Below are 72,089 nucleotides of genomic sequence, written 5' to 3' on the forward strand. Positions count from 1 at the left end.
GTCTTCGCAGCTATCTTCCTTGTACCTGTCCAAATTTCTGGTTGCCCTTTTTACCTATGTCCATTTTACTTCAACCTAACTGCCTTCTGCGATATTCATTATAGCGGTGTCAGTAGACTTCAAAACTTCAAACGTGTCTCATCCTTCCTCAGTGCTCAGTATCCCACTTCTTTCAACACAGATTCTTATGGATGATTCTCTTAAATTTCAGTCTACCCTTCATCATTACTGTATGTGATTTGAGTCTATATCTGTTCCTGTCTACACCTTACAATCCAATATCTGATTTCGAAATCTCAGCCTGACTGTACTGCAATCCAACCGGAATCCCCCCGTATGTTCCGGCTTTTCCCAAATGCACGTTCTCCTGTCGTGATTTTTCAACATTGTATTCGCAATTACCAGTTGAAATTTTGAACATATTATTTTAGACGTTGTCCAACCGAAGTCAAAGTTGCACATCGTGAATAATCTTCCGCACTGGCAATTTAAACACTTTTATTAAAACGTCACTATTGCTTTCCCATCAGTGGAAATGCAGCTACAGGTGATTTGTACAAGAAACTGAACTTTAAAGAATTATAGTGGTTTCAGAATAGACCTGTCACGCCATAAAGCGCCATATATCAATGAGAGCTGAGTACTTACAAGTGTTTGTTTTTCTGAACAGTCATGGGGTGCAAAATAAATGCTACGAGCCCAGTCCCGTTGCTCACTATCAAGATTAAACCAATATCGAGGAAAATCAATTGTCTGTGATCAAAGTGACTGGGATTGCTCCGCACGATTCCCATGTAATGACGGGAAATAACTACAGGTACCACGTTAGCATGTCTTAACTTCGACAGAATAGTGTAATTCAGCCTTTAACGTCTTATTATGCTGTGGAGATCATAGAATGCGCACGGCCCGGGCGTAAACAATGCTGATAGGTCCGTGTAACGAGCCACGTGGGCGAGGTGGCGTCAGCACGAGTCTCGGACCGAACTGATGCTATCTATGACAAAAAAGGAGGAGGTTGGCTTTACTGTGATAATGGCCATTAAGAATTTCTTTATTAAGACATTTATGCTTAAAAACGTTTAAGAGCGTTAAAATACAAGTCAGTACACCCCTGAGAAACTCTAGTTAATAACATGAACTTTTTTGAATGGTACATTGCACTACTTTTTAGAACCATAGATTGTATAGCGTATCCATAGTATTGTAGGACAGATAAAGAAGTTTGGGTTTAAAAAATCCAATTACGTCAAATGAGAATAAAACTAAATAAAACCAAGACTTACGAGAACAAAGGTCACAGCAAAGAACAATAGTGTCCTGTAGGAGTTCAACAGTTAGTTGGGGTAACTATTATCTACCCACACAATCAAAATTGGATAGCAAACATTTGTGGCGCAGTTCCGTGTGCACATTAAGTGTAGTTTTGGCTCAAATGGCTCTGAGCACTATGGGACTTAACATCTGAGGTTATCAGTCCCCTAGAACTTAGAACTATTTAAACCTAACTAACCTAAGGACATCACACACATCCATGCCCGAGGCAGGATTCGAAACTGCGACCGTAGCGGTCGCGCGGTTCCAGACTGAAGTGCCTAGAACCGCTCGGTCACTCCGGCCAGCAAGAGTAGTTTTGGGGAAATTTTTTAGTGACTGGGAAATCTCAACCTCCTCTAAAATTTTGAGTATAATACCCTTATTTTCATGGTGTAGCGCCTTCAAATATGAGTGGAGGATAGTAATCGATTGCTCTGTTTCATACAAATGGGTCTTAAAGCTGATCCTGAGCCCGAGTTGTTATTATATATTCTAAAAATTTATTGCAAATGTCAGTTAGTTTCTTTCCTTTCCTACTGCCAAGCCCGTAATATCCCATAACAGTCTTTTTCTTCTTCCCTTATCGCCGACCATGATCATTAGATTACCATCTCCCGTTAAATATTGAATTTCACGTTCGGTAACCTGATGTATTAAGGACATTTGAGCTGGATAAGGTGGAGAAACCGGAGATTCTTCAGAGTTTCGAAGCGAATAATTATGTTGTGGTTGACAAGAATGGGAAAGGAGTACAGTAGAAGACGAACAGGTTGCTTTAAGACATAAAATGGTGAATGCAGCAGAGAATCACATAAGTAAAAAGACATGGCGTAGTAGAAATCCTTGGGCAAAAAGGGAGACACTGAATTTAACTGATGAAAGGAGAAGATATAAAAATCCAGCAAACGAAGCAGGCGGAAGCGAATACAAACGTCTAAAAAATGAGACTGACAGGAAGTAGAAAATGGCTAAACAGGAGTAGCTAGAGGACGAACGTAAGGATTTAGAAGTACATTTGACTAGGAGGGGACAGATACAACCTACAGGAAAATCATAGTGGCCTTTGAAGAAAGAATCAGCTGTATGGATATTAAGACCTCGGATGGAAAACCAGTCCTAAGCAAAGAAGGGAAAGCTGAAAGGTTGAAGGTGTGCATATAGGATCTATACAGGGGAGATGCACTTGATGGAAATATTATGTAAACGGAAGAGGACGTGGATGAAGACGAGATGGGAGATATGATACTGCGAGACGAATTTGGCAGACGATTGAAAGACCTAAGTCGAAACAAGGCCCCGGGAGTGGACCACATTCCATCAGAACTACAGATAGCCTTGGGAAAACCTGACATCACCAGATTTTTCCATCTTCTGTGCAAGATATATGAGAATGCTGAAATACCACCAGACTTCAAGAGACTTCCAAGGAAATCAGGTGCTGACAGGTGTGAATATTAACCGAATTATCAGTTTAATAAGACATGGTTGCAAAATACTAAGAGTAATTCTTTACAGAACAGTAGAGAAACTGGTAGAAGCTGACTTCCAGGAAGATCAGTTTAGGTTTCGTAAAAATATAGGAACATGCAAGGCAGTACTGACCTTAAGATTTGTCTTAGAAGATAGCCTAAGGAAAGGCAAACCTGCGTTTATATCACTGTAGACTTAGAGAAAGCTTATGACAATATTGACTGGAATACTTTCTTGGAAATTCTGAAGGTAACAGGGATAAAATACAGCGAGCAAAAAGCTACTGAGAACTGGTACAAAAACCAGACGGCTGTTAGAAGAGTCGAGATGAATGAAAGGGGAGGAAAGGCTGAAAATGGAGTGAGACGGGGTTTTAGTCAGTCCCCAATGTTATTCAATATGTACATTGAACAAGCGGTAAAGGAAATAAAAGAAAAATATGGAGTAGGAATTAAAATCCAGGGAGAAGAAATAAAAACCTTGAGGTTTGTCGATAACATCGTAATTCTGTCAGAGACAGCAAAGGAGTTGGAAGAACAGTTGAACGGAATGGACAATGTCTTGAAAGGAGGTTATGAGATGAACACCACCAAAAGCAAAACGAGAATAATGAAATGTAGTCGTATTAAATCAGGTGATGATGTGAGAGTTAGATTAGCAAATAAGACACTTAAAGTAGTAGAAGAGTTTTGCTATTTGGGCAACAAAATAACTGAGGATGGTCGAAAAAGAGACGATACAAAATGCAGACCGATGATGACAAGGAAAGCGTTTCTGAACAACAGAAATTGTTACTATGAAATACAGACTTAAGTGTTAAGGAAGTCCTTTTGTAGTGTAGTCATGTACGGACCTAAAACATGGACGATAAACAGTTTAGACAAGAAGTGAATAGCAGCTTTTGAAATGCGATGCTACAAAAGAATGCTGAACATTAGATGGTAGATCAATCAATTAATGAGGAGGCACTGTACAGAATTGGGGAGAAAAGAAACATGTGGCACAACTTGACTAAAAGAAGGGACAGGCTGACGTATCAAGGGGTCACCAGTTTAGTTTTGGAAGGACGTGTGTGGGGTAAAAATCTTAGAGAGAGAGACCAAGAAATGAAGACAGTAAGTAGATTCAGAAGGACGTATGTTGCAGTACTTATTCAGAAATGAAAAGGCTTGCACAGGATAGAGCAGCATGGAAAGCTGCATCAAACTAGCTTCCGGACTGAAAACCACAACAGCAACAACAACGCTCATATACTTTTTGTAATGCTGGCATGTATACCTGGACTACTGTAGTAGCCGTTAGTTCGCTGTCGATCCTGATGAGAATAATCCTATCACTTAACTGTTCAAAGCAACCCATTCTTTGCCAAATCTTGCCATTTCTGCTGTTTTTATTGCTCTGTATATATCCGAATAGAAATCATTCATTATATTCTCTCTTTTCCACTTCACTGAGCCCCCACTAAATATAGATTGAGCATATCCACATACATTTAAGATTTTCTGGCTTCCCTGACACGTTTAAACTTCCGAAATTCCACGATCCGACTCGTAGAATGCTCTTTTCCGTTGATTATGCACACCTCTTCTCTTAGTTACCTGTACTTTGGCAGTCCTCTCCCGAGCCCAAATACGGAAGTAATCAGAATCTTTTGCAGTCGAGAGATCATCATGAAGATTTTGCAGTTACTGGCCCGTTGTCCGGTGGATACGCGTGTCTTTACTGCAGTGGTTTCCATTGCCTTCGCATTTTTATGCAGTTAATCACTGCCGATACTTCCGCCTTTTAGGGCAGTTCCCCGCTGTAAGGAGGTTTCCCTCAAATTCTGACCGCTCCTCCGCCCCATTTGACATGGCTCTTGACAGGGCAAGGGTGACTCCTTGTGTCAGAAATCTTCGGTCGCCATTTATAATGATGTTTATTTAAAAAAATAAACATTGACTATGTTAGAACCGTGAACTCAATATGTTTCTATTACTAATGTAAGTGGCCTGTTGATATGTTTCTATGTTGTCAGCGCTTTCGCTGTAGACTGCATTAATATCACTGACAACACTCTGCGCCCTCGGTAAGAGACTCTGTGGCTGGAAGGACTCGCAGTAGGAAGTTAATAGCAGTATTGGAGGTTAGCGGTAATAGCGCGAGCGGGAGGTGTGGACATGAGTTCTCGCGTCCGTCGGCCGTCGTAATTTAATATATATATTATTATTGTTATTATTATTTTTTGATTGTTGCCGACTTACGTGGTGGGCCTTAATAAAAATTGTATTTAAGTTGAACAATGTAATAAACTTTTCATATTAATTTCCTCGGCAAGTCAGTTCACTTTAAAGCAAAAGATCTTTAGTTATTAATTACAATTGCGGCCCACACACGCGCGAGAGTATTTTTCTTACCTCCGTTAACCATTGTATTGTAGTCAGAGTCCTGGCTCTGGGTCTCGGCTATGGTACTGAAAATAAGAATCTTAAAGCTAAGTATTTCTGCAACTTCGTGCGGCTGTGGAGAAAAATTAATATTATGCTAATAGCGGGCGAGTTTTCCGCTTTCGCTAATTTTTCATAAGTTAATATCGCCACGTAATGGCGTCGTTGGCTGCATCGGCCGCTGCGATTGTTGAACTGTAAATTACTTGAATGCAGGTTAATTCAAGGAAGGCGGACATGAAATCGGGATCACCTCTTACAAATTAAAAGTGCACAATAATATTAAATCGGTATATTATATGCTTAACTCATACAAATATGCTTACATTTGTCAGCACTCGCAAGATGTCCCTCTATCCACGGTCAAGACAAAAGAGGAAGTGAGTTCGACTAAAAAATTAACAAAAGAGTGTAACTTGTCGTCTCTTTAGATCATTCTGTCATAAATTATTTCTTTGCAATCTGAACCTACACAGAGAAACTACTATTCTACGGCTACATGATAAAAATTTGGCACTGGGGACGCTATATTGCCCCCCGAAATGTTTATGTCATAAAAAAATGTTCGTGTTTTTTGACATAAATATTTCCACTTTCATGTCCACAGTGTCCACACGCAGATTTTTCTTTCACAGTCTATATATGTCACATCGTATATTTAAATCGTTAAATTACTGAGGTGTGTTGCGCATAAAGTGTAATACAGATGAAGTTATCTACATAACAATATAATATACAATTGGTTACGTATACAGTCATGTACAAAAGGACATAGAATACAACTAGTTTTATTTTGGCTGCTTCTTCTTAGGGTTGCAACTTTTGCAGTGTTCAAAGGTATACAACCACGAGTTAGTCCATAAACTTGAAGTCCCAGGAGTGTCAACTGTTCGCTCCCCATTTGGGCGGCCGTAGGGAAACCTGGGGAAAACCTCGGCGGAGCGACAGACTAACTGCTTTGGTCACTTTCACTTAATTGTTTCTGGAATGTCATTGGAGTACAGGATGTGCACATAAATATTTTTGTTGCACTATGCAAAAAATGAGGTCATTATAACAATTGATTGCGGTGTCGTTGATGATCTACGCCGCGGCGTTTAGCTCGCGACGGCGTCGGTTGGTGTGTTCGGTGCTCGGCGGTCGCGGCGGCTGCGGAGAGGTCAACGCCCGCTCGACGCCAGCGTGTCTCTCGCCGTCGCGGAACGTCAGAATCAGCTGATCGTCTGCACGGTTGGCGATGCGCTTCTGTTTCGGCCGGGCGTGGCGGAGTGGGATGATATCCGCCCCCCGCACTTGTTGGCAGGAGTCAGCTCTGCTACGCATCTCCGACGTAGTACATGAAACATACACACAACCAACGTACTATTTGTTTCCAGCTGCAGATGGTTACGCTAGTGGGAAAGAAGCATTTATTAGTGCGGCAGTTGTTGTTAAGTTTTCGCCAGTTTCCGAGTGTCAAGCTAGCACTGTCTTGCAGAATACATGACATGGACCTTCGCCCGTGAATGCAGTTTTGATGCAATACTGTTTCCATTACACGTCAGTTTTTGTCTTGACAAAATTATTTGTTTTCGCCGCACTCGCAGGCACTGGTGAGTGTCCCAATACGAGCTTAGCACAAACATTCGCCGTTTCTGCGGTCGCTGTTTTGCAACAGTCCACGCGTCGCATTCCAATCTCGCATTGTTGTACTCACTGAAATTACAGTCTGTCCCAAAAATATTGACTGTGGGTTCACTTCACGATAACAGTTCACATTTATAAGCAAATTCACAGTTTTTCGTGCGTAATATTGGCGTTTGGCGTCCTTACCGCTGTTGAACGTTCAATACTAGCACTTCACTGTCCATATCACAGTTTCACCTTCACAGTTTTTCACACTGCTTGAAGTAACTGTTTCAATTAGTTCACAAACACTAATGTATTTCATTCAGTCTGAACTGGATTTTGGCTCGTGCTGGATTTTACCAGTCTCTCGCACTAATTATCTCTTTTTCATTTTCCACTTAGAGTGGTACTTGCCTTCAGATTTTTTGACTATACAACTGTATTTCCGTCCCATCTGAGGTAAGTCCCCATGTCATGTCTGCCCACTCATTGCGTACTTGCCCTCCAGAGCCAGGCTCGACTTTACAAAACTTTGCCTCGCGCATTATTGTAGACATTTTATAATCTAGGCCTAGCGTGCAAGTTCCTAGATTAATGTTAGATTTGTGACTTTTGTTTACGCTACAAATTCGTGCAAATCTCTGCCTTAGCAGATGGCAATATATTTTAACAGTGCTTAGCGGTAATCGCGTTTACTGATTTGCTTTGTACCTTGTCCACAACACATGAGGTACCTTGGGTGATGTACACCCTGCACTCATGTTGTTTAGTAAATTATGATTGAGCATATTTCAAGATCGGTATAGACATAAATACAATGAACAACATATACATTATAATATTAAATTTTCATAAGTTTCATTACTACTACAGTTCAAAAATATTCATGACACTCTAATGAAAAATTCTGTCATCATTACATGCTATTGAAAAAACTTTTTTTAAATATTTTTTTAAAGCATTTTTCAACATGAAATTTGTAAATTATTCTTAAACTTACGTTTATTTTTTCCTTCAAAATGCAATTGCTTAAAACTACTATTATTCCTTAACATCTACAAAATTGAATCGCACTAATCTTGTGCGCCTCATTGTCTTTTAATGTTACACTAAAATCTGAACATTTACTCACAAAAAAATACACTATAAACTTAACCTATTATTCACATATGTAACAGTTGCTCTACTAAGCTAACTTCTTTAAGTCTTTGTAAGTATTATTTTCTTATTTCCTTGGTAACTGCCTCCTTATTTGACCACGGGATGATGTAGTTTGCGTGACATAAAGTATCGTGAGGTGCCACTCCGATGTTATAGGTGTAGCCCTCGATAACACCGGGTTTTTCCGAAAACACGTTCTCATAATCTGTAAGTAGCTGTGTCAATTCGTTTTGTTGTGCTTCAGTCAAATGTTCTGACTCCCTGACTTTCATGGCTATCAGTTTCCTTTTTTCCTCTTTGTCTTCAGTAATAAATTCTTTATAATATGCTTGTCTTGTACTTAAGTCAGAATATAAATTCATTACCTGTATTCCTTCGAATCTCGACTGAAAGTTCCGGCAATATTTACCGTGCTCTTCCCGTGTCCTCAACAACGGCAAAACTACATGTGTACCCTCATTCATAAGGCTTACTTCCCCGCACAAGAGGTCGATTTTTGCGTCCCTCTGGCGTAAAAATTCCATCCCCAGGATGCAAGCAACACCTAATCCCTTAACTACTAGGAACGAGCTTTTCATTGCTTCATTTCCTACCGTAAACTCGACTTGCACCTGGTGCTTTATGATATGAGATTGTGCACCTGTTGCACCTGTAACACGACAATTCTTCACTGGCAATACTGGTATTCTATTATTTTGACTCAAGTACTTGTAAAAATTTGCGCTCATGACATTGGTTGACGCACCGGTATCAACTATTATGTGTATTGGTGCTCCATACATATCTGCTTGCAATATAGCCTGCACAACACTTTTGTCGGTTCGGTTACATTTCTGCGGTATGTCTACAAGTTCCTTTTCTATTTTTGTTCCTTCATTGTATCTCAGCATACAAAGTTCATGGCTGTCATCTGTGAATGTGCCCTCACTACACCATCCTGCAGCCAACAACGGAGAGCGTATTGTGGCTGTCTTTATTTTAACGGATGAGCATTAGTGGGTTGGCAGTTGTCTGTCACTTCCACTAACCTCACATTGTGATTCTGGTTGTTGTTGTTGCTACTGTTGGGTTGGCCGCCCTGCCTCCCCGATGGTGTATTTTGATATTGTGGATGGCTCTGGTTTTGCGGTGGTCGGTTGTAACTTCCTGACATATTCTGTGACGGACCAGGGTTGGCGTTCCATTGTGGCGCTGTGTTTTGTTGCCACTGTGGTGTCGGTTCGTTACGACCACGCCACTGGTTTCGGTTGTTCCGCCATTGCGGATTGCCGTTACCATATATCCATTACTCTTGCGTCCATCATGATGTCTCTATCGATTTTGACGATTATAACCGTTGCCGTTATAACCATTGCCATTGTTTGTGCCTCGATTCTGTTGCCGGTGCTCTCCCTATTCCCGTTACCATTTGGTACTAAGTTACTACCATTACTGTGGCTGCTATTGTAATCGGCTTTTTGTTGATTACAGCCTGCATGGTTCCACTTGTTTTCGGTTTTCATATCTTCGATTAATAAGTCAACAGAATCCACTATTTCCATGAATTGTTCTATATCATATTCCGGCACATTGATGAAATATCTTTTAATTTCACTGGACAACTTCATTTTTATCAATCTGATTATGTCACGATCGGACATTGGCTCGTCCCAGTACCTGGTTTTGTTTATATACTTTTCGAAATATTTGCGTAACGTTCCCATCTTAGGATTGTACATTTCTGGACTGTACAACTCCTTTCGTAGTCTTTCTTGGACGCTATCGGACCAGAATTTTTGCAAGAATGCACCTTCAAACTGTTGCATCGTTAGACATTTTTCGGACACGTCGGTGGCCCACAGTGCCGCGTCACCTTGAATAAAGGAGACCACGAACTGTATTCTTTGTCTTTCCGTCCATGTCCTGGGAAACACATTCCTGAAGCTCTTAATAAATACAACAGGGTGAACATTTCGTTTTTCGCTATTGAAAGGTTGGAATGTCCTGTGTTTTATTACATTGTCCTCTTTTTTGCACGTCTGATTGCTACATTCTGGGACATTCATCACTTCGTGATGTGCGCTGCACGGTATCGCATGTTGTTCGTGCTCATAATTCGCATTAGGTTGTGGTTGCGCACTCGTACCCTGCCTACCGTCAGCGTTATTCTAGTAATCAGTGCGCGGAGTCGGATTCATGATCTGTCCGCCACTGTTTACATTGCTTTCCAACGCAGACAGTCTTCGCGCGGCCTCCTGTTGCCAATTTGGCAACTCCGCTGTCACACGGGACTTGATCTGTGCTAATTCGGCATGTAGTGCGGCAGCGCTAGCGTCAATATTTACACTCGCGGCCGCAGTCGCTTGTTCTACAGCTGTTTTTACATCGCTTTCAATCTTTGCAGATATCTCGCGATCCTTTACTTCTAGCCATTCATTTAATTCTTTTTCTACTTTTTGAGCTTGCACTTCCAAATATGCGTCAATACTTTTCCGTGCATCTATCTCCACATTATCCACGCGGTTGGTTAAAGTCTGGACATTATCTTCAAGCCTAGCCTGCGATATCTGTAATTTTTGCATTTCGCCGGCTAATCTTTGCACAAGATCGGGTATTTCTTTGCACGCGTCCCGCATCTCGGCAAGTTCGCTTTGGATACTGTCTAGTTTTGCTTCACTGCGCTGCTCTTGCTCAATGAGCTTTTGCGTTAATTTTTTCTCCTGCTCATGCAGCATCTGAGCCAGTTTTTCGTCTCTTTGTTTTTCCCTCTGTTCTAACATTCTTTCTTTTTCCCTATCTCTTTCTTCTAACCTGCGCAGAAATTCTGCAAATGGGTCTGCAATCGGTGAGCGTACTGGTGCCCCGCTTAATCTAGCACTCGATTGGCCCCCCTGCCCAGGCAGCGGAGTTGTTACTCTATTCCCATTCTTCTGTGGAGCGTCATTCACCGTCCACAGATCCTCGCCCCCCGCTCTGGAAATTATGTTATCCGAGGCGGTGGCTTGGGATTCGTTTACGTATTGCAAATGACCCTCACTTTCCATATTAACAGAATTTTGTTCTTCTGGTACGGATGCTTTAGGTTGTCCTATCTTACCCATACTAAATTCACTTTAAGGCACTGACGAATCTTTAACACTGATAGACTCACGAATAATTATCCCCTCCAAAAATAAACATATAAATACACAAAACGAATAATTATCCCCTCAAAAAATAAACACATAAATACACAAAACGAATAATTATCCCCTCCAAAAATAAACACATAAATACACAAAACACCGAAGGTATCTCATGTGCACATGGGTTCGATATTCCGCACAGAGCTACACAGGATGCTTGCACAATAGGCCTTACCTTACTTATTTTTCTTTCTCGCAATCCTTTTTCTTTTCTACACTTTTTCCTCTCCAGATCTCCTCAGGGTGTGGTTTTGTTGTTTTACATGTAAAAGAATTCATACAAGCATTAATATTTTACAACAATTAGACACATACATAATTACATTCAATACAATAGAATCATATTAATCGGGCCCCAAAGTTGCGGCGCCAATCTCGCGTCCGTCGGCCGTCGTAATTTAATATATATATTATTATTGTTATTATTATTTTTTGATTGTTGCCGACTTACGTGGTGGGCCTTAATAAAAATTGTATTTAAGTTGAACGATGTAATAAACTTTTCATATTAATTTCCTCGGCTAGTCAGTTCACTTTAAAGCAAAAGATCTTTAGTTATTAATTACAATTGCGGCCCACACACGCGCGAGAGTATTTTTCTTACCTCCGTTAACCATTGTATTGTAGTCAGAGTCCTGGCTCTGGGTCTCGGCTATGGTACTGAAAATAAGAATCTTAAAGCTAAGTATTTCTGCAACTTCGTGCGGCTGTGGAGAAAAATTAATATTATGCTAATAGCGGGCGAGTTTTCCGCTTCCGCTAATTTTTCATAAGTTAATATCGCCACGTAATGGCGTCGTTGGCTGCATCGGCCGCTGCGATTGTTGAACTGTAAATTACTTGAATGCAGGTTAATTCAAGGAAGGCGGACATGAAATCGGGATCACCTCTTACAAATTAAAAGTGCACAATAATATTAAATCGGTATATTATATGCTTAACTCATACAAATATGCTTACATTTGTCAGCACTCGCAAGATGTCCCTCTATCCACGGTCAAGACAAAAGAGGAAGTGAGGTCGACTAAAAAATTAACAAAAGAGTGTAACTTGTCGTCTCTTTAGATCATTCTGTCATAAATTATTTCTTTGCAATCTAAACCTACACAGAGAAACTACTATTCTACGGCTACATGATAAAAATTTGGCACTGGGGACGCTATAGTGTCCGTCATGGAGATTTACTGTTGGTTGGAAATGGATTGTAAAATGAAGATGGATCTATTTACTAATGTTTGGGCAATGGAATTATTGACGGTTATATAATTTTTGGAACTGGATGTCACATGACCAAGGTAAAATCTGCTAAATATATTGTTTGCTCCTCAACAAAATCTTTCATTCGCTAACCACATGCCTATTAGTAGTTAGAGCCTAGAGTAGTTAGAATCTTTTTATTTGGCTGGGTGTATGCTTGCTCTATTTGCTACAGTTCGTGTCATGAACATTTTGTGTGAAGTAAGTGACTTACGAAATGTATGGGTTATTGTTATGATGTCTTCTAATTCAGGGCCATTCTTTTATATTCGTTATTTGCAGTCAGATTGCGTTGCGTTTGTATATTGTGGATCATAAATGAATGAATAAGTTTGAGTTGTATTTATCAGGGAAAATTCTGTATGTCAGTGAAATGGTAAAAAAAATGGCAATGAGATTGTACGTTCAGTTTCGCTCAGCAGTTTAAGAAGATTCATTTGCATTCAGCAGCTTCAGAATCTAACGTAGATGTTTCACCTGTCGATCCTTAGCCGAGGATACCTCACTGGAATCTTCTGATTTTCTTGTAGTTTGAATAATTACGCATGGTTAGAAATTAGTTATTGTTTATTGCCAGCGTGTAATATGGAATTTCCCTTGCAGTTGTAGTTTCTTATTATTGTACAGTATAGTAGTGAGCAAAGCAGTTGTGGCATGTATATGGATTTGCACTAAGTATCTCGCAGTCGCGTTTGCAAATAATTAGATATTTATTATTTTCAGTGCTATTTTAGAGTGTCTTTTATTTCTGCTTTTCGAATTGATTTTTGTGTGTTATCGTGTGAAATGGTGTGCCAATATGGCGTGTGAAAAGCGCAAAATTAGGCAGCAAAGCAAATTGAGAAATGACAGTGACGACGAGCGTGCATAGGAACGTGGATCAGGCACCAAATAACGGTATAGAAATGGAAACAATCAGTGAACAGGGAACTATTGTCGATCGATCGGTCAGGAACAGTTCGCCTCAGGAATGCGAAATAACACAACAAAATCTTGCAAATGGCGTAGATTCAAGTTTTGCGTCATTAAATTTTCCTCAATTAAGTCAAGGCACACTTTCTGCTTTTCGAAATATGAGTATTGCCGGTGCGAATACACTGCCGAAAAGCACAAAGGAACATGAAACGACACAACAAAATCATGCAAATACCCTAGATTCGGGTTTTGCGTCATTAACCTTTTCTCAATTAAGTCAAGATTCATTATTTGCTCTTCAAATTCCGAATATTGTTGGTGAAAATGCACTGCCGAAAAGCACAAAGCAACATGTTTCATTCACTAATACATTGCTATTGCTATTAATTCAAAAACTTGATCAAAAAGGCCAAATGCTGGAACAAAATCAGAAACAAATTAAAGAATCTCTTGAACAAACACGTGTAGGTTTAACCACTGAGTTACTTAAAATCGAATTGAAATGTGAAAAAATTTGTGAAGATGTAAAAACACAAATTTGTTAGCATTTTCGCGACATGAAAATGTATTACAGAATCATGTAGCAGCCATAAAAGGACTGCAGATCATTGTTCACGAAAATCAAGACACCTTGCAGACTAAAATTGATTCTGCATCTACCGATAAGGTCGCAAAACTTGTAAAAAATCAGGAAAGCTTGAAGGACCCTGTAGATACGATTACGACACAAATGAACACTCTAAAATTTGGCTCAGAAAAAACACACAGAGGAAATTAACATATTATCGGAGAAAGTAGCCAGACTTTCGGATCAGTTAACAAATTTATCTACGAAGGTAGAGGACGATTTGAATGATACAAGACCGGTAGCCCTTAATGACACAGAAGAGTGCGAGGAAATTAGGAAATTTAAACAAAGTCAGAATCAAATTAATACGCAACACAAAAGAGAAATGCGGGAAGTACACGTGATTTCAGACGACACTCGCGCTCCGACACGGGAAGAGGGATTTAGAAATACGGAAAAGTCACAAAGCAATAACACAGGGTATTTCGTAGATTTTGAAAGAAATCTGTAAGGTGCAGCGAGCCTTGAGATGGAACTGCCAACACGACGTAAGGATGGCCGATTTGCGACTCGCCGACATGACGACTTTGACTATAAGCTCTTCATCACAAAGCGTAAATATAAAACAGTCAAGAATTCCAGTAACAAAATTCATCAATAAGCTTGGCTTCATCAATTTTCTTATTGTTTTCTTCCTAACTGATCATTAGAGCATAGATTAGAATTTATGTGTGGCTATCTAGAAAATGAACCAGCTCTCCCGGTTATTCGTGACTGTCACACTGAAGGAGATTCTTATCATGCCTTCCTTTCTACATATTGGTCACAGGGTACTCAAGATCGAGTAAAACACAACAATATAATGATAAAACATTTCGAACAGTCTGAATTTTCCAGTCCTGCAAAATATTTTTAAATTATGTTACACAATGATCAATATTTGTCAAACCCGTACAGCCCCTCGGAGCTCATTAACATTTTCTTAATTAAGTTACCTGAACATTTAAGACACTCTTTCGACAGGACGTTGTAAAGATGACATCGAAGCTTTTCAGGGACTTTTGCAAGAACTGCAAATCGACACAGACAATCGCATGATCAGTCACAATTCCGTGACGACAGAAATAATAATCAGACACGACAATGCTACTCTTATAACGCAAATCGTGATCAGAACAGACACCATCCGTATGACAACCATTGGCAGAATAATAGTAGTTACAGAGAAAGATCACATTTCCGTAGCAATGACTGTGACAGAGATAACTATAGGAAGAGACAATATGGAAACCAGAGCAATTATTATAAAGGGAGACAAAATAACTTCAGACGCAACAGTCCACCTCCTAATTACGATTCTGGGAGAAATTCTCCACCATTTGATGGACAAGAGGGAAATTACAGAAAAACGACAGACGCTAAAGTCACCACGACAGATCTGAATTTAATGAGAACTGGCATGATTCCAATAGGTCAGGGCCCTCTCGACAAGCTGGCATTGTAGAAATTACACCTCCAAATCCCAGTGACGACGCGCGAAAACAAAGAGATAATAGACATTGACTCACAGTATAGGCAACCACAAAACGTAATTATGAAGCTGACGACGTAGCTGCGATGACTATCAACTGTTGTTGTTGTTTTGTTGTTGTGGTCTTCAGTCCTAAGACTGGTTTGACTCTCCATGCTACTCTATCCTGTGCAAGCTTTTTCATCTCCCAATACCTACTGCAACCTACATCCTTCTGAATCTGCTTAGTGTATTCATCTCTTGGTCTCCCTCTACGATTTTTACCCTCCACGCTGCCCTCCAATACTAAATTGGTGATCCCTTGATGCCTCAGAACATGTCCTACCAACCGATCCCTTCTTCTGGTCAAGTTGTGCCACAAACTTCTCTTCTCCCCAATCCTATTCAATACTTCCTCATTAGTTATGTGATCTACCCATCTAATCTTCAGCATTCTTCTGTAGCACCACATTTCGAAAGCTTCTATTCTCTTCTAGTCCAAACTATTTATCGTCCATGTTTCTCTTCCATACATGGCTACACTCCATACGAATACTTTCAGAAATGACTTCCTGACACTTAAATCAATACTGGATGTTAACAAATTTCTCTTCTTCAGAAACGCTTCTCTTGCCATTGCCAGCCTAGATTTTATATCCTCTCTATTTCGACCATCATCAGTTATTTTGCTCCCCAAATAGCAGAACTCCTTTACTACTTTAAGTGCCTCATTTCCTAATCGAATTCCCTCAGCATCACCCGACTTAATTACACTACATTCCATTATCCTTGTTTTGCTTTTGTTGATGTTCAACTTATATCCTCCTTTCAAGACACTGTCCATTCCATTCAACTGCTCTTCCAAGTCCTTTGCTGTCTCTGACAGAATTACAATGTCATCGGCGAACCTCAAAGTTTTTATTTCTTCTCCATGAATTTTAATACCTACTCCGAATTTTTCTTTTGTTTACTTTACTGCTTGCTCAATATACAGATTGAACAACATCGGGGAGAGGCTACAACCCTGTCTTACTCCCTTCCCAACCACTGCTTCCCTTTCATGTCCCTCGACTCTTATAACTGCCATCTGGTTTCTGTACAAATTGTAAATAGCCTTTCGCTCCCTGTACTTTACCTCTGCCACCTTTAGAATTTGAAAGAGAGTATTCCAGTCAACATTGTCAAAAGCTTTCTCTAAGTCTACAAATGCTAGAAACGTAGGTTTGCCTTTCCTTAATCTTTCTTCTAAGATAAGTCGTAAGGTCAGTATTGCCTCACGTGTTCCAGTGTTTCTACAGAATCCAAACTGATCTTCCCCGAGGTTGGCTTCTACTAGTTTTGCCATTCGTCTGTAAAGAATTCGTGTTAGTATTTTGCAGCTATGACTTATTAAACTGATAGTTCGGTAATTTTCGCATCTGTCAACACCTGCTTTCTTTGGGATTGGAATTATTATATTCTTCTTGAAGTCTGAGGGTATTTCGCCTGTTTCATACGTCTTGCTCACCAGATGGTAGAGTTTTGTCAGGACTGGCTCTCCCAAGGCCGTCAGTAGTTCCAATGGAATGTTGTCTACTCCGGGGGCCTTGTTTAGACTCAGGTCTTTCAGTGCTCTGTCAAACTCTTCACGCAGTATCATATCTCCCATTTCATCTTCATCTACATCCTCTTCCATTTCCATAATATTGTCCTCAAGTACATCGCCCTTGTGTAGATCCTCTGTATACTCCTTCCACCTTTCTGCTTTCCCTTCTTTGCTTAGAACTGGGTTTCCATCTGAGCTCTTGATATTCATACAAGTCGTTCTCTTATCTCCAAAGGTCTCTTTAATTTTCCTGTAGGCAGTATCTATCTTACCCCTAGTGAGATGGGCCTCTACATCCTTTGACAGCAATTTTACAAGTTCACTTTTATAGGGAACAGACGATACAGTCTTATTGTGCGTACATTTCTGCTTATTAGTTGCACGATTATGTAACGACTATAAGGTCCACATTCTTGGAACATATACTGCTAATGAGATTTTACTTGACAAGACATTTTTATTTAAAGTACTTTCTGGGAGATCACAGATGAGACAGTATTTGGTTTCTTTGACAGCTGCACGATGGTACTGCGACGCTATTAATGAGTGACTCATTTTTCATTATAGCCTTTACACTGTACCTGTTACATGTCTGCACAGTTTTTCTACGTTCTACAGGTTTTGGTAATGACATTTGTGGCACAACTACAATGAGACTGTTATTTTCGTAACACAACAATACGTTACAGTACAGTACTTTCAAGGTCATGGAAATGAACGTAATGACTACGACATCTATATGCATAGCACTTTAATTTTGTATATGACAAAGGTAAATACAATGATTTTTGGAGAACTTGGCTTACGAACGACGATAACTACGACACTTGGCACATTTTTACCGTAAACAATGACAGAAATTTTCTTACAGCAAAAACTATATCGCTACATGACACGTATCTGAGTGATTTCTTTCTGTATCTGGAACATTTTTAGAAATATTTTTGAACTACAATGATACAGAGAAGGGTTTCGGTGACACATTTCATTCAACAGCTTTAATCTGTAGCCTCTGAGATATAATTACATTATCCCACATGGGGGTACGGCTACTTTGTGTACCATGCGTGTGGCAAGCGCACGGAGCCCTAGCTAATATGGTATTTGCTTATACACTTTTATACATCAGTACCATATTTCTCTAACACAGAATTACATAGCTATCCGGTCATTTAACAAAGAGAAATGGATATTTTTACTACATCTCTGACACATGTCTACGTAATTACACAGTTGGATTATTTAGCATTTATGGAACTGTAATATGTTTGTATTGTGGGAACTGTTCACATTTACTTTAGAAACCATCGTGATACTGTGAGAGTTTCGAGTGATGTATTTTGTATGATACCTTGATGTAATGCTCTGCTGCGCTGGGCTGCGTGCTAGCCAACAGGAAATCCCATTGTTGTGTTACCTGTCGACTTAAATGCTGTTGTATCAGCCGCTTTTAAGCTTACTGCACTCCCACAAGCTCTCGCACAGCTGTACAAAAGAGAGGCCTTTGACATCGCTATTGACATTTCTTTGCAGAACACACTACAAACACGACACACTATTACTTGGAAACATATGATTATACTTTGGAGGTTGCACTTGGTGGTACTTACTGAAATGCTTTTGAACTGATGAGAATTACTCTTGCTTTTACGCACTTGATTATGACAAGTGTCTTTCTATGAGAGTTGAGAGAATTTTTACTGACCTATGAAATGCCACATGGCTGTTGAATGATGTTTTAATGCTTTGCTTTGTAGATATTTGCTTATTTTATTTGATATCTGGTTTCCAGCTGCCCTACAGCATGGGTTTTTATTAAACAAAATTCAATACATATGCTAATGTGAATACTTTCTGTCAACAGATCCATTAAATAACAATTTTGTGATCTACATTTTTAAAAAAGAGCACTTGGAAAGGAAACAACAATAAGAAGGAGAAGGAACTAGTAACAGGGATTGCACACATAATTTTCTTTTCAAGAAACTTTAGTGTTAAGATGTGACGTAGACATTAAGATGGGAATAGACATTTCCTTTATCAGCATTCCTGTTTTTACTGTAATATTTTTCTGCTTGTGCTTCTTCATGTTTAGGTGTAAGTTATTGCATTTGCTACTGCTATTTGTCAGGCATTGTCCTACTGAATTTTACTTTCTGTTACTGTACTAAGCCAATTTTACCACTGATTTATTTTTCTTCTTTGCTGCATATTGCCTTGTATTAGTTGTAATGTTGCATTTGCTTTGCTAATTTAGATATGCTGCTGCTTGCTTTGCCAATTTTCATGTTTGTCGTTGTTGTCTGTGTTAATTTTTTGGTCCTGCTGCATTGGCTGTTCTCTAGTTTATGTATCTGAGCTCAGTAGATGTAAAATATCTTAAGAGGAGATATGCTATATAAGAAAATGAGTTGTGATGAGTTGGGAAGAAATGTATTGTGAAGCTATAAGGAAAAGGTTTGGCCAAAAAGTATTGTATAATGAGGAACAAATAGGATATGAACAGATATAAGTAGGGTATCGTGACAATAGGTTTAGGTACGATTTTCTTGGAAAGAAATTATGAGGTAAGAAATATATGAAAGTATAAATATAGATAAATAGGATATTTTTTGTGGGAACAAATGTTGAAATAAGAAGAAAGATCTGTGGGAATTAAATGAAGTTTTGGTTGGAAACGAAGTAGTTTTGACTGATAGTTAAAGAGGTATCAACATGAAGGATATTATTGAAAGGAGAAAAAAGAAACAGAAGTATAAAATGCTCACCACAGGTGTTGCAATACTAAATGTTACACCGAAAACAGGCCATGTCCTTTCAAAATGGTTCAAATGGCTCTGAGCACTATGGGACTTAACATCTGTGGTCATCAGTCCCCTAGAACTTAGAACTACTTAAACCTAACTAACCTAAGGACATCACACACATCCATGCCCGAGGCAGGATTCGAACCTGCGACCGTAGCAGTCGCGCGGTTCCGGACTGAGCGCCTAGAACCGCTAGACCACCGCGGCCGGCGCCCTGTCCTTTCCTTTTCTGTTATTCCGCTATGTTTATATGTATCCTTGTGTGTCTGTTCTTCAAATGGCTCTGAGCACTACGGGACTTAACATCTATGGTCATCAGTCCCATTGAACTTAGAACGACTTAAACCTAACTAACCTAAGGACATCACACAACACCCAGTCATCACGAGGCATAGAAAATCCCTGAACCCGCCGGGAATCGAACCCGGGAACCCGGGCGTGGGAAGCGAGAATGCTACCGCACGACCACGAGCTGCGGACGTCTGTTCTTCCTGTCTCTGTGTATTTACCTGATAAGATAAATTTGGTAGAATTTTTTTTCTTCTAATTTTAAGTTGCACTCACTATGATAAGGAATACTGTTATCCTCAAATCTAAGCTATGTTTTTATACCATATTCTTTACTTTGGGGAGACGTTCAGAGATTGTTTTATTCTGTTATGTTTTCTCTTAATGCTCAGGTGTAATGTTAATGTTTCTAAGGATATTCTCATGTCTCATTTATTTACTTATGTCATAATTTCTGTAATACTTATATATATGCTTGTTTCTATTCTCTTTGTAAAGCCTGTATTACTACAAATATTATTTGTATTATATTCTTTACTGTAATGATGTTTTCTTTACTGCACACGTTTGTCTGTTGGTTATACTGTATGTATAAAATCTCAGAGACTATATAACTGTGTAGTTCTTACACATGTGTTGATAATTCAGCAAGGAACTGGTTAACAGTATTGCTGGTTGTAAGAATATTGCAAAAAAATTAATGAGTGCACTAGTGGTGGTTCATAGACTTGCTACACTATCCTCAAGAGTCTTTAATTGTGATTATCCACCCTCACAGTCGCAACGGACGGCTGCTGGCCATCTCTACAAGGACTACAGTGGATCTGCACCTTTTGTGGATCATTACTACCATAAACTCTACAAGGAACACTGTGGGTCTGCTCTGTGGTGACCTACGAATTCTACCAATATTCTTTAAGACTTCGACTAACTCTTTTGTGGGTCTGCTCTGTTGTGGCCCAACGCCGGTCTTCTAAACTGAAATCTTCATGTCAAGAGTCATCACTCTGTTTCCGTGGGGAGGACACCACTTCTTCAAGACTGCATGGTGGTCCACTACTTGCGTGTGAACTTTCTTTTACTGCTCAGCCTTGTGCCTAAAACTGTCATAGACTTTTCTTCTGATGAATGATTAGGACTGTCTTTAGGGACTGTGAGGAGAATTTTGCTTTATTGACCAACAGTATATTACTAATTTTGTGCATCTGATCTATTTGATATTGTTAATATAAAAAAATTAACAACTTTGTCCTGTACACTGCCCAAAACACTTTGTAAAATTTTTTGAGAGGAGCAGAGGGGCTATGTAAGTATCCTGTTTATATGTTGTCCACGTCAATGCACATGCTATTATCAGCAACGCTGACGATATAACGATCCTTTTACGGCAAAAATCGATCTGAGATCCGACGACATCCGTAACATACAGCGTGGTTACTTCTGTACCTCAGATACGCATGTTACTCTTTTTGTTCTTGTCTAATTTGCGCTGGCGCAGTTTAGCTACAGCGCGGATCAGAGGGCAATATGGTTTCCCCAAGCGCTTCAAGGCACCGCGAAAGTTCGCACCGCCTGCAGACTTCCCAAAAGCTTCGGCCATGGAGGAACTTGGCCAAAGCTGCGCCTCGTAGCGCGGTTATTCTGCACCGCCGAGCACAGGCAGTCTGCGGGTTGCCGAACGCTCTGGCCACAGGCGCCATAAGGTCTCGGCAAAGGTTGTGTTCACAAAAGAGCTCACTGTTCGTTCCATTCTCCGTCTCGAAACTCCTTTTGTTTGCTTACGTCAGCTCAGTTCCCTATCGCAGTAGTAAAACTACAGCTTTATGAACCATATCAAAAGGCTGTTATTAGGTTAAATACGCTTGTCTCTAGTTAGGCAAGTGCGGGTACATTGCGTTATTTATAAGTAACTCTATGGTTCAGGAACACTATTACGCGAAAACTACAAGACGTACAGAAAACTGACACACATCACAGTATAGAGAGTCTCTCCATGTTTTTAACATTACAGGTGCTCAATATGGGCACCGTTTATGACGCAGTAAACGTTAATACGTGCGTATAATACATTGTAGTCGCAGGCACGAATTACATGGGAAGCACAACTGCAGCTCCAATTAAAAATCTGTTCATTTGGTTCCATATTTACAGGCGTGAACTAATTCTATGCAATAATACAGAGGGTATGAGTTGCCTACATCTTCTGAAGCGCCTACCCGCTAGTGAATCTACGCCACCACACGTACTGTGTTACAAATCGAAACTTGACGATATGTCCACTGATATGTTTAATTTTTCTGTACGTCTTGTGGTTTTTGAGCTGTTGTTGTATCAAACCATGTAGGCACTTATACCTGTATTCTGTTACAAATAACCAACATTACTTCTGTTTATCTTACCTGTCAATATTAGATCAAGTAGTCTCTCTCTTGCATCTAATCAGACATCCTGCATATCTTACATTACATTCATTAGGACGAGCATCTTATAAGGTACGTCTAACATAGAATCCAACATTTGGAAATTACCGTTACATAAAGAGTGCAGGGAAAAGACGTATTTTATTTCATGACTAGTGCAACGATAAAGGTGAGTTACCAAGACGTATATTTGAACTACGAACAGTAGCAGCAATAGAAAAGCACATGGTAAGGAACGAATGGAAAAAGACGAACGCGACGAAAATAGAAGTATTGTTGTTGAGAGAAAAAAAGTGGCCTGACTGATTTAGAAATGATAAGGGAAGAAATCATGTGGTTCACATGGTCATCCGAAATTCTTCACTGTTTTCCAATAAGGTACAGGAATACCGTTAAGTCCGCAGCTTGTGGTCGTGCGGTAGCGTCCTCGTTTCCCGTGCCCGGGTTTCCGGGTTCGATTCCCGGCGGGGTCAGGGATTTTCTCTGCCTCGTGATGACTGGGTGTTGTGTGATGTCCTTAGGTTAGTTAGGTTTAAGTAGTTCTAAGTTCTAGGGGACTGATGACCATAGCTGTTAAGTCCCATAGTGCTCAGAGCCATTTGAACCAATACCGTCAAGAAATGTAGAGCTGTGGAGGCAGTTGTGCGCTGAGTTTAGAACTAACAAACTTCTGATAGGATTGTAAAATTACTAGAGCCGTTGTCGCATTTAATTTAACGTTCGGTTTGCGCTCATGTTAACACTGAAGACAGATGGTCGTTAATCAAGACGATATCGGTATTTATTTCTTCGGTCTGGCCCGTGGATGTAGTTGAGGTCGACGGCACAGAAATTATATTTACTGGAGGTTAGAACTGACGAGATATCATTGGTTGGATTCACGAATGAAAGATATGTCTACGCAAATTCCTTTCTTTTTCAACAAAAAATTGGTTATTATATACGACCTTTATCATTTTTTGTAGCTAATAATACTTTACGATAGATGGTTTTAGCTGCGCTCATGGCTTTAACAAAATAACGCAATCCATTTGCCAGTACTGCACATTTAATTTAAGAACAGATGTATCAACAATAATTCTCTCCCGGTCATGCATTTTTGTCCAGTTTTTCATCTGTGTGTGATATTTTCGAACAAAATTCCTGCTATCGTTAGCAGCTTAAAACAAATAACACACGCCCTCTCAAATTTCATCTTTCAGGTCATCCCTTCCACTACTTTTAATGTTGCTTCTCTGCTCAAATAGAGCAGTAGGAATATTACCCTTTGTCAGCATATTACTTTCTCTGTATTATGTACTTCTAATCTTTATTGCCGGCCAGAGCTGTTTTCGTTTATTACTAGACTAGTTTATTAGAGAATACAGGGCTACGATTCTCCAGATTTCACATCACTTATTTTTCACTGCACATTTATAAATGCCCATGACTATCAGAGAATAATTCAGCTAATTTATGCTGTGTCCATTTTCATAAAATTGATAATCATTGTTCAGTGAAAACTGTAGCTCCCCTTTTTATTTTGTATATTATTCCAGAATCAATCCCGTCCAACATGATACTTCATTTTCAGCCATAGCAGTATTCTGGCACGTACCTCTGTATCCTTACTAGCTACGTTGGTTAAACTCAGACAAAAGTGGTGAAAGTCGTGAATGCTAGATGTCTATCAACTTCCTAAAATCTATTTTACATTTATTTTAGTTTTAATAAATTACGCATTTTGCAGATAGATCAAAATCGGATAATAATGCAAATAATAGGATCCGACAAATGTAAGGTCTAATAGCACATATATATAAAACACATTCAGCTTTTCCGTTCAATTTAGGCACTACCTGTATCCACTTCCAAACAGTTCCTCTACGTTGATCCGCAATCGCCGGTAGTAAACTCTAGGATTAACGTATCAGCTGCGTAGGGAGAGAAATCTGCCCTGGGTAAGCCATATTTCAGTCCTGAATAAAAGAATTTTGGGTTTCAGGCTGCGTCACTGTAAAACACTAAAGCAACTAAACTGCCGACCTTCCGACCGATTTCCCTGCGGTCATCTTCAGGACGGTTAACCGAGCCAAAACATTACAACCACCTGCTTAATAGCGCGTTAGTCCTCGTTTGGAATGCAATTCAACAATGATTCTGCATGACATGAATTCGACAAGTACTTGTTAGGTGTCCGGAGAGATATGGCAGCAAATGTCTACGCCAGAGGTGGGAAAATGCGTTACTGCGGGTGCGGATTTCCGTGATTGCCCACACTGCTTCCACGGCGCGCTGTTAGCTAGCAGTTCCCCCTCCACCTCCCTGCTAACGCCATCCGTTTCTTACAGGTAAGCGCGGCTTAACAGGCCTATTTACTTCATGTCGTTAGTGTTGCTGATGTCGAGGTGTCTTTGGCGTTCACCGTAGAACAAAATTAATGGAAGGAAAACAGCTGAGGAGTTCCTCAAAACGAAAGTTGGTGGATCCGTGCGTTTCAATTCACAGTGGGATGAATATTACATTGTTATTGAGACACAAACCAGCCCTCAGTGTTTATATTGTAATCCAATATTATCTGCATGGAGGAAGTACAAAGTGAAGAGACATTTTCAACTCCTTCATGAGAAATTCGTGATCATTTTGCATGCTGAGGAAAGGTAGGAACAACTTCTCGGGCTAAAACAGGAAAGAGAGAAAGAAGAAAGTTCATATAGATATACGTCTTTTCTTGAAAATGTTACTATTGTTTATAAAGCATTATGTGATTTCCCCCCCTCCCCCCCCCCCCCCTCCATGAACCATGGACCTTGCCGTTGGTGGGGAGGCTTGCGTACCTCAGCGATACAGATGGCCGTACCGTAGGTGCAACCACAACGGAGGGGTATCTGTTGAGAGGCCAGACAAACATGTGGTTCCTGAAGAGGGGCAGCAGCCTTTTCAGTAGTTGCAGGGGCAACAGTCTGGATGATTGACTGATCTGGCCTTGTAACATTAACCAAAACGGCCTTGCTGTGCTGGTACTGCGAACGGCTGAAAGCAAGGGGAAACTACAGCCGTAATTTTTCCCGAGGACATGCAGCTCTACTGTATGATTAAATGATGATGGCGTCCTCTTGGGTAAAATATTCCGGAGGTAAAATAGTCCCCCATTCGGATCTCCCGGCGGGGATTACTCAGGAGGACGTCGTTATCAGGAGAAAGAAAACTGGCGTTCTACGGATCGGAGCGTGGAATGTCAGATCCCTTAATCGGGTAGGTAGGTTAGAAAATTTAAAAAGGGAAATGGATAGGTTAAAGTTAGATATAGTGGGAATTAGTCAAGTTCGGTGGCAGGAGGAACAAGACTTTTGGTCAGGTGATTACAGGGTTATAAATACAAAATCAAATAGGGGTAATGCAGGAGTAGGTTTAATAATGAATAAAAAATAGGAGTGCGGGTTAGCTACTACAAACAGCATAGTGAACGCGTTATTGTGGCCAAGATAGACACAAAGCCTACTACAGTAGTGCAAGTTTATATGCCAACTAGCTCTGCAGATGATGAAGAAATAGATGAAATGTATGACGAGATAAAAGAAATTATTCAGGTAGTGAAGGGAGACGAAAATTTAATAGTCATTGGTGACTGGAATTCGTCAGTAGGAAAAGGGAGAGAAGGAAACATAGTAGGTGAATATGGATTGGGGGGAAGGAATGAAAGAGGAAGCCGCCTTGTAGAATTTTGCACAGAGCATAACATAATCATAGCTACCACTTGGTTCAAGAATCATAAAAGAAGGTTGTATACCTGGAAAAATCCTGGAGATACTAAAAGGTGTCAGATAGATTATATAATGGTAAGATAGAGATTTAGGAACCAGGTTTTAAATTGTAAGACATTTCCTGGGGCAGATGTGGATTCTGACCACAATCTATTGGTTATGAACTGCAGATTGAAACTGAAGAAACTACAAAAAAGGGGGGAATTTAAGGAGATGGGACCTGGATAAACTGAAAGAACCAGATGTTGTAGAGAGTTTCAGGGAGAGCATAAGGGAACAATTGACAGGAATGGAGGAAGGAAATACAGTAGAAGAAGAATGGGTAGCTCTGAGGGATGAAGTGGTGAAGACAGCAGAGGATCAAGTAGGTAAAAAGACAAGGGCTAATAGAAATCCTTGGGTAACAGAAGAAATATTGAATTTAATTGATGAAAGGAGAAAATATAAAAATGCAGTAAATGAAGCAGGCAAAAAGGAATAAAAACGTCTCAAAAATGATATCGACAGGAAGTGCAAAATGGCTAAGCAGGGATGGCTAGAGGACAAATGTAAGGATGTAGAGGCTTATCTCACTAGGGGTACGATAGATACTGCCTACAGGAAAATTAAAGAGACCTTTGGAGAGAAGAGAACCACTTGTATGAATATCAAGAGCTCAGATGGCAACCCAGTTCCAAGCAAAGAAGGGAAGGCAGAAAGGTGGAAGGAGTATATAGAGGGTTTATACAAGGGCGATGTACTTCAGGACAATATTATGGAAATGGAAGAGGATGTAGATGAAGACGAAATGGGAGATAAGATACTGCGTGAAGAGTTTGACAGCGCACTCAAAGACCTGAGTCGAAACAAGGCCCCGGGATTAGACAACATTCCATTAGAACAACTGATGGCCTCGGGAGAGCCAGTCATGACAAAACTCTACCATCTGGTGAGCACGATGTATGAGACAGGCGAAATACCCTCAGACTTCAAGAAGAATATAATAATTCCAATCCCAAAGAAAGCAGGTGTTGACAGATGTGAAAATTACCGAACTATCAGTTTAATAAGTCACAGCTGCAAAATATTAACGCGAATTCTTTACAGACGAATGGAAAAACTGGTAGAAGCCTACCTTGGGGAAGATCAGTTTGGATTCCGTAGAAATGTTGGAACACGTGAGGCAATACTGACCTTACGACTTATCTTAGAAGAAAGATTAAGAAAAGGCAAACCTATATTTCTAGCATTTGTAGACTTAGAGAAAGCTTTTGACAATGTTAACTGGAATACTCTCTTTCAAATTCTGAAGGTGGCAGTGGTAAAATACAGGGAGCGATAGACTATTTACAATTTGTACAGAAACCAGATGGCAGTTATAAGAGTCGAGGGGCATGAAAGGGAAGCAGTGGTTGGGAAGGGAGTGAGACAGGGTTGTAGCCTCTCCCCGATGTTATTCAATCTGTATATTGAGCAAGCAGTAAAGTAAACAAAAGAAAAATTCGGAGTAGGTATTAAAATTCATGGAGAAGAAGTAAAAACTTTGAGGTTCGCCGATGACATTGTAATTCTGTCAGAGACAGCAAAGGACTTGGAAGAGCAGTTAAACGGAATGGACAGTGTCTTGAAAGGAGGATATAAGTTGAACATCAACAAAAGCAAAACGAGGATAATGGAATGTAGTCAAATTAAGTCGGGTGATGCTGAGGGAATTAGATTAGGAAATGAGACACTTAAAGTAGTAAAGGAGTTTTGCTATTTAGGCAGTAAAATAACCGATGATGGTCGAAGTAGGGAGGATATAAAATGTAGACTGGCAATGGCAAGGAAAGCGTTTCTCAAGAAGAGAAATTTGTAAACATCGAGTATAGATTTAAGTGTCAGGAAGTCGTTTCTGAAAGTATTTGTACGGAGTGTAGCCATGTATGGAAGTGAAACATGGACGATAACTAGTTTGGACAAGAAGAGAATAGAAGCTTTCGAAATGTGGTGCTACAGAAGAATGCTGAAGATAAGGTGGGTAGATCACGTAGCTAATGAGGAGCTATTGAATAGGATTGGGGAGAAGAGAAGATTGTGGCACAACTTGATTAGAAGAAGGGATCGGTTGGTAGGACATGTTTTGAGGCATCAAGGGATCACAAATTTAGCATTGGAGGGCAGCGTGGAGGGTAAAAATCGTAGAGGGAGACCAAGAGATGAATACACTAAGCAGATTCAGAAGGATGTAGGTTGCAGTAGGTACTGGGAGATGAAAAAGCTTGCACAGGATAGAGTAGCATGGAGAGCTGCATCAAACCAGTCTCAGGACTGAAGACCACAACAACAAAACAACATGTGATTTTCTCTTCGATTTTTACATCTTTCTTGTAACGTATCTACAGGAGGAGAAAAATGTCATCCACAATGGTGGAACGATGGTGCAGTGAGAGTAAGGTATCGATAGCTCGTAAAACAGCCAATGGAGAATTTGCTAAAGAGTGTTTTGCTGCCGGAACACTCTTGTACCCAGAGACTCTTCCGATTTTGGAAGCAGTTCCTCGTTCATGGAGAACACTTTGCAGGCGCATCGTAAAAATGGCAAACGACATGGAAAAACAGCTGAAAGATGTAACAGACGTTGCTCAGAGTGCTGCTATTGTGAGAGGTGTTGAGGCTGAGTTCAGTACTGCGCAGGAACTCTTTATTAAGCGCCAGTGCACGATACATCTACGGCCGACGACATATTTTCCTGCTTATGAAACTTTATTGACAAAATTATATTTCTTGGGAAAAACTTTCGTTGATTGTAACAGCTGGAGCTACTGCAATGATTGGTCAAGAGTCTGGACGTATCGTTTGGATCAGGTACAAAATGAAAATAGAACTTAACACTTCTCAGCAAGATAACATTAAGTTAATAGATGTTTAATAAAAAGACGTGTGTACTTTGCTTCTTATTTTATGTCTCTGTTGTTTATGTATGTGTTGTATTTGTTACCAGGAAATTTGGTATTACATTCTCTTTTTCTTGATCACTGTAACGCCTCTCCCCCCCCCCTCCCCCCCCCCCCCCCCCGGCACACGTTCACTGCTGCACTGAACGACAGAATTTACAACGTTTAGTACTGTTTGTAATTGCTGCCAAACTATGTAGTGCATTATTCTGGGGCGTTGCGGGACTCATTAGGACTTAACGCATTGAAAAGATTATTCCTTATGTCTTTCTTTGTCGTTGTATTGTGCCTCTGTCGAGCCGCAGACGGTAAAACGCTTTTCTGTCGTATTCTGGTGTCATCTGAACGTATGTACTTACCTTTAGTTTTTCTAATGGAGCTTGAGCGACACGTCACGCTCAGAAGAAAGTGGGAGATGAAGTACGAGCTGGTCGCACAGGCAAAAGAAACCAAGTTTTACTCCCAGAAAAAGATAGGAAAAAAACTCGGCTGTTTTACAACCTAATAATATGCAAAGCATTATGTCACGAGAGGGCCTATAAAAACATGCAAACTAGGGTGAATTCATTTGCTTTTCTTCATGTCACAAATTTTTTAAGCTATTGTAAATGTTTTATTCAATGGTATTTTAGTGTAACTCAAGAGTAGTCCTTAAGGAACTGTCCTTGATTGCAACAGATGTAGCTCCGCAGTGATTGGTCAGATTCTATGAACATGTTGTACTGTGTCCTAAGTATTAATTGCATTGTCGTACTGTAACACTCACAAGAATGTAAAGAATCCGAACGTGACTGCAAACTCGACCGTCAGCCGTCCATCGTGTGATGTCGGCAGTCTTCGGTCCCGTTCGCGAGTAAGAGAACGCGAGCTGCGCGCGCATCGAAAAAAATGGTTCAAATGGCTCTGAGCACTATGGGACTTAACATCTGAGGTCATCAGTCCCCTACAACTTAGAACTACTTAAACCTAACTAACCTAAGGACATCACATACATCCATGCCCGAGGCAGGATTTGAATTTGCGACCGTAGCGGTCGCGCAGTTCCTGACTGAAGTGCCTAGAACCGCTCGACTACAGTGGTAAGCACGCAATCGAACCCACGTGGTGGTACAAATGCCCGTGGTGCCCATGGGCAGCGTCGAGGGCAGCTCATGTCCCCAGCCCTGGTCTGCATACAGGTCAGGAAATTCCAGTAAATTACGTGTCGGTGGTTCGTAGAAGTGAAGCTCACGCCCAAATCTTCACGCTTCACATCAGGCAAATTTATTGGCGAAGATGTGGAAGTGAGCTTACTATCATGTTTCTTAAACAACTCTAACAGGGTCAGTTTCACTACTGAAATATGTCATCATCAGTGGGGAAAATCGTGAAGGGATGCAGGTAGTCCTCATTAATGTTCACATACTTCACACCTGCACGGTGTCTTCGTTACTACCAAAGGTCCCCTGGAAGCTGACGTGAATGTCCTCATCATAATACTGCTCCATCGCCCTGCGCTCGAGGCGTGATGCATGCTGCGGGCAGATGTTCGCGTTGATGTTGGCGATTCCGATCCAACTATCGACTTGGTGTAACAAGAAATGTGTTTCTTTCGACCAGGAGACACGTTCCCGTTAACTCACGGTCCAGTCTCGATGGTCCTGAGCGCAGTGCATTCATAAAGGACCATGTCGCTCGATCAACATGGAAACACGTAGGAACCGTCATCTGAGAGGCCCCGTGTTCTGAACGGTGTGCGCCGATATACGTCAGTGCACCACCACTGTACTCTGTCGTTAGACCTGCACGGATCGCCGCCTATTTTTCCTTTACAGAGTGGGCAACTCTGCACTGAGACGTGCGTCACCTATTTGTGCTTCCACCGTCCCTCAACCACGTTCCATACATGCCCACGACAGCCTCACGTGAAAACCGACCGGCTTCGCCGTTTCCGAGATGTTCTTTCGCAGGCGCCAGGCCTAACATTAAAGGCAAAAAGCTTAAGTTAAAAATAGTGTGTACGATGACAGTTGCAAGCAATATGGGGGAACGTTAGTGTTTTAATATGGTTATCCATTCGGAAGTCTGAAGTTACGTCGTGATTAACGAGGTTACTTCGCCAGTACCGAAACTCTTCAAGCACTCCTAAGTGCGTTTCCGCGCGGACGTTTTATTCTTCTAAGGCCTTGTCAATTTTCTAGGCGAATGATCCGGTTTTATGAGCTTGCACGTGCTCATTAGGCAAAGCGAGTTTAATTTTTTGGTGAATATTATTGACGGAAGGATTAGTGGTCAGCTGGAGAGGGGGCGTTTTCCAGACCTGCGATCAGTTTTCGAAATCTTCCTGAAAATAGTGTCATATTCAGTTAGTTACATGTTCCATAGAGATTATATATCGAAATGATGCGGAACGTGTCGGTTTACAGCACACGTATACATGAGTAGTTTTATAACGAAAACATTATATTTTACGAGTAGTACTACTCGTGTAATTACACTAAAAACTAGGTTTTACCTTGTAAAATTCAGCCATGGATTAGAAGGAATTGTCTAGGAGAAATGATTATATTTAAAACATCCTTTGCTATCTGTCACACATTTCATGTTATTGGTCAAATGGTTGTTACAGCATACTGAACTCCTTTCTAAGCTCCGACAGATGGGTAATAAAGGTCATTTTTACCTCTACTGCTGAAGGTATGTATATCACTATTCTTATTAAACTGTGATGGATTATTCATGCCGAATTTCATTAGCGAATTCAAATATGTATTGTGATGGTGTAGTTAAAAAGCCCAATTGCTTGAATACTCATCACTGCTCTCTTTTGTGCAAACAGTACAAACAGTGACTGCCCAAGGAAATTATTCTATAAGACATTACTGAATGAAAATATGCTAAATATGTCAAGAGGATGATACTTTTGACTCCAAGAGCAAAAGTAGTTTAACTTAATTGTTTGAGTAGCGCTTCTTCCAGCTCAATTTTCCATCAATGCTTACACCCAAAAATTTGTAACATTATATCCTACTGGATGACTCCTATTCATGTGCTGCATCAGTTGCTGGTAACTCCATTCGTTGTACAGAACCTGTAACGCCGGAAATGCATATCCTCGTATTTACATCTATTGTACTATAATTTTTTTTCCTTATTTTGTTACCTGAATATATGACGTTTCTGTGTCTTTGTATATTGCAATTGTTTTACTATTTGTATATATATGCATTTATGTCGATGTATAATTGGTTTGTTGTGTAAAGATTATTTGTATTTTTACGCTGGGTCTGGCCTAGGGAAACTATGCTATCGAACCATTACATCGATAGGTCGTGTGGAGAACCAAAGTGTTTAGGATCTTTGGTAGTGTTAACTCTGCTGCGTGGAGCGCGGGCAGAGCAGAGGGAGTCTGGCTGGAGTGGTGCAGTGGAGCAGGTGTGTCGTGTGAAGCTCCCGCGAGTTGCCGCGCGTTCGGGGTTTGGCAGCATGTAATTGCGCTCGACTTGCGATGATTGTTTCTGACATGGCGTCGCGGACGGGAAGCATTAGCTGGCGCACATCAAGAGCCCGTTTCGTCTGGTGACCGTGTCGAGAAGAAGGCGCGCCAACATCCAGCTTCTGCAACAGCGACGGCCGACAGTGAGTGACTGTCGCCACCTCCTCGATCGACGGCTTCAAACCTTCGATCAGCCGACAAGGAAGACTGGAAGCACGTAAAGTTTTAGAACTGTATGGCAGACCTCAGCTTTTCAAACTTTTAAAATTGTTGCATCACAAAATTACAGCAACTTAGCATGAACCTTTGTTGCTCATTGTCCCAATTGCATTGCCAAGCAGGGTCCCTTCCTAATCCGAAATGAGCCCGAGTGTCGTTGAAATTCAAACGCCAGCATCATTCGATTTCACTGCTTTAATTTCAAAGTTCAGTGAAGGTATTCATAGCTGGCTACAATATTTAGATTGCACAAGCACATATTAAGAGTTCGAGTTTTGTTACCGTATTTTAGTTACCTGTGACTGCAGCTCAGCTTGGTACGTACTAAATTTTACTATCGTTAATTGTTCAGAATCATTTAATTCAAGTTCAAAGTTAAATCTCTTATTTCTAAATTGCGTAGATTCAAGTAGCTTTTGAAATGATTGTTGAGGTAGTCCAAGACTAACCGTATTTTACTGAATTTCGATGTGCTTCAGAAAGAAAGCTCACTATTAACTTCAGTCACTAAATTAACTTTCGATTTTCCGGTTTTATTAATTCTTTTACTAAATTAAGTCAGAGTGTAGCGAAATTTATTACTTCTGACAAACTTTCAGTTTTCACACTACACGTGTCAACCTTCAGTTGCCACGCATCTAGTGCTAATTATGTATGTAATAACCTTTCTTTTTTCAGTTACTATAGTAATTGTCCTTAGGACTGGCGACTGTAATTTCCCCAAAATCTCAAATATCTAATTACCGCTAGTTAATTGTTAACGTAACAGCCGCACATTTACTTTCTTTATTAACTCTACCCCTTTTCAAAATTAATTTCCACCAGTTTCATTTGCATTTTTCCTTTCATTTAGATGTAACCCTTTCCTCCCTCTTTACCGACAAATTGACCTCGGTGATGATGGTTTTTCCAAATTTCCATTAGGTACACGCGGTTTAATTTTTCACTGTCATTAAGGTCGATAAGTGAGGGGGAGGTTACAAACCGAATATAGATTGTTTTTCCAAAATTTAGGAAAAATCCGTTTCCGGAGAACTACTTAATAATACTTTGAAAAGAAAAAAAAAGAAACATTATCAGTCTTTTCTGTTGCTTTCTCTCTAATGGTATTTTTTACGACACTACTATCGTTTGCAAAAAGTAACAATTCTGATCGTTGAATATTACGTGGTAGGTCATCCACAGATATATAAGGAATAATAGATTTGGTCCCAAAATTGAACCCTGATGTACTTCCATTGCGATTTCTCCCCAGTCACTTAAATTTTGGACCCTTCCAACACTGTTTGAATAATTCAGTATATCTCCTTGCTCTTTCATATAATTTTTGCTTAAAGCCATCAGTTCCAGAAAACTTGAGTTTTTCTAATAGTGTGGTATGTTCCACACAATCAGACACCTTGGAAAAATCACGAAAAACAACTGGTAATGTTTTATTATTTAAGGTTTGTAATATTTGTTGAGTAACTAGGTACAGGGCTTTAATTATTTACTATGCAGTAGTGAGAAGTCTGATGCCATCTAGCGGATCATAGAAAAGCTGGCGACAACTATCTAGACAGTTGTAATAGTGTAGCAGTTCAGGGAGTAAATTCCTGTCCACCAATCAATGTTTCCGGATGAATCTGCCGTGTAATACGTCGCGCGGATGGCCTCGCACCGCAAATCGCTATAGAGATTCTGTATCCGCGTCTATACTTCACACGTCAGCTGACGGTGAGTCGCGGAGGGCACTTTGCATATGACGTACCTGTTCCAGCAGCGAAAGATAGTTGTTAAGCCTCTGTGTGAGCTCCAATCTCTCCAAATTTACCTTCGTGGACTTCTCGCGAGATATACATAGGAGGAAGCAATATGTTGGTTGACTCTACAAGCAACGTATGCTCTCTACATTTTACCAGTTAACTCCACTGTGATGCACAACGCCTCCCTTGCAGCGTATGCCGCTGGAGTTGATTGAGCACCTCTGTTGCGCTTACGAAATGTGCCTGTCACGAAGCGCGCTGCTCTTCTGCGGATCCCGTTTCTTCTATCAAGCATACCTGGTACGTACGAATCCCAGACTCTGGCGGTTGAACGAGGGTTTTGTGAGATACGTCCTTCGTAGGTAGACTACTCTTGCAGGTAATTCTTGCACTGAATGTCAGTCTGAGATCTGCCTGACTTCCGATTGGTTTAATGTTGTCGGTCCATTTTAAATCGGTCCGCACGCGTACTCTCAGTGATATTACTGATGGGGTCTTTCCGCATACTGAAGTCGCGGCACCGAATAGAACTTCGAGCGACTCCACGGGAACTCCAAATGCTGACGAAAGGAACGTTTCAGCGTATTCAAGTGCATGCCTTTTGTTCTTCATTTTAAAACATATCATCTGATGATTTATTTAATTTATTTTGCGTTTCCAAATGATAATCCAACAAAACACACTGCCGAAAAATGTACAAAACACTCAACGCTTGTGTCAGCGGCAGCAGAGTATAATACACTACTGGCCATTAAAATTGCTACACCACGAAGATGACGTGCTGCAGACGTGGAATTTAACCGACAGAAAGAAGATGCTGTGATATGCAAATCATTAGCTTTTCAGAGCATTCACACAAGGTTGGCGCCGCCGGCTACACCTACAACGTGTTGACATGAGGAAAGTTTCCAACCGATTTCTCATATACAAACAGCAGTTGACCGGCGTTGCCTGGTGAAACGTTGTTGTGATGCCTCGTGTAAGGAGCAGAAATGCGTACCATCACGTTTCCGACTTTGATAAAGGTCGGATTGAAGCCTATCCCTATTGCGGTTCATCGTATCGCGACACTGCTGTTCGCGTTGGTCGAGATCCAATGACTGTTAGCAGAATATGGAATCGGTGGGTTCAGGAGGGTAATACGGAACGCCGTGCTGGATCCCAACGGCCTCGTATCACTAGCAGTCGAGATGACAGGCATCTTATCGGCGTGGTTGTAACGGATCATGCAGCCACGTATCGATGCCTGAGTCAACAGATGGGGACGTTTGCAAGACAACAACCATCTGCATGAACAGTTCGACAACGTTTGCAGCAGCATGGACTATCAGCTCGGAGACCATGGCTGCGGTTACCCTTGACGCTGCATCAGAGACGGGAGCGCCTGCGATGGTGTACTCAACGACGAACCTGGGTGCACGGATGGCAAAACGTCATTTTTTCGGATGAATCCAGGTTCTGTGTACAGGGTCATGATGGTGTCATCCGTGTTTGGCGTCATCGCGGTGAACGAACGTTGGAAGCGTGTATTCGTCATCGCCATACTGGCATATCACCCGGCGTGATGGTATGGGGTGCCATTGGTTACACGTCTCGGTCACCTCTTGTTCGCATTGACGGCACTTTGAACAGTGGACGTTACATTTCAGATGTGTTACGACCCGTGGCTCTACCCTTCATTCGATCCCTGCGAAACACTACATTTCAGCAAGATAATGCACGACCGCATGTTGCAGGTCCTGTACGGGCCTTTATGGATACAGAAAATGTTTGGCTGCTGCTCTAGCCAGCACATTCTCCAGATCTCTCACTAATTGAAAACGTCTGGTCAATGGTGGCCGAGCAACTGGCTCGTCACAATACGCCAGTAACTACTCTTGATGAACTGTGGTGTCGTGTTGAAGCTGCATGGGCAGTGTACCTGTACACGCCATCCAAGCTCTGTTTGACTCAATGACGAGGCGTATCAAGGCCATTATTACGGCCAGAGGTGGTTGTTCTGGGTACTGATTTCTCAGGATCTATGCACCCAAATTGCGTGAAAATGTAATCACATATCAGTTCTAGTATTAATATACTTGTCCAATGCATACCCCTTTATCATCTGCATTAGTTCTTGGTGTAGCAATTTTAATGGCCAGTAGTGTAAGTGCATACCGAGGGATTGTATTGTTAGTGAGTCATTTGCCACGGCCATTGGCGATCAGATCGCACTCTGGAGACATGTCTGTGCACCCTCTGTTTTGACTCTCCAGGCGGTCACTGGGTGCGTGTGTCAAATGATTGCTGCACATGCTGTGCAAAGCGCATCGGTGGTGTGTCGCTGATTTCAACAGTTCTCTGTGGATCATTCCCACACATGTAGAAAAGATTCTGTATGCCCGCATATTCTAGACGCACGTCAAAATCGATGCATTGTGTGAGAAGCGATGGCCGGCAGAACATCACCCAGGGACGAAATCCGAGCACATGCCTCCTGCGTCATCAGCAATGTTTGGAACACGTCTGCTTGTAGCAGGATTACGATCACGTGAGCTCTGGCCACACTACTTCTGGCACCAAGACGCCACCAAGCGTGGCTAACGTGGCGTCGTGAAAGAGCTGACTGGATATTGTGGTGGAAGGAAAAAAAGCTTGAGAAAGCCTTGTCGGTAGTTGTTGAGTATCGTAGCAAGCCTACTGTTATTTCAGCAGAAGCTCGATTGGTTACTACAACACACATAAAATATTATTTCATTGTCTATAATGCTGTAATACATAATATTTTACTTAGATGCATTCCGTGCCCGCCTGAATGACAGCAAATATTTATTACTGTCGCAAAGTACAAACATAACTGTTTGTACTTGAGTATTACCGAAGGACTGATGTGTTATTCCTTTCGACACATAGAAATTAAACACATAACCAGTTTGTAGCTTCCATATACTTCTTTATTACAAACACATGCTCTTAATGAAATTAACAGTAACAAAGAGTATAATAAAAGGCACCTGCACTTCAGAACCACCAGCAGGACTCGGATTAAAACATTAACCTATTTAAGTCCGATAGACACAGATTTTTCAAGATTTACTTAACCAATTTTTACTAATTAAAACAATGTTCATAAAACCACCTTTAATCAAATTTAACTGACATGACTGAATCACACAAACCTTTTAACATGCTTCATGACTTACATAGAAACTGGCTTTCACATAACTGTAATCAAATTCTAAAACTGTCTCCAACAAGTAAGACATCTTGCACGGACTGATCTTAAGCAATTCTAACAAATTAAAAGTATTATCAGATTAATACACTCAACTAGACTTCTCTTTAGTATTACTTACAGGTACGAGGTTCACATTTCATCCCCAGAATATAATAATAGCTTATTAAATAGTCTTAAAATGGGGGCGTTTCAATTTTTCGTTGAAAATTAGTGATGGAAGCGAGCAGACCAAAAGGTTCTAACAGATACAGTAGATTCACGGACCAGAAGGTTAAGTAGAACTATACTCAACTTTGAGCTACAATTAAGCTTCTGGAAAACCACAACGCTTCACTGGAAAGATGGAATTGCAGGACACTAACAACGTAAGACACCGATACAGTTCCTTAAATTCCCCTCTTCCACTGTGATACCCCAATCGCAGTTTGCCGGCGTCCACCACTGCCAATTATTTGAAACATAAACACATTATCGGCAGACAACATTCTGTTGCATCAGATACACAAGACATATCTGCCCAACTGGTTACAAATAAACCTTTAATTATACAAGGCACAAAATGAACCCAAGCAGAACTAACCTACGTGACCACTTGCACAGTAACGGCTCTTAAAATTTGAGTAGCCAATTCCCAATTCTCTAGAATAAACGAATAAAATAATAACATAGAAAAAGGAATCAGGGAAAACTGTTTCGGTCCACTCTCGAACTCCAGGCACAGACCTACGCACTACCTGGTATGACCTCTAGCTACGCATTAAGCGCGACTTCATGTCTATTTGTTGTGTGTAGCTAGCGCTCCCTTAAATTCCGTCAACATATCAGGCGGCCATACCAAATACAGTGATAAGTAACTGAAACAATCAAGATAGTTTTCAATGCACTCGGGTATTCAATTAGCTTGAACAGAACCCACCAAGGAACAATTCGACGACTCCAGTTCATTCACTTTGAGTCACATGCAACAGACGCGAAGGAAATCTGTCCTTCAAATCTCAAGGAAATCCCAGTCACCGTCGTCAGCGGATGTGCATTCCAACAGCTAAACACGCCACAGCAGCTGCCCACGCTCCTCCATCGTACCGACTCGGCCACTCGTCACGCTGCATACATCCACAACGACACAGGTCACTGTCACTCACTGAGCTGATACCCGAACTCAAGCCCCAGCAGAGTGGACGCGTCGCAGTTAAATAGCCATCCGCCAAAGATGCGAAGAAGACAATCATGGAAAATCGACTCACAACGATCGGGATGAGAATCGATGGAGACTGGCGCGAGCAGCGCACCAGCTCAAGGACAGTAGCGCTGAAGCACGTTGATGCTGCTCTCTCAGTCGGCGATTACAGAGTGAGGCGAGCTGCGCTGCGCTCTAACGTAAATAGACTTCCAGCAGCGGGGGCATAAGGAAGCTTTTGAGGTCGTGTCTTCGATGTCTCTCACCCGTAACTGGCGTTTGGCAGCAGCTTGTGGTGCCGTTCTGAGGTACCAACCGTAAGCTGGGACCTCAGTCTTCGAGCGACACCACACTGGAGTGGACTCGAGCTCTATCGTCTTCAGTGATGGTAATAGGTTCTGTCTGTACGCGAGTGATGGACGTACACGTGTACGGCGTAGACCTGGTGAGCTGCCTATTCCAGAGTTCGTCTGACACACGGGACCCGTCCCAGGCTTCATGGTGCGGGGGAGAGGGGGGGGGGCACCATCACTCACAATTTGCGGCCATACGTGGTGTTTTTTCAGGATAAAGTGACCAGTGCCCGCTGCTTCGCGCAGGCTGTTATCACTGTACTACTATCATTCCCTCGTCAGGAAGGTAATATGCTTTTTCAGCAGGACGATGCACGTCCAGAAACGGCCACTGCAGCGTGCTCTTCGTGGTGTACAACTGCCGTGACCATTACGAACATCAGATTTCTCGCCAATTCAACATACATGGGACATGATGAAGCGGGATATTAATCGTTCTCCGGAGGCAGCAAGAACTATTGTCGAACTGCAACAAAAGACACAACATGTTTGCGAATAATTATAGCAGTAGGCCATTCGGCACCTTTATCATCGTTTGCGTACGAAAATAGAAGCCTGTGTTGCCGCCAGAGATCTGAATTCATTATCATATACTCCTGCAATGACTATCTACATATCGCATCACTTGTCAGTTCAATAACCTTGTCCTTGAGTGTGTTGCATTTTTTCCGGCGTGTGACAAAGCAGGATTGGTCCACACCATCCAACTTAATCTACACTTCTAATTTAAACGGAAGAGACAAAGAAACCGGTACACCTGCATAATACCGTGTAGGGACCTCGCGAGCACGCAGAAGTGCCGCAACACGATGTGTCATGGACTCGATTAATGTCTGAAGTAGTGCTGGAGGGAATTGACGCCATGAATCCTGCATAGCTGTCCATAAATCCGTGGAGACCTCTTCTGAACAGCACGTTGCAAGGCAAGATATAATTAATAATTTTCATGTCTGGGGAGTTTGGTGGCCAGTGGATGTGCTTAAACTCAGAAGAGTGCTCCTGCAGCCACACTGTAGCAATTCTGGATGTGTGGAATGTCGCGTTGCCCTGCTGGAATTTCCCAAGTCCGCCGGAATGCACAATGTACACTAGTGTATGCAGGTAATCAGACAGGAAGCTAACGTATGTGTCAGCTGCCAGAGTCGTATCTAGACGTATCAGTGTCCCATATCACCCCAACTGCTCACGCCCCACACCATTACAGAGCCTCCATCAGCTTGAACAATCCCCTCCTAACATGCAGGGTCCATGGATTCATGAGGTTGTCTCTATTCCCATACACGTCCGTCCGCTCGATACAATCTGAAACGAGACTCGTCCGACCTGGCAACATGTTTCCAGTCATCAACAGTCCACTGTCGGTGTTGAAGGGTCCATGGCAGGCGTAAAGCTTTGTGTCGTGCAGTCATCAAGGGTACACGAGTGGGTCTTCGGCTCCGGAAGCCCATATCGATGATTTTTCGTTGAATGGTTCGCACGTTGACACTTGTTCATGGCCCAGCATTGAAATCTGCAGCAATTTGCGAAGCGATTGCACTTTTGTCACTTTGAACGATTCTCTTCAGTCGTCGTTGGTCCGGTTCTTGGAGGATCTTTTTCCAGCCGCAGCGATGTCTGAGATTTGATGTTTTACCGGATTCCTGATATTCACGATACACTCGTGAAATGGTCGTACGCGAAAATCCCCATTTCATCGCCACCTCGGAGATGCTGTGTCCTATCGCTCTTGTGCCAACTGTAACACCACTGAAACCTTGATAACGTGCCATTGTAGCAGCAATAACCGGTCTAACAACTGCGTCAGACACTTGTTGACTTGGCAGGGCTGCATTCTGCCTGTTTACATATCTCTATTTTGAATACGCATGCCTATACCAGTTTCTTTGACGCTTCAGTGTAATATATCTCATTCCCACCAAAGAGTATTCCCCCTGATTTTAGTAATATAGTTATATTTTTCTAAACTTAATTAGTTTATCAAATATTGTTAATTAAAGATTTCAATTAGCTCAAATTGTCGGAACAGATTATGAACAAACATTACAGGATTTAGAAACATAATTTTGTTAATCTGAAGGTTCTGCATCCATTGAGACTCATATTACGTGACAACTTCACAAATTAAGAGTTACGTAATTTTCAATGGCTATATTCAATATGGATGTCTTATCTGCAACCCTGTGAATCCCAGTGCGTATACGGAATTTGGTTGTATACATTTTAGCAGCTACTACTCATATAAAATATTCATTAAACAAAACTTGACCATATTTTAATCTACCAGTTAAAAATGAACATTTTAACCTACTTAATTTTCAAACTATAACTTAATAACCAAAGTTGCTAAGCGTTCTAGTGCCAGTCTTTATAAGACCGACACTCGCGCTATTGCAGACAGTCTACGTTCAGTCTTAGCTCTGACATTATCGGCACGTGTTGAGTCTCAGCTTTGCTTTCACAAGTCTTAGTATTGGATCGATTGCGTCATTGGATAACATTTGTCATTCCCTTTGGACCACGTTTCGGTCACAGAGTGTATGCAATGCTTCTCATATTTGTGTTTATTTACATTAGCCTCGGGAATCCTTATACTGCGACATAATGTTGCATAATCCATACCTTCTGAGCTCATCTACCAGTTGTGTGCTCTGTCTGTTAAAATGAGAGTAAAACTCTTTGAGTGTATGCACAGTTACTGCCACGGTATGTTGTGGGAAGGTTAATATTTCGTGTGTCTGTAATATACTTCAGGACTGATTACAAGTACTGCTATTACCATTATAAGTAATGATTTGTAAAATCACCTGTGTAAAGAGTGGCAGAAAACGTGAAACTTAATCTTCTTCTGCGTGGTTAGCACTCGTCCGTTTCCCTTGCCTGTTAGAAGCATTTAAACCGTGTGAGACCTGGTCATCATCTATAGAAAACCAGTGACATAATCTGAAACTATAATGAAAGTGTTTCACTTTTCACTTAGTTGCACACAGAACCGTGTCACATATACTATGTGATCAGAAGTATCCGGACACCTGGCTGAAAATGACTTACAGATTCGTGGCGCCGTCCATCGGTAATGCTGGAATTCAATATGGTGTTGACCCACCCTTATCCTTGATGAAGCTCCCAATCTCGCAGGCATACGTTCATTTAGGGGGTGGAAGGTTTCTTGGGGAATGGCAGCCCATTCTTCACAGAGTTCTGCGCTGAGGAGAGCATCGGTGTCGGTCGGTGAGGCCTGGCAAGAAGGCGGCGTTCCAAAACATCCCAAAGGTGTTCTATAGGATTCCGGCCACGACTCTGTGCGGGCCAGTTCATTCCAGAGATGTTATTGTCGTCTAACTCCTCCGCCACAGGCCGTGTATTATGAACAGGTGCTCTACCGTGTTGAAAAATGTAATCGCCATCCCCGAATTGCTCTTCAACAGTGGGAGGCAAGAAGGTGCTTAAAACATCATTTCAGGCCTGTGCTGCGATAGTGCCACGCAAAACAACAAGGGGTGCAAGCCCCCTCCATGAGAAACACGACCACACCGTAACACCATCGCCTCCGAATTTTACTGTTGGCACTACACACGCTGGCAGATGACGTTCACCGTGCATTCGCCGTACCGACACTCTGCAATCGGATCACCACATTGTTTTTCCATTGTTCAATCGTCCAATGTTTACGCTCCTTAGACCAAGCGAGATGTCGTTTGCCATTTACCGGCGTGATGCGTGGCTTATTAGCAGCCGCTCAACGATGAAATTCGAGTTTTCTCATCTCCCGCCTGTTATAGTACTTGCAGTGGATCCTTACGCAGTTTGGAATTTCCATGTGATGATCTGGATAGATGTGTGCCTATTACACATTACGACCCTCTTCAACTGTCGGTGGTCTCTGTCAGTCAACAGACGAGGTTGGCCTGTACGCTTTTGTGCTGTACGTGTCCCTTCAGGTTTTCTCTTCACTATCACACCGGAAACAGTGGACCCAGGGATGTTTAGGAGTGTAGAAATCTCCCGTACAGACGTATAACACAAGTGACACCCAATCACCTGACCACGTTCGAAGTCCATGAGTTCCGCGGAGCGCCCCATTTTGCTCTGTCACGATATCTAATGACTACTGCGGTCGCTGATATGGAGTACCTGGCAGTAGGTGGCAGCATAATGCACCTAATATGAAAAACGTAAGTTTTTGGGGGTGATGGATACTTTTGATGACAAAGTGTAAGTTTTCAGATGGTGAACCAGCATGTGTGAGTAACTACCGAGTGTAGATACTTCTCCAGGTAGGTGCCGAACCGTGACAGGCTGTGTATTTATAAAATACATTTTCTGTGTCAGTCACCAATATTTATTGGTATGACACGTTTCCGGGACTGAAGCAGAAAAATTATTATATAAATTTTGTAATACAGGTCTGACCTCAACGAATACCAAACAAATGGTTAACGCACCGATAATCATTGTAGCAGTAGATCAATAATATCAATAAGAACGTATTTAAATTTTGATATTCCCAGCAGGTAGTTATAAAGATAGCTTTGTTACTACTTGTTATAAGGCGCCGATCGGCGCAGGTTGCGTTCGTATTGTGGCAGACTGGGAAATGTTTTCCAATTTTTAACCGTCCGCAGTCACATGTTTTATCGCCATTGACCTAAATTATGCTAAGGACAAAGACACACACCCACGCCCGAGGGAGGACTCGAACCTCCGCCGGGACCAGCGGCACAGTCCGTGACTGCAGCGCCTTAGATCGATCGGCTAATCCCGCGCAGCTTTCGATAAATCTTCTGTTTCAAAATGTATTTAACTTGAATCCAGTTTTTGATAATATTTTAAATTAATCTGATTTCACTTACGGATTATTGGTACGCAATAAATTATTCAACATATAACTGGCAATATTTTGTCGATTGCAACAGTTTTAAATTTGTTTAGCATGTTTGTTCGTCGGACGTAACTATGTTGCACCTTGTCATGACCTGACGAAACTACAATCGTCCGGTCATAATACTTCGATTGCTGTGGGAGATGTCTGATCAGAACTACAGCATGTGAAACATTAATTCTCTTTATTACAAGAATGATGAAAATATTCACTTAACGTTATACCGTCCATTGCCACAGGAGCGTGTCAAATATTTACAACTATCTTCGAAAAGTAAAGCATCACTTTATGCACACAGTTTCAAACTCTACTCTTGAAGTACAAGTTCAACACTCTCAAAAGTACAGTTCCATCTGAGAAATGAATAGCACTGGTGTCCTAACTAGGTGATATTGACTACATCAGAGGTCACCAAGAGGGACAGACCAAGTCCTTGCTCGGCTCTATATCGAACCCCGTGCGACAGACAACGGTACTGGGAGAGAGGGTGTCTCTTCAGGAGCGCCCCTCGTTCATTGTTGCGGATTCCAGCGAGCTCTCGCTAATGTCTGTGCTATTGATGCGCGCTGCAGACTCTGGTGTGGATACACCTAGTACCATACCCCTTGAAACATTTTTTCACACGTGAAGAAAACTTCCTTTCCCGGAATAATTTTTGTAATTTCAGGTTAGGTTAGGTTAGGTTAGTGTTGTTTAACGTCCCGCCGACAACGAGGTCATTAGAGACGGAGCGCAAACTCGGGTTAGGGAAGGATGGGGAAGGAAATAGGCAGTGCCCTTTCAAAGGAACCATCCCGGTATTTGCCTGAAACGATTTAGGGAAATCACGGAAAACCTAAATCAGGATGGCTGGAGACGGGATTGAACCGTCGTCCTCCCGAATGCGAAGAAAAATACAGTACCATACGAAAACTGTAGGCTCCATTTAAAACTGAAATAAGAAAATATACTGAAAGGGTACAGTACCGCCCGAAATTGAAAATAGGTACAACATACTTCATTATTCTTGTCTGAACAACATATTTTTTCTAATAATAACTCAGTTTCAATTAATACAGCGAAGCCGGATACCAATGTGGGAAAGAATGACAATTTATTTATTTAATTCATCACATGTGCACTCCCACAAAATAAAACCCTACATCCAGTTTGGTGAGATCTGTGAAATGAATGAATGTATGGTCATCTGCTAACCGCAGATAGTGAATGTGAGTATATGATCATCTTTGAGATGATCCTTTGGCCACCTTTGGTGGAACCAATGAGATGAAACTTACCAGAGCTTTGAGCGCCTGAAATGTGGCTGACCAATACAGTAGCATGGTCTTCCCCCACCTCGACAGAGGTGCGAGATGACCTGAAGAACGGCCATGTTTCAGCACTCTGCCACTGGATCTTGTGCTATTAAGACCTGTCTTAGTTGTGCTCCGTAAAGACAAAAGAGTGGAGACATGGTATGCATGTGGAATATTTAAGAGTAGTTTGAAATAATAATTTCTCTATTTCAGAAACTTTTGTGGGGAGAATTAAATGTCAGGCAGGTAATATTAATGGGATCGTAGTAATCTTCAGAAGTGACCAACGGTCACAATGAAACCACATGTAGCAATAAGTTGAAATACTTCTGTGTGCTTAAGTTAAGCTGAATTACTAGCGTGTGTACAATAAGTTGAAATATTTAAGAAATAGCGTGCATACCATAAGTTGAAATATTTAAGAAATGGCGTGTGCAGGACTTGAAATTAGAGATGAGTACTTCCACGTGGTGAGTACTGTGTGAGTCTCAATCTGTGTATGAGACAAAGGATAAAGAGAAGTACTCGTTCATGGTATCAGTTGAGGACTCGCGTTTGTGATGAATATGTTCTTAATATTACTTTGCGTGATATGATTCCATGTGACGCTAGATTCAAACTCTGAGAGAGAAGCAAGGTGAGTCAGCCGTCTATCCAGCAACGCCACTTGGCTTGCATTGCGCAGGAAGACGTGCATATATCTCCAGAGTTCATAGTAGGAAAGTAGAATTACAAAGTGGGGCAGTGTCGTGTGAAACTGGGATAAATACTAATTGAAATGGGAAAGCTGAAAGTGATAGTGTTGTGACTATTTATTGTATTGTATTCCATGTTGTAGTGTGGTGTATGTCATGTAATTTGGGTATGTGTGGTTTGCATGGGAGAGTAGCAAGGTAGTTTCAAAGGATTAGTGGGTTATGCTTGTTCCTTCGGTACCGCTCGGTCTGGAGGAAAGTTTCGTGATGATGATTGTGAGAGTCGAAGTGTGAGATATAATAAAAGATCCACCATCCTATCCAGAAAGTGCACTGTAGCGTTAAATAATTACGAGACCATAAGGTAGAGAATCACCAATGTAAAGCCATGCCCACTGGGCGGAATTTCTCATGTGTTATTGTTGTGGTTATAGAATTTGTGTGTTTAGGTTACAGAATTTATCGGAATAAATAAGATAGTGAAAAGAATAAGATTGGTGGCCTTTTTCCTTCGAGTTGTATGTTGTCATGATATCCAGAATTTATAATGTGTGCGCCACTCATATTCAGTGCGATGGCCAAGTGTTGATAAAAGCCGTTAAATAAAAAGAAAAGAAAATGTGGTATTGCCAGTGTGTAGTGAACAGTCAGAGTTCTGTAAATTACTGATAGTCAGAAGCGTGTTTCCATTGCGTATTATTCATACAGGAGGATAATTTGTAACTAAATTGTGAGTACGAGAGTTCATGTTACTCGATAAATAAGAATGAATCCACTCGCTTGGCAGACCACTCATCTTGCAGGCCTGACTGCTTGATGCCACAGTATGAGCAAGGCATGTGGGTGCCTCTCATAATTTCGACCCTGCCAGGATATTTTGCTGTTAGGGTTTGCTGTTAAGATTTTTTTTATTATTTTTTTTTTTTGATGGAATATATTGTGATAGCGCTAAGAAGTAAATTTTTTTTTTGTTTGCAATTTCTTTCTGGATAGGTGAGGACCTTTACTTTTTTAGGTAATTAATTGCTATATCGTCCAATGCTGGAAGGTCATTGCATAATTTTTTTTGCATAATGTCCGTAGTAACTAGGTCGCAGTCGAAAAGTGTAGTCACCATGGAGAATAGTGATTCTGGGGTGAACATAGCAGTGCAGCAGGAAGTAGGTGTCGACCATGGGCTAATGAGCGGGAACGGCAAACACTCGGAAGGGGCTGAATTGTTCAGTGGACCGTGTCTAGGTGATCCTTTGAGCGGTGGGCTTTGTCCACAATCGGGGGCTTTTCCCGACGATGCAGGCGAGCCGGGACTAGGTCAGGTATGCAGTGAAAGTGCAGCTACCCTTAGCGAAGCTACGGTTTCTCAGGCAAACGAGGTGAGCGCACCGAAAGTAGCAAATGACAATGTGCTACTGCAGTTTTTACAGGGGATGGATAGAGATAATAAGGAGAGAGATAGGGAGAATAAGGAAAGATTTGAAGCAAATAAGGAAAGATTGGAAGCGATGGATAGAGATAATAAGGAAAGATTGGAAGCGATGGATAGGGAGACTAAGGAAAGATTGGAAGCAAATAAGGAAAGATTGGAAGCGATGGATAGGGAGAATAAGGAAAGATTGGAAGCAAATAAGGAAAGATTGGAAGCGATGGATAGAGATAATAAGGAGAGAGATAGGGAGACTAAGGAAAGATTGGAAGCAAATAAGGAAAGATTGGAGGCTATGGATAAGGGAAATAAAGAGGCAATGAGGAAGCTACACACAGTTATCGATGAGCGTCTGTCCGCAGTTAATAATCGATTAGACGAGGGGGAGAAGAATCTGGATGCGTTGAAGCAAGTATGTGATGCCGTGAAAGAAAAAGCCAATAATTTGGAGGTACGAATAAGTGCAAAAGAGAGCGATATTACAGAACGTAGGGACGTGTTGCCGGATGAGCGAATCAAAGAGATAGTGGAGGACTTACTTGCAGATAAACAAGGGGCATTAGACAGCGTGGAAGCTCAAGTCACCTGGCAGGAAGTGGCGCTAAATAAACACAGGGATGAAGTTGCGGAGGTAGTGGTCATAAAGAATACGATTAGCGCAGATGTAGAAAAGATCAGTATGAGAGGCGAAACAGGCTCTGACAGTACGCAGCGAGAAATTTATGCCGACCAGGAGGAGATACAATCACTATTACAGTTCAAAGAGGCACAATTAGAAACAAATAGGAAACATAGGGAAGAACTTGCACAGTTGCAATTAGCGTGCAGAAGTGAAGGTGAAACACCACCAGGTAGACTGCAGAGGGAGAGTGAGATAAATTCAAAAAACGAAAATAGGCAGAAAGAGGAAGACGAACTCAGAGAGTTAGAAGAACGGTTGTGTCGGATAAAACAGGTGGCAAACCCAACTGGGTATAGTCCAAGGTCGAAAAACATAAATGCGGAAGAAGAATGTAGGAGGCACTTCGTGTCGGTAGAAACGTACACTTGTTTTCCGGATTTTGATAATTACCAATATCCATGCCTGTGGCTGTCTCAATTTCAAGATTCATTACCTTCATCGTGGGGAACGCTCCTCAAAATGAAGTTTGTGTGTAACCATTTGAGGGACGAGGCTAGAGCGAAAATGCAGGAAGTTATTAAAGACTGTAGTAGCTACAAGATATTTTGTGACAAGTTTTTAAATGAATTCTGGTCGAAAAGTAAGCAGGACCAGGTTAAGAAAAGCATATTGATGATGCCAAATTGTAACGAAGGTGGTATAAGAGATCCAGTGTCGTGCTATCAGGAAATGCTGAGACGAAATAGGTATTTGGATGTGCCATACGATACTGGGGAGCTCATTAGGATCTGTATAACGAAGTTGCCAGTGAGACTGCGCAGAGATATAGTGATAGCAGGCAGAGGCTTAGACGATTCCGCGTCATTTCAGCACTTGTTACAGGAACTGGGTAATGAGAGCAACATTGTGAACGGCGACACGACTTATAGGTCAGACAGAGTTGAGGATAGGAACGGCAGAAACTATCAGAATGACAGGAGAGCATGGAATCAGAGGAATGATGGAAATGGAAGATGGCGAGGAAATAGGGGGCAGAATTCATGGGGATATCGACCAGCAAACCGTGAAAATAGAAGATAGGACAGAGATGGAAGAAGAAGGGAAAATGAAAATGATGGGCGAAGAGAGGATAGGCAGTCATTGGGTTCACGACAGGACAATCACTGTCAAAATGACGAAGGGACAAGAAGGTGACTACATGATAGACGGGTACAAACCAGGACTATTAATTATGTAAATATTAGGTATATCGATTACGGAAAACTAAGGGAGAATCTGTTAGAGGAGGTAGGAGATGTGGGGAGTGAAGTCCACCCAATAATTAGCGTAGAAATAAATAATATAATCGTACCTTGTGTCATCGACACAGGCAGTGTAATGAGTATTTTGAGGGAAGATGTGTTTAAGTGTTGTAGTGTTACAAAACCATGGCCAACATTGCCATTGCAAAGGACAACAGTGAGAGGGGCAATTACAGGAAAGGGAATTGAGGTGAAGTTACAAGCGCAGGTAGACTGTGTGTGCCAGGCGAAGAGGTTTAGTACAGTGTTCATGATTGTGTCATCTCTAACTGTTGAAGGGATATTAGGCGTTAATTTTTTGAACCAATATAAAGCAGTCGTTAACATGAGAAATGGTTCGATGGAGTTGAAACGAGATTCGGAGTAAATTACATTAAGATTCGACGCTTGCTTATATGCTAAAGATAACGCACACTTAGCATTATGTCTGGCGGTAAAGTCCGGTAGAGAGGCACAGAATACGGGGTTCGAACAAGAGAAGAAGGAAATTCATAAATGTTTGGAGGAGGAGATCAGGAAGAAAATCTGGCATTTACGAGGGACCACGGTCTACGGGGAATTGCAGAAAATTTTATACGAGAATAGAAAGGTATTTAAACATGCTGCGGGTACAATAAGGAATTTTGGGTATAGATTCAAGGTCAAGCCTCATAAACAGTTTAGGGCCCAAGTGTACCCGATACCTGTTGTGTACAAGGAAAGAGTGGAAGCTGAGATCGAAAGCATGCTACAACAAGGGATTATCGAACCAGCATCCAGTCCGTACAACAGCCCTTTAGATTGTGTTGAAAAAAAGGATGGGACAATTAGATTAGTTTTGGACGCAAGAAGGATTAATAAGATAATAAAGCCAGAGACAGATCGGCCGCTGACACTTGACGAATTGCTACAAAAGTTCCACGGGATCAGAGTTCTCAGCTCAGTTCATTTGAGAATGAGTTTCTGGCAGGTGGAGTTAGATAGGGGGTGTAGAAAATACAGTGCTTTCTTGTGCTACAGGAAATCGTATCAATTCCGGAAACTACCATTTGGGTTAAATGTATCATACGTTGCATTTATCAGAGCGCTAAATACTGTCATTCCTAATGAAATAAAAGATAAGGTAACACAGTACGTGGATGATGTCCTGATAGTCGAAAGAAACTGGGAAGACCACAATAGAACGTTAAGCACATTGCTCGGTGCATTGGAGAGACATGGGGTAACCGTGAATTTGGGAAAGTCAGAATTTCGACGAAAAGATATCGAGTTTCTAGGTCACATTGTGACACCAGAGGGAATAAGACCAAATCCAGACAAACTCGAAGCAATCAGAGATTTTCCGGTGCCAAGAACAAAACGTCAGCTACGGGGTTATTTAGGGTTAATCAATTTTTACAGGAGGTTCATTAATATTGGGGGTGCAGCGACACCCAGACTATGTCAGCTGACTGGAAAGAAAACGGTAGGGAATTGGGACCTTGTCGCACAGGAAGAGTATGAGGCGTTAAAGAAGGCACTGCTATCGGCACCTCTTCTCGGGCATCCAGACCTAGGGAAAGAGTTTTGTATGGCCACGGACAGTTCCCGTAGTGGACTTGGGGTAACATTGTACCAAGAGCAAGACCAAGGAGGAGAAGTAATACAACAACCTATTGCATTTGCGAGCCGAGTGCTTAGCAAAGCTGAGAGAAATTACACGGTAACTGAGCTTGAAGCTTTGGCAATAGTATGGGGTTTTAGTAAGTTTAGATACTATTTGTACGGGAGGCATACTAAAATCTATACTGACCACAAGTCACCACAGTTTCTGATGTCGGCCAAACTTAACCATAGACGACTCGCTAGACGGGCACTCTATTTACAGGAGTTTCAGTTTTCGGTCATGTATATTCCTGGGCCACAGAATATAGTGGCAGATGCGTTGTCAAGGAACCCAGTAGGTCATGGTCAATGCTTTGATGAAGAGGAAAACGAGAACAGATATGATACACTGTATATGCAGGGCATGCCGTTCGAGAAATACATAGGGGCGGTACTCACAAATATCGCGAAAGAGCAGGATAAAGACGCGTCATGGAGAATGGTGAAGGACAGAGTTAGGGCGAACTTAGATGCCAATATAACTTGGGGTAACATTGTACCAAGAGCAAGACCAAGGAGGAGAAGTAATACAACAACCTATTGCATTTGCGAGCCGAGTGCTTAGCAAAGCTGAGAGAAATTACACGGTAACTGAGCTTGAAGCTTTGGCAATAGTATGGGGTTTTAGTAAGTTTAGATACTATTTGTACGGGAGGCATACTAAAATCTATACTGACCACAAGTCACCACAGTTTCTGATGTCGGCCAAACTTAACCATAGACGACTCGCTAGACGGGCACTCTATTTACAGGAGTTTCAGTTTTCGGTCATGTATATTCCTGGGCCACAGAATATAGTGGCAGATGCGTTGTCAAGGAACCCAGTAGGTCATGGTCAATGCTTTGATGAAGAGGTAAACGAGAACAGATATGATACACTGTATATGCAGGGCATGCCGTTCGAGAAATACATAGGGGCGGTACTCACAAATATCGCGAAAGAGCAGGATAAAGACGCGTCATGGAGAATGGTGAAGGACAGAGTTACGGCGAACTTAGATGCCAATATATACAATTATACAATTCAGAACGGAGTCCTTTTCTACCGTAGAAATCCGAACACACAGGACTGGGTGTTGTGTATACCAAATGAAATAGTCAACAAGTTGATCTGGTACACGCACCTAAGCTACGGGCATTATGGGGCAAGGAAATGCCGTAAGATTCAAAATGGTTCAAATGGCTCTGAGCACTATGGGACTCAAATGCTGAGGTCATTAGTCCCCTAGAACTTAGAACTAGTTAAACCTAACTAACCCAAGGACATCACAAACATCCATGCCCGAGGCAGGATTCGAACCTGCGACCGTAGCGGTCTTGCAGTTCCAGACTGCAGCGCCTTTAACCGCACGGCCACTTCGGCCGGCATGCTGTAAGAAGTTAAGGGAATCAGTTTATTTCATTAGTATGGAGAGGAGGATCAAGAACGTGCTTGGTAGTTGCAAATTGTACCAGAAGGCAAAATCGTTAACTATCTCATGCAAAGCACCGCTTTTTCCGATAGTGCCAGGTAGATTGAGGGAATTCGGAGCAACAGATTTGTTTGGCCCGCTACCTAAGTCAGTGCAGGGATATAGATATGTTTTAGTAGCAGTGGAATTGGTGTCAAAGTAGGTGACTTTTACCGCATTGAAACGTGCGACGGGTAGGACAGTGGCAGCAGCGATCGTTAAAAACGTTTTGCGAGAAGTAGGAACTGTAGAAAAGTTCATAGCTGACAATGGACCACAATATAGATCCAGACAATGGCTAACCACACTGAAGAGAAGAAGGATAAAACCGGTGTCCATATCCCGATACCATACTGCAAGTAACCCCAGTGGAAGAGTGGTAAAAGAACTGGGAAAGTTGTGTAAGATCTATTGCCATAGGCAACATAGAAGTTGGAGTATTTTTCTAAAAGATTTTCAGGACATCCTCAATGAGCTACCGCATGGAGCAACTGGTTTATCACCAATTACGGTACTAAAGAATGAACCACCACCAGATCGAGTCAGGGAGCTGGTAGATTTTCCGCGATCAGGAAAGCAGAGGCACACAGAAATTGTCAAGGTTGCGATAGAGCGTATTAAGAAAGCAGCTAAGGATAGGCAGGAGAAGCAGAAAGGAAAGATCCATAAGATCGAATTGGCAGTAGGAGACAAGGTTCTAATTAAAACTCATCGATTATCAAAGAAGCACAGATTCCTAACTAGTAAATTCTTTACGGTGTATAGTGGACCATTCAGAGTGAGGCGGATTGTCCATGAAAATGCTCTACTGATTGAGACGATCAAGGGAAAACAATCTCGTGGGCTTCATCACATTTCTAACATCAAATTATGGAAAAGTTAAGGATAGATCGAAAGTAGGCAATTTATGGTAGATAGTCAGTGTATTTATTTCTGGTGTGTAACGTTGTGCAGGGGCAAATCGAACATAAGAATTTTCAGGCGGGATATCAGGAAGTATGACGGAATAGACTGGTCGAATGAGTCATGAACAGGAGTCGACAGAGTGATGTATGTACGTATTTTTTGTCATATGAATAAGGATCAAGCAGAAACGAGGACAACTGCACAACGTGAAGGGACATAAAATGAGTATGAGATCCAGATGGTGAACGTTGTGGAATACTGACGTAAGGTGTAATATAAGTGTTAATCTAATTCTTACCATAACATTTGCTATACGAAAAAAATAATTTTTGTTGTTTTTGTTGAAGCCCAGTAGCAGTATAACTAACCAAAACGGTACCAAGAATGTGTACAGTTATTTTGCAGGATGAATAATTTGTGTATTTTTTGTTCTTAGATGAAATGTCGCAATTCTAAATTGATATTTAGCAGGATGAATAATCGGTAAAGTGAATGCAGAGGTAATCCGATGGAGAGAGGTGCCAGAGTGAAAGGACGAATTCAGAGACTGGAAAGCTATCTCCGAAACAGCTTCATGTGTTATGTGGTTGAGTATAAGGGAGCAAAGGTATGGTATGTTGTTGTGAGTGTGGTGGTGTTAGGGTTAGCTGACGTCTAGATCTATTCTGTTAGTGTATTAATGGGTTGAATGAGAAGGAAAATGTGATGTCTGGTGAGTGAGAGTCGTAGAGTAGTGTGATCAATGCGCACACTCCTGTAAAGGGGATGCAACCGATCCATAACTAAAAAATTATTGTGTTTTATTGTTTGATTGGGATGAACCTCGATGGCAGGTCAGGATCTGACATGTGGATGGTACATACGTGTTCTAGAAATGTTGTTATATATAATAAAATGTAAAATATATAAAGAGATACTAATTTCAGTCTGTCACAAGCACAAAGGTGCATTGTATGTTGTAGATTTAGAGTCATCAGTTTCTAAAATGTTTATGGTGTTAGGATGTTAAAGTAGTTTACTATTTAATAACATGTGGTGGGTAATTGTGAACTGTGTAGATTATTTCTTATTTTTTTGTTAGAACACTTTCAAGGGGTATTAATTTCAGTTGTCACAAGCACAAAGGTTCACTGTATATTGTAGTTTTAGAATAAACAGTTTCTAATATTTTCACTGTGATAGGATGTTAGAGTAGTCTACTATTTGATATTGTAATTATGAGCTGTATAGATTGCTTCTTATTCCTTTTTCCTTTTTTTTATTTTTTTTTTACACTTTCATGTTTTGTATGAGGGACGACAGGTACGATCAATAGCACAAGTGTGGGCCGTATATAGAAAAGGGATAAATGTTGATGTTGTATGTGTAGAAAACTAGGGTGTATGATTTTACATTTTTTGGAACAAAGATTCTTTTATTACCAATGTATCTAATAGATCATACATGTAATCAATGAGCATTTAAATACTGTAAGAATATCCTTTTGTCTGTAATGTTGCGAGATGCACGGAAGGGTCTGACTGATTGGGTGTCGTAGCGCTGAGGGGCTACACAGAACACGCCCGTACCACCTAAGCCAAGCAGACGTCAGCAACAGAACGGTGGCACTCCCCACTCCACTGCCGGTCGGGGTACACTCCACACGCCTGCTACAGCAGGTCAACGGCCTGGGGCGACACGCACGTACCACTGGCCATTCATAAGTTCCGCCACCCTTACGACTGGGGAAAGTATCCCGCGGAGGCAACAGCGGGTGGTTTCTTCTGCTCAACGGCACGCGCGGCGGCGCCACGGCAGAATGAACGACGCGGGGCAGAGTCCGGCGGGCATTTGTTACCAGCAACTATTAACTAGTACTGGACTGGAGCCGTGAAGCAAGATGACTGCTCGTATGTCTCCATAAGGTGGAAAGTGAAGGACTGGTGTTTCCACGTTGTGAGTGGTGGAAAAGATTTTGTCTTTAGCAGACAGGACGATTGTTTTGTTTTGTCTTGACCACTGAATGGTGGGATCCATAAACTTTTGGCAGTGACTTGTTAAGTGTGCTTTGTGAATTGCATGTGGGACGTTTGGTATACTTAAAGAGGACAGTTGTCGTTTGGTGACTAATTATTGTATGAACGCAAGAAACTAGAGTGGGACATTGACATTTGCATTTGTAGTGGGAGACATTCCTTTAATTGGTGTGGGAATAAGTGCTGTTTGTTGGAACTTACGACTTTTAATTACACCATGAACTAAAAGGACAGAACCGTGGGTAATAGTAGTTGTAGGGCCATTTCTGGACGACCAGATTCGTGTGGATGGTACTCTGAGAGTGACTATGACATTTGTGTTTAATGTGAGATACAGTTTACTGTTCAGTGCGTGTTCAAAATGCCGATTTGAGTGACTTAAAGACTTTCGTCCGGGTAACCATGCGAGAGCTTTGACACCGAGACAGTGTTTCTGGGGAACCTGTCAGCAACTTTTTTGACCCCAAGAAAATCACAGAATGAAATGATTCCGTGTGACTCGCAAGATAGGGAATAATGTATTTGTACTTGTAATTGTGTAAATTTTTTTATATGTTTCATTCCTGAAGGGACAGCAAGTGTAATTGTATTTCATTAACATTTGTGTTTAGAATAGTTAGTGTTTTTTTTTGTTTGTTCTGGGCTACCAGTTCACGTAGCATGTTTATTAGAAAATTTGGTACAAAGGCTAGTCGAAATGCAAGTTCTTGTCGACCAAATGTATAACAACAGAGAAATGAGCAGTAGAGTAAGATACGAGAGCTACTGGTGGATTCAAGCACTTATTGCTAAACTATTTACTGCGTGTATTGATCAAAGTTGATGGACTGACTGGCTCAGCAGCAGGTATTTGTACTGGTGGACACGGATAAGGTTAAACTCACAGTTGAGTAGTGGTGGCAGTTGCTTAAGTCGACTATATTACGTAACCAGTATGTAACGTGTGGTATATTTCATTGTTTTTCTTCTCAGTTTTATTTCTCTGTAGGTTTGATGTATATTTTAGAGTACTGATATGCAGCCTGACTTCTGCGTGTAACTAGTGTACGAAATTTTTTTCTTTTGTTGATTTTGTTTTGTATTTAGATATTGCCGTGTAAATATTATTACAACGCAATTTATGAATGCCAGATTACTTGTTCTGTGTTTGGACAGTGAGCTATTTAAAATTTCATGAGTACAATTAGTATTTTTTTATTTGTCATAGAATTAGTGAAGTTTGGATTACTCATAAAAATAACGAAGATCCCAGTAACTAAGCAAATTTTTATCTCAACATTATTTTTTATTTGTATGATGTAATGCTTTATTTGTCATGTGGTTTTTTGTAAATTTGTATGTGTACGTTACTCCGGATTGTGGAGAGTACAATAATGGAACAACTGTGTCAATAATTTGGTAAAGTAACAGCATTTGGTCGTCTATTTGAAGTCACCAGGGGCTAAGGTCTCCTCCTGGTTATTATGATGACTTGCTACGTTTGTTCTAATACAGTTTTCTTTAAAAAAAAATGTTCGGAACTACCCTCGCATTGCAAGGATAGTACCGTGCCATTTTTTTCTGCATGGATAGCCGGTGGTGAAAGGGTACAGTACCGCCCGAAATTGAAAATAGGTACAACATACTTCATTATTCTTGTCTGAACAACATACTTTTTCTAATAATAACTCAGTTTCAATTAATACAGCGAAGCCGGATACCAATGTGGGAAAGAATGACAATTTATTTATTTAATTCATCACATGTGCACTCCCACAAAATAAATCCCTACATCCAGTTTGGTGAGATCTGTGAAATGAATGAATGTATGGTCGTCTGCTAACCGCAGATAGTGAATGTGAGTATATGATCATCTTTGAGACGATCCTTTGGCCACCTTCGGTGGAACCAAAGAGATGAAACTTACCAGAGCTCTGAGCACCTAAAATGTGGCTGACCAATACAGTAGCATGGTCTTCCCCCACCTCGACAGAGGTGCGAGATGACCTGAAGAACGGCCATGTTTCAGCACTCTGCCACTGGATCTTGTGCTATTAAGACCTGTCTTAGTTGTGCTCCGTAAAGACAAAAGAGTGGAGACATGGTATGCATGTGGAATATTTAAGAGTAGTTTGAAATAATAATTTCTCTATTTCAGAAACTTTTGTGGGGAGAATTAAATGTCAGGCAGGTAATATTAATGGGATCGTAGTAATCTTCAGAAGTGACCAACGGTCACAATGAAACCACATGTAGCAATAAGTTGAAATACTTCCGTGTGCTTAAGTTAAGCTGAATTACTAGCGTGTGTACAATAAGTTGAAATATTTAAGAAATAGCGTGCGTACCATAAGTTGAAATATTTAAGAAATGGCGTGTGCAGGACTTGAAATTTGAGACGAGTACTTCCACGTGGTGAGTACTGTGTGAGTCTCAATCTGTGTATGAGACAAAGGATAAAGAGAAGTATTCGTCCATGGTATCAGTTGAGGACTCGCGTTTGTGATGAATATGTTCTTAATATTACTTTGCGTGATATGATTCCGTGTGACGCTAGATTCAAACTCTGAGAGAGAAGCAAGGTGAGTCAGCCGTCTATCCAGCAACGCCACTTGGCTTGCATTGCACAGGAAGACGTGCATATATCTCCAGAGTTCATAGTAGGAAAGTAGAATTACAAAGTGGGGCAGTGTCGTGTGAAACTGGGATAAATACTAATTGAAATGGGAAAGCTGAAAGTGATAGTGTTGTGACTATTTATTGTATTGTATTCCATGTTGTAGTGTGGTGTATGTCATGTAATTTGGGTATGTGTGGTTTGCATGGGAGAGTAGCAAGGTAGTTTCAAAGGATTAGTGGGTTATGCTTGTTCCTTCGGTACCGCTCGGTCTGGAGGAAAGTTTCGTGATGATGATTGTGAGAGTCGAAGTGTGAGGTATAATAAAAGATCCACCATCCTATCCAGAAAGTGCACTGTAGCATTAAATAATTACGAGACCATAAGGTAGAGAATCACCAATGTAAAGCCATGCCCACTGGGCGGAATTTCTCATGTGTTATTGTTGTAGGTTATAGAATTTGTGTGTTTAGGTTATATAATTTATCGGAATAAATAAGATAGTGAAAAGAATAAGATTGGTGGCCTTTTCCTTCGAATTGTATGTTGTCATGATATCCAGAATTTATAATGTGTGCGCCACTCATATTCAGTGCGATGGCCACGTGTTGATAAAAGCCGTTAAATAAAAAGGAAAGAAAATGTGGTATTGCCAGTGAGTAGTGAACAGTCAGAGTTCTGTAAATTACTGATAGTCAGAAGCGTGTTTCCGTTGCGTATTATTCATACAGGAGGATAATTTGTAACTAAATTGTGAGTACGAGAGTTCATGTTACTCGATAAATACGAGGTGCGGCTGGAAAAAAACCGGACTGATGCTGGAAAAAACATTTATTTACAATTATTTACAATTTCATTTTATCTCCTTCAATGTACTCTCCTCCTCGGTCTCTACACCGCTCCATACGAGTTTTCCACTGTTCATAGCAATGCTGCAGATCATTTTCGCTAAGTCCATACATTACTTCCGTCGCTTTTTATTTTACTGCTTCAACAGTCTCAAATCTAGTTCCTTTCGAAGCTGACTTGACTTTAGGGAAAAGAAAAAAGTCACAGGGGGCCAAATCAGGTGAGTAGGGTGGATGATCTAAGATGGGAATGTTGTGTTTTGCCAAAAACGTCTTCACTGACAACGCACTGTGAGCTGGGGCATTGTCTTGGTGAAGGATCCATGACTTTTTTCCTCCACAAATCGTTTCTTTTTCTCCGTACTCGCTCACGTAGGGTAGCCAGGACGCTAATGTAGTAATGCTGATTCACTGTTTGTCCCTCTGGTACCCAATCAATGTGCACAATCCCTTTGATGTCAAAAAAAAAAAAAACAATCATCATTGCCTTGAATTTCGATTTTGACATTCGTGCTTTTTTTTCTCGTGGAGAACCAGGAGTTTTCCAATGCATCGATTGGCGTTTAGTTTCGGGATCGTAAGTAAAAAACCACGATTCATCGCAAGTAATAACATTTTGCAAGAAGGTGGGATCACTTTCAATGTTTTCCAGGATGTCAGAACAAATCATTCTTCGGCGTTCCTTCTGTTCAATTGTGAGACACTTTGGAACCATTTTTGAACACACTTTGTTCATGTTGAAACTTTCATGAAGAATCTGCCTAACACTTTCCTTGTCAACTCCTGTTAACTCAGACACTGCTATGATTGTTAAACGGCGATCCTGTCGAACAAGTTTACCGATTTTTTCAATGTTTGCATCAGTTTTTGCTGACAATGGTCTGCCAGTGCGAGTGTCATCACTGGTGTCTTCGCGGCCATCTTTAAATCGTTTAAACCACTCAAACACTTGTGTTCGCGATAAACAATCATCGCCGTACACTTGTTGTAACATTACAAACGTTTCACTTGCAGATTTTCCTAGTTTGAAACAAAATTTGATGTTAACACGCTGTTCTTTCTGTACACTCAACATTTTCCGACGCACAGACAAAACGTCAACTACTTAAAACAGACGCCACGGGCAGACTGAGTGCAGGAGGCAGATGAAACTCGAGCAGTAGGCGGAGCGAGAGTCACATGACAGGCCACGCGACTTTCAGCCTTATTGCATTCGTTTTATTGTTTCACCAGTACTAGTCCGGTTTTTTTCTAGCCACACCTCGTAAGAATGAATCCACTCGCTTGGCAGACCACCCATCTTGCAGGCCTGACTGCTTGATGCCACAGTATGAGCAAGGTATGTGGGTGCCTCTCAATACTACACTTCCTTTACAAAGCTTGCCAAAGGTGAAAGTCTGAGAAGTGTTCCAATGTGCAACACTCTTTCCTACTATTGATGGAAAGCTGCTGGATTAGCCAGAAGAGGATGGATATTACACTTTTAGAAACTTCGCGGTATTTCAATGCTGCCATCCAGTTGGAAAGCCCAGTGGTTTTTCATCAATGTTTTTACACTCTGTTTTCCTTAGGCAGTATTCCTAGCTATACAGTGACATATTGCCCAGGAACACGGTGCGTAATTTTAAAAAAGGATGTTTGCTTACTCAGCATCAGTCGTGAAGCCTGAGGTAGCGTGTGATTTTGTAAAGACACTGTGAGGCACCGCTAGCGAAATAAAAGGGGGCATCATTTGTTTTCGGGGGAAGTAGAGAAATGGCAGTGGCATGGGTTAGGCAGTGAATAAATGTGTCTGTAATCCATACTTGCGGGCGGCGCAAAAGGACGCGGCGTGGCATGCGGCAGTTGAGGAATGAGTCGGGAGCTGCGGCGCCGCCACCGGCCGGATCGGTCGCGATTCTCTCACCCTCCGCCCCTCCCAGGACGGACGGGCCGGCCCGGGCTGGGCTCATCCTCTCCAATTAATCTTGGCGTCGGCCGCGTCATAACAACGGCAGCCGGGATGAAGTTTAAGCCGGGGCTAAGTGAGGCGGCCGTAGCAAGATTAATAGCCGGGCCGGCCGTTCGCGCCAGCTAGCGGCCACCGGCGGCGAGTTGGCAGCACGGGGAGCGCGCGGCGCCTAATGCACTCCCACAGCTATAATGGGAGCAGCGGGTGCCGCCAGACTGCGTGTGGGCGGCCTTACGAGCGGCCGTTCTCGCCCGCGTCTGCGTCGCGACCGAGTACTTGTAACTTTCCGGTGGGCGAGCGCTCCGTCTACGGTGGTGCACAGAACTTAAGGACCTAAGTATCTGTCGCATGATGTGCCACTGCCAAGTTGCGCAGTTCGATGAAACTTGGGCCACTCATAGAAATAACTGCTATAGCGAAGCTTTCGCCGTAAGTGGTACCAATAAAAAGTCACAGATTCTTCAAGAAACACTGTTCATCTACTCCGGCGAATAATAACACAAAACTAATTAACAGCTTCAGTACACTCCATTGATGTTCCACAATAATATTTATTTAATAGTTCGTTATCAACAGACTTGCACCATCCAAGCCATCATCAGGTAACTTAATACTAAACAGATAACCCACACAACTGCAGGAAGAATTCATAGCGTGCACAGATTGTTGCACAAATTTATTTGATTTTTATTACTACATCTATACGAAACACAAGCATAATGTAATACCTAAAGAGACAATGAACCGATAAATCTTACATTACATAAGTCAAAAAATAGTATACAAATGAGTAATGGCAGAGATTTCTTGTCATACGGAAAAACTGGTGATTGAGATGAACAGAAAGAAAAAAGAGGGGAGGAGAAAGAAGTCTACGGAAGGTGGGTGTGGAGGAGTTATGACAAGCTTACCATCTAATGGTAAGAGAAATACACTACTGGCCATTAAATGGCTCTGAGCACTATGGGACTTAACAGCTATGGTCATCAGTTCCCTAGAACTTAGAATTACTTAAACCTAACTAACCTAAGGACATCACACAACACCCAGTCATTACGAGGCAGAGAAAACTGGCCATTAAAATTGGTACCCCAAGAAGAAATGTAGATGATAAACGGGTATTCATTGGACAAGTATATTATACTAGAACTGACATGTGATTACATTTTCACGCAATTTGGGTGCATAGATCCTGAGAAATCAGTAATCAGAACAACCACCTCTGGCCGTAATAATGGCCTTGATACGCCTCGTCATTGAGTCAAACAGAGCTTGGATGGCGTGTACGGGTACACTGCCCATGCAGCTTCAACACGATACCACAGATCATCAAGAGTAGTTACTGGCGTACTGTGACGAGCCAGTTGCTCGGCCACCATTGACCAGACGTTTTCAATTAGTGAGAGATCTGGGGAATGTGCTGGCTAGAGCAGCAGTCAAACATTTTCTGTATCCATAAATGCCCGTACAGGACCTGCAACATGCGGTCGTGCATTATCCTGCTGAAATGTAGTGTTTGGCAGGGATCGAATGAAGGGTAGAGCCACGGGTCGTAACACATCTGAAATGTAACGTCCACTGTTCAAAGTGCCGTCAATGCGAACAAGAGGTGACCGAGACGTGTGACACCCCATACCATCACGCCGGGCGATACGCCAGTATGGCGATGACGAATACCCGATTCCAACGTTCGTTCACCGCGATGACGCCAAACACAGATGACACCATCATGACCCTGTACACAGAACCTGGATTCATCCGAAAAAATGACGTTTTGTCATCTGTGCACCCAGGTTCGTCGTTGAATACACCATCGCAGGCGCTCCCGTCTCTGATGCAGCGTCAAGGGTAACCGCAGCCATGGTCTCCGAGCTGATAGTCCATGCTGCTGCAAACGTTGTCGAACTGTTCATGCAGATGGTTGTTGTCCCCATCTGTTGACTCAGGCATCAAGACGTGGCTGCAGGATCCGTTACAGCCACGCGGATAAGATGCCTGTCATCTCGACTGCTAGTGATACGAGGCCGTTGGGATCCAGCACGGCGTTCCGTATTACCCTCCTGAACCCACCCATTCCATATTCTGCTAACAGTCATTGGATCTCGACCAACGCGAACAGCAGTGTCGCGATACTATAAACTGCAATCGGGATAGGCTACAATCCGACCTTTATCAAAGTCGGAAACGTGATGGTACGCATTTCTCCTCCTTACACGAGGCATCGCAACAACGTTTCACGAGCAACGCCGGTCAACTGCTGTTTGTATATGAGAAATCGGTTGGAAACTTTCCTCATGTCAACACGTTGTAGGTGTCGCCACCGGCGCCAACCTTGTGTGAATGCTCTGAAAAGCTAATGATTTGCATATCACAGCATCTTCTTCCCGTCGGTTAAATCTCGCGTCTCTAGCACGTCATCTTCGTGGTGCAGCAATTTTAATGGCCAGTAGTGTAATACCTGCTGCTACCCTAATAAGGATCAATTCATCATAGTCACCAGTTTGCCCATACGACGTAATAGCCTGTGCCATTACTGCTGTGTCGTCCAAGCAAGACACAGCCAGGGCGAAAGCACCACAGGTGCAAAAACGCGAGCTGTTGCCAGTGCCTTGGAGACTCGCCACTTGCGCGAGTTTCACCAGCGCCACGAGCGGCGCTGAGGATGTAGATATCGACTTCGCCTCGGCCACTTGCCGGCCGAGTAAAATCCGCCAATGACCGGACGACAACGGATAGAAGCGTACTCGGAAGACAAGAGCATCTCTCGCCCACTTGGTTATAGACCATCGTCCACAGACAGAGAAAGTCGTTTAGAAAACTCTTAGAAGTGAGCAGACAATTGTTGCAAATTCCATTTGTAGTGTATTGTGAAGTTTAGGTAGTATTATTTGCACTTGGTCATTAAGGACCCTTTTTTGGTGTTATATTGCAAGCAGTGTTGGAGACTTAATTATTCATCTAGCAGTAAAGACAAGTAAATCTTTTCAAATCATTTGTATGAGTTGGTTACTAATTTGTTGGAGTGTAGGAGAACCTTCGCTCTGCTATCCTGTTACCCGACCCTGGGGGATAGCTGTGTAATAGTGGTAAGGAGAAATTGTCTTAGCGGTGTAGTCCACCAGAAGCCGTTTCACGAACTCACCAACTCAGCATCCACAGCAGTAGCAACGACGTCTTTACAAAAATTACTTACTTGTACAACATTTTAGGCTTATACATTCATATACGTTTAATATTTGAATACACTGTAATATAAGATTTCTTGGTTTAGAATATCTTTAGGTGTTACAATGTGCTTATGTTTCGTATCGATATAGTGAGAAAATGTCATACATCTTCTTACAACAATCTTAGCACATCTACGAATTCTCGCTACAGTTGTGTTGACTGTTTAGTATTCATTTAACCGACGATGGCCTAAGAAGCCGAAAGTCTGTTCATAAACAGCTGTTAAATAAATGTTATTGTGGAGCATTAATACCGTCTATTTAAGTTGTTAGGATATCTACTGTACGTTCCTTCAAGAACCGACGGAATATTCCATAAATAATACAAGATTTTATAAGTTTTAAGTCACTGGCTGAAGGCCCTAGTTTGCTAAACAAATTTGTCAGAGAGGTGAATATGTTAAGTCTCGCTGACACCGTCCTGAAGTAAAGTCTAGCTACGAGTTAAGTTCTTCCATCTTGGCAAGGAATTAAAAATCCAATAGACAAATTAAGACCTTCCGTCAATACGAGGACTTAAAGTTCCCTTGGAATAGCTTACATTCAGTGTACCAGAAGAGTAATTAATAAATGTTTATATCATCCACAACTATGAAGACAGTTTCGCCGGCGTTGTCGCAGTGACCCAGCGGCTGGCAACTGCTCGGCGGGGGAGACAGCGATGTCAACGTGAAGGTAGATGTCCAAACTGGAGTCCTGGCTCGGATGTAACTGCTTAAATACCGTCCCCTGGAAGCAGAGCGTGGGATCTCTTTTCAATCACGCGGATCGCGTAACCAAAAAGGTCTCCGCGACCCCTGGCGGCACTCCTAGAGACGACTGGTGGAGCATACGGAAATCTGCTTTTCTGGTAAAATTGGATGCCTGGCCAGAAGGCAATCCTCGATACTGGGATGTATGATGTGTTGTCGACGTCGCAGGCCTAACGTTGCGATATCTCATACAGTATACGCAGAAGGTAACTAAAGCAACATTCAATGAGACGAACACAAGCGACACTTTCATTCAATTACACGGAAGTCACAGCGATTTATGATGGTCCCATGAGCATTACAAAAGGTGGGACATCGTTCTTAATAGGATGTATGATTACGACAAACACCAATGCTTGCCCTGCAACGTGCTACCACGCTGGCCACGAGTTGGATGAGGATTTCTTGTGGCAGGGCACATCATTTCTCCAGCAGCGCTGTTGATATCTGCTGGTTGGTCGTTGGTGTACGCGGAGTGGGCGGGGGGGGGGGGGGGGGGGGGGAGGATTGCGCCATCTCCTGAGTCCTGTGGCCGGGGGCGCCCGCTGTCGCATTCTTTGAGCAGAGGGTGACGTACATCTTTGACAGTATCAGCCACACTCGTGAAAGAATGCATTTGCGTGATGGGCTCAGCGAACTCTCCGGTCCTCGCCAGTTGACGGACATGAATACAGAGTTGTCTCTGAACGACAGACCACCCACGCAAGTGGCGTGTTTGTCAGATAACTTCGCAGTATTGTGCAGTAACTACGGGGTGCCTCCACAAGCCAATCCTTTGTCTACTGCCTCGAGCGTAAGCACTGAGAAGACGAAGTTATGGAAAGTTTTTCGCGTGACGCCGTTTGATGCATCGGTACTCGGGATCTAGAACAGCGATGTGCCGTAGGGCACCACTGGCAAGTTGCTGGAAATAGGAGTTCGGATAGATCAGCGTTCTGAGTCTTCGAAAAGAATCGACGCAGAAAATTCCAGAAAACAAAACTGATAGGAAGTTTCTAATTGACGAAATAAAGCACACCGTTTCAGATGGCAGTTTTGGCGATCTCACGCCGAGTAGGAGTAGGAGAGTTGGGTATCGCACGCTTCCTCGCTGAGAGCGATAGCAAGTACTTCCATAGTAGATGGACTTGGTCATCGAAAGACGCAGAAAATGGTGTACTTCGCCGCGAGAGGAGAAGGCAATTCACGAGCAGACGGACCGTGCCGTGATAGCTTCCTACCCAGCCTGTCACCTCACCGCTCCTCGCGCAAGTGAAGCAAGTGTGGCATCTACAGTGTCTGGAATTCGCACGGTAAGATAGGCATGTTGGTTCACATTGATCAGTCAGTCGTCGTGTGGTGCTCTCTCGACCATGATTTTACTCTTTGGGGTTCATTTCTCCCTACTCACTAACACTCTGATGCAATCACCACCAGCACTTCAATTTCCCTATTAGCAGTCAGTTAACACGATTCCTTGTTCATTCAGTCCATTTTAGGAGAACATTTTTCCAGTTCTTACCCGCAGAAGATCGACAGCTAACACACTCTCATACTTGCATATGCACTCATTCTTCCGTGATGACTATTTGATCCTTGTTTATTCTGAGCAATCATTGAATTCTTAACCAAGAAATGTACCTAATTGGTAACCCTTGTTTCATTACAGTAGCTGATGGTCCTCACCACTATTTAGTAATTAATAATGTTTAATCAGGGCACACAGCTACAGTTCATGTGCTGGGGTCAATCCTTTCGCCTCGCGGTGTGGCCGCGCGGTTAGAGGCGCCATGTCACGAGTTGCGCGGCCCCTCCCGCCGGAGGTTTGCGTCCTCCCTCGGGCATGGGTCTGTGTGTGTTGTCCATAGCGTACATTAGATTAGATAGCGTCTAAGTCTAGGGACCGATGACCGCAGCAGTTTGGTCCCTTAGGAATTCACACGCATTTGAACATTTTTAACAATCCTTTCCTTCCGATTCTGTGCGCACGATACTTGTACATACACCTGTACTGTAGTAGCGACTTGCACCGTCAGGAGAGATATTCAGTGCATGTCAGTGGAAAGAAAGATTAATTAGAGCCTTACTCCAGTGGTGCCTGGCATCATGTGTGTCTTCATACGGTTGCACTCGCCCATAATTTCATTTTTACGGATGACAATCCGTGACAGCATCGAACTGCGCAGGTGGAGGAGCTCTTGGAGGCCGGCCTCTGTGGTCGAGCGGTTCCAGGCGCTTCACTCCGGAACCACGCGGCTGCAACGGTTGCAGGTTCGAATCCTGCCTCGGGCATGGATGTGTGTGATGTCGTTAGGTTAGTTAGGTTTACGTTTCCTTTAATTTACGTCTATGGTCACAATCTTTTTTGTTTAACAGATTACCGGTTTCGGTCTTTAATGACCATCATCAGATCCGTTTCATTAAAACAAAGTCCTAATGTACTGCAGCCATAGTGGCATCGACAAATGTTAAATGCGGAATCAGCTCAGTCCAATTTTTACTCAGTCGAATCATGCCACTGTCACAAATCATGATGATGAAATGATGAGGACAACGCAAACACCCAGTCCCCGGACAGAGAAAATCCGAAACACGGCCGGGAATAGAACCCGGGGCCCCGTGATCCAGAGGCGGCAACGCTAGCCACTAGACCACGAGCTGCGGACAAAGTTTAATTGAGCTGTAGTACTTGCCAGTGACACGTCATGCGAAACTTGCTACCTTCCTTAAGTTTTGCATACCAGTGTATTTGGTAATGAGTAACAAATACAGTACATTAAATAAGTGTCGGAGGGAGATCCCGGGAGAAAAGTTGAAAGAGAACATCTCAACAAGTAGGCACAAAAGCCTTTGTAGGCACAGTATGAAAAACTTGTGTACATTAAATGACTCCAACTGCCTCATAAACCGCGATAGTTGCAGTGGTTGTAATAATTCTGACGTATTGGTAGTGTATTTCTCTTCAGCGTTATATAATTTGATGCAATACTGCAGTCAGGAGGCGAAGATGGATGCCTCTGTGGCTTTCATACAGCAACCAAAGACGTACAGTGGCGGGCGTTCCTACGATCGGACAAGAAAACTGTCACTTGTGGAAAACGTGACAGGCAGCACCCATTTACATTATTTTACAGTCTTATAAACTGTTAAATTTATGAACAAACAAATATTTAATGTTCTGTTACAAACACGTGCTTTCTGTAATATTTTGAACGAAACAAGGCTACAAAAATACTAAATAAAAAAATCAGGCAAAAAACCAACCAATGTGAATCTTCCTAAGTGGAGGGAGGAGTGAGGAAAAGGATGCGACAGTGCGTCGTCGGCGATACAGAAGCGGGCATGACGTTGCCTGGTAAGAGAGCACGAACGTGTGTGTGTGTGTGTGTGTGTGTGTGTGTGTGTGTGTGTGTGTGTGTGTGTGTGTGCGCACAGTCGCTTCCATGAAATCGAGCATTGATGTTCTCTAAATTTTGTTCAGAGCTTAGGTTGATGTGGAGTAGTGGTTTGACACAGAAATTTTATTTCGCAGTGAATCCGCGAACAGACGTACAACGGCGGGGAGCAGGAAGGGTCGGCTATAGCAGTAAAGGAATGCCGCGAAGCTCACGGGCGGACAGTTGGTGAGGGTGGAATTTTTTTGTGACCATATTTACGGATACAGAATTATCAGCTGTCTCTTTAACGTACGTTATTCCGTTACTGATACAGTTGTTTGTCGGAACAAGCCTTACTTCAAGAGGAGGTTGAGCGGGCACGGCAAGGATGCATTCCGCTGCACCAGTTATTAAGATATTTTCCCATTCCGTTCATGTAAGGAATGCGCGAGCAATGAGTCTTTGAATGCCTTTGTGCGTTCTATAACTAATCAAAACTGTCATGATCCCCACGGGAGCGATAGGAATGTGGTTGTAGTGTATTCCTATTGACAAAATTTAAAGCTGGTCCTTGCAGATTTGTAAGCAGACTTCCTCGGGATTTTTACGTGTATCTTCAAAGCTCTACCAGTTAAGTTTCTTCAGCATCTCTGTGACACTCTCCTATGGATCAAAGAAACCTGTGACGTTTCATGCTAACAGTTAACAAATCGGATGTCTCAGAATGGGCCCGCCGAAGTGGCCGTGCGGTTAAAGGCGCTACAGTCTGGAACCGCAAGACCGCTACGGTCGCAGGTTCGAATCCTGCCTAGGGCATGGATGTTTGTGATGCCCTTAGGTTAGTTAGGTTTAACTAGTTCTAAGTTCTAGGGGACTAATGACCTCAGCAGTTGAGTCCCATAGTGCTCAGAGCCATTTGAACCATTTTTGTCTCAGAATGCCGGTTCTCACCTTCTAAAACAGACAAAGTAGACACTTGTGACTAGCAGGTACAAAATATAATTAACAATTAGACAAGTTGAAATTAGGGGGACGAGAAGACGGCCAAGGCTGTGTCAGGCAGCATCGAAGCGCAAAAGGCAATAATATCAGAAGACTGATACGACAGCAATCCACTTTGAGTAATTTCTAATAGGAACTTCTCCAAACAAAGTTCAAAAAATATGTAGGTTGGAAAAGACCTCGTCCGCTTAGAACCCGCAGATCGGAATAAGTTCAAACGCTAAACATTCAAATGGTTCAAATGGCTCTGAGCACTATGGGACTTAACATCTGAGGTCATCAGTCCCCTAGAACTTAGAAATACTTAAACCTAACTAATCTAAGGACATCACACACATCCATGCCCGAGGCAGGATTCGAACCTGCGACCGTAGCAGTCGCGCGGTTCCAGACTGAAGTGCCTAGAACCACTCGGCCACAACGGCCGACCGCTAAACATTAATCAAATTCAAATACTATACCCTTGGGGCAAGGGTGAAACGATTCCATATGCCGGCACGCACAAAACCATCAATTCGCACTCGTGAATACTATCGAGAGGTTGGCTAGAGAATTTTCTCTGTTCGAAGAAGATTTTAAGGCGAGCGGTAGTAACTAATGGTTCATCAAATTACTGTAGAATTTCACGAGACGTAAGTTTCAAGACACATTTCAGCCCCGGTTATGAATCATATCATTTGAAAACAGGAAAGGAATAAAGAAATTTAATATACTTCTCTGTAGAAACTTGTTAGAATTTAAAGCAAATACGACGGTGGTATGGCCCACTGGAAGGCGGTTAGAAGCGGAGCGCTTGGTAACGCATGCCGTTACACTCAAATTGCGAGACAGTACGTGGATGGCCACCATGCAATTCTAAACCAGCAGGCCGATATGAAGGACGAACCGGAATGCAACGCATCTCGGTGCGTCAAGTCACAGAGTAGGAAGCAAAACCTGGTCTCCTAGTGCAATGTGGACACTAATAACACCAAACACTGAGATGCGATCACAGCTCAGAAATGACGCTAACTCGGCTGAAGTTAGCCAAGAGAAATATCTCAGTTCACAAACGTGTGCACAGAGAAGATCTTGTGAGATGTCAGCTGACGAATCACTCCTGGTGTCACCCAAAGCTCGGCAGCTTCCTCCCACTTGGTCCCCTCACAACGCGCACGCGCCGATCCGCTGGGCTGCAATTCCCACGTCCTCCTCGGAGGGCAAAGCGCTTTCAAGAGACAGATCGGAAACGAACCAAGAATCTGCAACAAGTGATCCCACGCCGAACACAGGATGCAAGGGCCGCAACGATAAGGTAAGATGTGAGTGAACCACATCTCAACAAATCATTCTCTAAAACGCATAATCGCGGTAGGACGCGCGCAGTGATTGCCCTGATCGTACCAGGAAACTAGGATCAGACTCCACATTTTCTTTTTTTCTTTTTGAGTCATCAGTATCTTAACTGGTTTGATCCTTCCCGCCATGAACTCCCCTCCTGTGCTAACCTCTTCATCTCAGAGAAGCACTTCCAGCCTACGTCCTCAAGTATTTGCTGGATGTATTCCAATTTCTGTCATCCTATACAGTTTTTACGCTTCACATCTCCCTCTAGTATCATGGAAGCCATTCCGTCATGTCTTAATAGATGTCCTATCATCCTTTCCCTTCTCGTTATCAGTGTTTTCCATATATTACGTTCCTCTCTGATTCTCCGGCGAACATCCTCATTTCTTATCTTATCAGTCTATCTAATTTTCATCATTCTTTTGTAGCACCACATCTGAAATGCCTCAGTTCTCTTCTGTTCCACATTTCCCACAGTCCTTGTTTCAGTACCACACAATGCTGTGCTCCAAACGTATATTACCGGATATTTCTTCCTCAAATTAAGGTCTATGTTTGATACTAGTAGACTTCTCTTGCCCAAGAATGACTCTCTTTTCACAGTTTGCCTTTTAAGTCAACGTTCTCCGTCTGTCATGGATTATTTTGCTGCCTACATAGCAGAATTCCTTAACATCATCTAATTCGTGATCGCTAATCCTGATGCTAAGCCGGTCGGAGTGGCCGAGCGGTTCTAGGCGCTACAGTCTGGAACCGCGCGACCGCTACGGGGGCATGTTCGAATCCTGCCTCGGCCATGGATGTGTATGATGTTCTTAGGTTGGTTAGGTTTAAGTAGTTCTAAGTTCTAGGGGACTGATGACCTCAGCAGTTAAGTCCCATAGTGCTGAGAGCCATTTGAACCTGATGCTAAGTTTTTCGCTATTCTCATTTCTGCTACTTCTTATTACTTTCGTCTTTCTTCGATTTACTCTTAGACCACATTGGGTACTCGTTAGACTGTTCATTCCGTTCAACAACTCCTATAATTCTTCTTCACTTTTATTGAGGATAGCAATTCATTAGCGATTCTTATCACGGCTGCCCTTTCACGTTGAATTTTAATTCCACTCTTGAACTTTTCTTTTATTTCCATCATTGCTTCTTCAATGTACAGATTGAACAGTAGGTACGAAAGACTTCATCCGTGTCTTATAACCTCTTTAATCCCAGCACTTCGTTCTTGGTCTTCCGCTCTTGCTATTCCCTCTTGGTTCTTCTACATATTACCGTCTTTCCATACAGATTACCCCTATCTTTCTCAGAATTTCGAACATCTTGCCCCATTTGACTTTGCCGAACGCTTCTTCCAGGTCGACAAATACCAATAACCTGTCTTCCATTCTCTTTAGTCTTTATTACATTATCAACCTCAACGTCACAATCGCCCCTGCGGTGTCTTTCCTAAAGCCAATCTTTCCTCAAGCCAAAGTAATCGCTAC

This window comes from Schistocerca serialis, chromosome 2 (assembly GCF_023864345.2).
Source record: "Schistocerca serialis cubense isolate TAMUIC-IGC-003099 chromosome 2, iqSchSeri2.2, whole genome shotgun sequence".
NCBI lineage: Eukaryota > Metazoa > Arthropoda > Insecta > Orthoptera > Acrididae > Schistocerca > Schistocerca serialis.